This window comes from Aspergillus nomiae (genome assembly GCF_001204775.2).
Source record: "Aspergillus nomiae NRRL 13137 chromosome Unknown contig00100, whole genome shotgun sequence".
In the NCBI taxonomy this organism is placed as follows: Eukaryota; Fungi; Ascomycota; class Eurotiomycetes; order Eurotiales; family Aspergillaceae; genus Aspergillus; species Aspergillus nomiae.
The window spans coordinates 1-68,862 of NW_015378155.1; the positions used below are offsets into that span (position 1 = coordinate 1).

At 50.3% G+C, this 68,862-nt stretch overlaps 15 protein-coding genes across 15 annotated transcripts; 8 read left to right on the top strand and 7 right to left on the bottom strand.

Annotated features, from left to right (window-relative positions):
* Positions 1 to 729, top strand: CweA (putative GPI anchored protein; the record flags this gene model as incomplete). The annotated part of the gene is made up of 1 exon (XM_015551636.1): positions 1 to 729. A coding segment is annotated over one exon (729 nt), but the record flags the coding sequence as incomplete, so codon positions are not given.
* A 782-nt stretch (positions 730 to 1,511) lies between these two features.
* On the top strand, positions 1,512 to 1,889 carry ANOM_006381 (uncharacterized protein; the record flags this gene model as incomplete). The annotated part of the gene is made up of 1 exon (XM_015551637.1): positions 1,512 to 1,889. One exon carries the CDS (start codon positions 1,512 to 1,514, stop codon positions 1,887 to 1,889), a length of 378 nt encoding a protein of 125 aa, XP_015407782.1.
* A 153-nt stretch (positions 1,890 to 2,042) lies between these two features.
* Positions 2,043 to 3,527, bottom strand: ANOM_006382 (WD repeat protein; the record flags this gene model as incomplete). The annotated part of the gene is made up of 2 exons (XM_015551638.1): positions 2,043 to 3,237; positions 3,289 to 3,527. The coding sequence occupies 2 exons, from the start codon at positions 3,525 to 3,527 to the stop codon at positions 2,043 to 2,045; spliced, it is 1,434 nt and encodes a 477-aa protein (XP_015407779.1).
* A 784-nt stretch (positions 3,528 to 4,311) lies between these two features.
* Positions 4,312 to 6,349, top strand: ANOM_006383 (ATP-grasp domain-containing protein; the record flags this gene model as incomplete). The annotated part of the gene is made up of 4 exons (XM_015551639.1): positions 4,312 to 4,354; positions 4,403 to 5,110; positions 5,167 to 5,367; positions 5,433 to 6,349. The coding sequence occupies 4 exons, from the start codon at positions 4,312 to 4,314 to the stop codon at positions 6,347 to 6,349; spliced, it is 1,869 nt and encodes a 622-aa protein (XP_015407780.1).
* Positions 6,350 to 7,704: 1,355 nt separating this feature from the next.
* ANOM_006384 (putative mRNA capping enzyme alpha subunit) lies at positions 7,705 to 8,844 on the bottom strand (the record flags this gene model as incomplete). Its single annotated transcript, XM_015551640.1, has 1 exon — positions 7,705 to 8,844. One exon carries the CDS (start codon positions 8,842 to 8,844, stop codon positions 7,705 to 7,707), a length of 1,140 nt encoding a protein of 379 aa, XP_015407785.1.
* Positions 8,845 to 10,041: 1,197 nt separating this feature from the next.
* ANOM_006385 (hexose transporter protein) lies at positions 10,042 to 14,829 on the top strand (the record flags this gene model as incomplete). The annotated part of the gene is made up of 9 exons (XM_015551641.1): positions 10,042 to 10,177; positions 10,228 to 10,727; positions 11,865 to 12,023; positions 12,089 to 12,294; positions 12,346 to 12,512; positions 12,570 to 13,358; positions 13,408 to 13,700; positions 14,054 to 14,087; positions 14,168 to 14,829. 9 exons carry the CDS (start codon positions 10,042 to 10,044, stop codon positions 14,827 to 14,829), a joined length of 2,946 nt encoding a protein of 981 aa, XP_015407786.1.
* Positions 14,830 to 15,959: 1,130 nt separating this feature from the next.
* Positions 15,960 to 18,279, top strand: rim8 (pH response protein PalF; the record flags this gene model as incomplete). The annotated part of the gene is made up of 2 exons (XM_015551642.1): positions 15,960 to 16,427; positions 16,492 to 18,279. 2 exons carry the CDS (start codon positions 15,960 to 15,962, stop codon positions 18,277 to 18,279), a joined length of 2,256 nt encoding a protein of 751 aa, XP_015407783.1.
* A 9,590-nt stretch (positions 18,280 to 27,869) lies between these two features.
* ANOM_006387 (putative secretory component protein shr3) lies at positions 27,870 to 28,578 on the top strand (the record flags this gene model as incomplete). The annotated part of the gene is made up of 2 exons (XM_015551643.1): positions 27,870 to 27,915; positions 27,986 to 28,578. The coding sequence occupies 2 exons, from the start codon at positions 27,870 to 27,872 to the stop codon at positions 28,576 to 28,578; spliced, it is 639 nt and encodes a 212-aa protein (XP_015407784.1).
* Positions 28,579 to 28,856: 278 nt separating this feature from the next.
* ANOM_006388 (uncharacterized protein) lies at positions 28,857 to 30,016 on the bottom strand (the record flags this gene model as incomplete). Its single annotated transcript, XM_015551644.1, has 2 exons — positions 29,236 to 30,016; positions 28,857 to 29,182 (listed from the first exon to the last, which is right to left on the bottom strand). Exons 1-2 carry the CDS (start codon positions 29,981 to 29,983, stop codon positions 28,857 to 28,859), a joined length of 1,074 nt encoding a protein of 357 aa, XP_015407777.1. The 5' UTR covers positions 29,984 to 30,016.
* Positions 30,017 to 33,412: 3,396 nt separating this feature from the next.
* On the bottom strand, positions 33,413 to 33,766 carry ANOM_006389 (uncharacterized protein; the record flags this gene model as incomplete). The annotated part of the gene is made up of 2 exons (XM_015551645.1): positions 33,413 to 33,596; positions 33,642 to 33,766. 2 exons carry the CDS (start codon positions 33,764 to 33,766, stop codon positions 33,413 to 33,415), a joined length of 309 nt encoding a protein of 102 aa, XP_015407778.1.
* Positions 33,767 to 34,226: 460 nt separating this feature from the next.
* On the bottom strand, positions 34,227 to 34,901 carry ANOM_006390 (uncharacterized protein; the record flags this gene model as incomplete). The annotated part of the gene is made up of 1 exon (XM_015551646.1): positions 34,227 to 34,901. One exon carries the CDS (start codon positions 34,899 to 34,901, stop codon positions 34,227 to 34,229), a length of 675 nt encoding a protein of 224 aa, XP_015407792.1.
* A 12,567-nt stretch (positions 34,902 to 47,468) lies between these two features.
* On the bottom strand, positions 47,469 to 49,676 carry ANOM_006391 (Zn(II)2Cys6 transcription factor; the record flags this gene model as incomplete). The annotated part of the gene is made up of 3 exons (XM_015551647.1): positions 47,469 to 49,189; positions 49,261 to 49,461; positions 49,529 to 49,676. The coding sequence occupies 3 exons, from the start codon at positions 49,674 to 49,676 to the stop codon at positions 47,469 to 47,471; spliced, it is 2,070 nt and encodes a 689-aa protein (XP_015407791.1).
* A 4,961-nt stretch (positions 49,677 to 54,637) lies between these two features.
* Positions 54,638 to 58,615, top strand: ANOM_006392 (M48 family metallopeptidase; the record flags this gene model as incomplete). The annotated part of the gene is made up of 12 exons (XM_015551648.1): positions 54,638 to 55,060; positions 55,180 to 55,421; positions 55,489 to 55,729; positions 55,783 to 55,807; positions 55,854 to 55,899; positions 55,983 to 56,046; positions 56,104 to 56,135; positions 56,188 to 56,268; positions 56,362 to 56,386; positions 56,648 to 56,738; positions 56,845 to 57,234; positions 57,339 to 58,615. The coding sequence occupies exons 1-12, from the start codon at positions 54,656 to 54,658 to the stop codon at positions 58,613 to 58,615; spliced, it is 2,919 nt and encodes a 972-aa protein (XP_015407794.1). The 5' UTR covers positions 54,638 to 54,655.
* Positions 58,616 to 58,964: 349 nt separating this feature from the next.
* ANOM_006393 (mitochondrial 54S ribosomal bL12m domain-containing protein) lies at positions 58,965 to 61,951 on the top strand (the record flags this gene model as incomplete). The annotated part of the gene is made up of 4 exons (XM_015551649.1): positions 58,965 to 59,280; positions 59,431 to 59,681; positions 60,259 to 60,842; positions 60,930 to 61,951. The coding sequence occupies exons 1-4, from the start codon at positions 59,053 to 59,055 to the stop codon at positions 61,949 to 61,951; spliced, it is 2,085 nt and encodes a 694-aa protein (XP_015407793.1). The 5' UTR covers positions 58,965 to 59,052.
* A 571-nt stretch (positions 61,952 to 62,522) lies between these two features.
* ANOM_006394 (velvet factor family protein) lies at positions 62,523 to 63,978 on the bottom strand (the record flags this gene model as incomplete). Its single annotated transcript, XM_015551650.1, has 2 exons — positions 62,523 to 63,411; positions 63,560 to 63,978. The coding sequence occupies 2 exons, from the start codon at positions 63,976 to 63,978 to the stop codon at positions 62,523 to 62,525; spliced, it is 1,308 nt and encodes a 435-aa protein (XP_015407788.1).
* Between the last annotated feature and the right edge of the window lie 4,884 nt (positions 63,979 to 68,862).

A 68,862-nucleotide genomic window follows, 5' to 3' on the forward strand; every position in this document is an offset into this window, starting at 1 on the left:
CCCAAGCCCACCGGCACTGATGGCTCTCACCAGGAGGACTCGGGACATGCCGAGCCCAGCCATGCAGCGGAGAGCCCCAAGCCCACTGGCGTTGATGGCTCTCACCAGGAAGAATCCGGAGACGATGACCACAGCCCCAAGGACAGTCCCAAGTCCACCGGTGACGATGGCTCTCCCCACGGAGAATCTGGACATGATCAAGACAACGAAGTAGAAGACCCCAAGCCCACCGGCGTTGATGCCTCCCACCATGAACAAGATCCCTCTCATGAAGAGGCTCAAAGCAGTAATGCTCATGGGCCCGCTTCTACTCCTGCCCATGGACAGCCTCAGCAGGGCGGCGACGACGACTCCCACTTCGATGTGCCATCCTCCACAACGCTGGCTCACATCGCCATTACGCCTACCCCTACCCACGCTCCTTCCCACGTGCACGGAGTTCTGACCTCCACAGAGACCGTTTCTCGATCCTCCGTCCACGTGGTGCCCATTTACGTGCCCTCCAGCAGCGGTGCGCATGTTGCTGAGACTCCTGGCGCCACACCATCTGCGCACGTCCCGATCGGCGTCGACGCGGAGCACAGCTCTCACGTCCCACAAGGACCTGCTACACCCTCTCCCTCTCATCACGAGGTCATGTTCCAGGGTGGTGCTGCGAGCCTGTCACCTAGCGCTGGTGTCATTTCTCTCGCTTGTGGAGTGATTGGTCTCTTGGCCTATGTGTTGTAGATGGGGTGGTGTCTGTAGTTCATTTTCTTTTTCTTCAACCCTCGATGTCGAGGCGTAATGTTGTGTAATCGCTGTACTCTTAAGATTAGTATAGGATCGCCGTCTATGTCTTTCGTTCAGATCCAAGTTTGTGATGATAAGCTAGTTAATGAAGTTACTATTTAAAACACTGTGCCTAGTTAGGCTGAAGTGCTCCTTATCTTCGGCTTCCTCCACAAAGTCTCTACAGTATCCCATGTATCGTATAACTGCAAAACAGCCCTTGTCCTTGTTACATCCATCAAGTGACCCTCCAATACCTCGAAGTTGAACATTAGTACCAAACAGGTAACCGCGCACGTGCACTGCTCATACCCTACAAACACTATACAACCACCTCACCATGAGCTATGCTCCAACATCTCACCGCATATTCTCCATATTCTACTCCTATTTCAATTCTTCATAAATAACCACGAAAGACAAAAACCGCCGTAGATCAATTATGTAATGCACCACTTGCATAGTAACCACCCATGTCCCCCCAACACTGATATCATAATCCCATCATGCACCCGTCGCAAGGACAGGGCACAAAGTGACATCACATATGGCGACCACAACCCTATATAAATCCATACCAGCACTGATTCCACTTCCCATTCAGAGAAACAACTCAGTAACTCAATCTACTTCTCCTAAATCCATTGCACAAAACTTGACCACGAACTACCACTACCACTACACCCCACTTTACATCCATCAAGAATCAGATCAGCAATAAGATACTGATACATACAGCAATGTCCTCCTCCTCCCCCCACCAAGGCGGCACCCTCTCCGAAATGGCCCCCAGGGGTACGACCATCCCCAACGACGCCGGCAAACAAAACACCATTCCCTCCGTGCCGCGCCCCGAGCAGCGGTCAGAGAATCGGCTCTTCGATAACCAGGGCCTGGGTCAGCCGTCTTCGGCCTTCGCTGCCGATAACGATGCCACTATGCCCCGTGGGCCGAGGGACCCTGGCATGTCGGGTGAGGTGGTCACTGGGACGGGCAATACGTTGCCCGCGGAGGGAGAGTCGAAGTGGAATCAGATTGGCACGGATCGGCCTGGTGTCCGGGGGGATACGAGGAATTTGAAGCATGGGAAGGCTAAGGGGAGTGAGTTGGATGAGTGATTCTTTTCTTTTTGTTTGATTTGGGTTGAGTTGGGGATGGAAGTGTATGATATTGGGTTTATGCTTTAGAGTGTTGAGCTGTTTATTGTATGAATAATGGGCTATGCCAGTGTGGATGTCTAAGTGTTTATCTGTATGTGTATCATGATCAAGCTAGGCTTGTCCAATAAACCCTCGGTAGATCTCATCCAAAACATCCCGTTTGCGTTTCCGATCCGCTTGCTCCGCTTCCTCAGCCTCGTCCGGCTCCCCCTCTGGCTCCCTCGACACCCAAGTGCGGATCGTCCCGTCCCCATGCGCAGAGAACATCTCCACGCCCTCGCCCGAGGCGCCATTGCCACGCCAAACAAGGGCATTGATCCTCGCGGCACTGAGCGCGCTAGACCGGCCCCGGAACTGCTGCTGCCCGCCCATGAGACCCGGGACCTTGAGACGCTTGATGAAAGACCCTTCGCGCAGCTCGAACATAAGGATCTCCCCGCGGTCATCGTTCTCACTGAAATTCGGCCACAAGAGCGTCTCCTGCCCCGGACCCATGACGCCTTTGGGGAGGACTAGCGGTGCCCGTTCGGCAAGGTGGGAGGTCACGGCGTTGCGGACCCGGGGACCGAAGTGCGCGAGAGTGTTTGCGCCCGTTGAGGCGTCCCACACGCGGATCCGCGCGTCTTGCCCGGTCGTTACTAGGTGTGAGCCGTTAGAGGTCCAGCGCACGCCGGTCACGGCGCCGTTGTGCGCCCGTGCGTGTGGGGAGAATGCGGGCCGGCTTTGGTAGTTGGATGGTGCGCTGCGTGGTGGTATTAGGCCGACGGCGTCGTCCATGTCCAGGGCGGCGATGGCGGAGTTGTGGCCCCCGCGACGGATATCGAATAGAATCACTTTGTGGTCTGCTGATGCGGATGCCAGGATATGGGGTCTGTGGGGCCCCCAGGAAACGGATAGTACTGAGGAGGAATGTCCGGGGAGTCCGTGGGTTGATAACCCGGAGCGGAGGTCGAGTAATCGCACTGGGCTTTCGGACGTGCCGACGGCGATGAGGAGAGGTGAGGCCGGGTGCGATGACATTGAGTGGGCATATGGTGTGCAGTCGAGTTTGAAGGTGTGGACTGGGGTAATGGCGCCGGGTGCTAGGGCTGAGAGTTTGAGAGTGCCATCGCGCGAGGTTGACAGTATCGTCGAAGGGACTGGGTCGAAGGGGTATATCGATATGGAGGTGATGGCGTGCGTATGGGCGTCTTCATGCGACGATTTTGTGACCGAGGCGATGGATTTGTGGACGTGGCCTAGTTCTGAGCCTCTGGATTCTAGGTCCCAGAAGTGAATAGAGGGGTCTGCGCCCCCGGAGACCATACTGGTTTATTCATTTAGTACGGTGACGGATGACAACAGCTGGGGGGCATACAATCGTCCGTCATATTGATCTATCGCCAGCACATTCACCCCGGCCTTGTGGGCGTAGAGCTCATCCTCGGAGTTCAAGTGTATATCAACAGCTGACGTCGGCTGTTCATGGTTTTGGCGACTGGAGAAACGGATACCGGGGGCTGGTTCGAGGTGGTGAATGAGACGGCTCGTTTGCGCGACATGGAATGTGTGTGGACTGATGGACCCAAGGGTCCTATTCAGAAGATAAGAATTCATTCATCAGGAGTGTGACCGTTACAATCGATTGTTGGTTGCTGATCGTTGATCGGCTTGGATCTTATCGCCAGATGCGGGGCGGATAATAGTTGCACCGAGCATTTGTTTTGGGTGCTGAATCCCGTACAAGATACTGCTCATCTTCAAGTGTCTTGAATGTATGTGAGCATTGTAAAGACCGGCCTGATGCGACAGTTGCTACAATAGCAACGGGGGTTATTTGGGAGTTTTACATGTCCAGCCTACCATCCCCTCACGCCAGATATACTACTCCATGCTTGCACTGAAACCACCAGGATGTTACTTAGGGCTTCATGGATTCGATGATGTGATTTACGAATACCAGACTGCTATTGGCGGAGAGTCATCGTCCACAACGATGTTCACTCCGAACTCCGATGAATCCACTCCGAAAGAGCCTGTCGGAATGATACCCCGAGAAATACTTGCAGGTCGGAATATATTTATAACAGCACGTCAGATTGACTAGCTGAGTATCAGTTATCTTTACGACCTGCGCAGGAGGTTCTAGATCCTGAGGGAAGCTGGCGAGGTCATATTTTAGTCCTTTGGCTTGGAACGTAACCATATTTTATAAGGAGCTTGGCTGTTCCTGGTCTGTCATTAGTTAGGGCAATCGAATCAAGGTTAACTCATCACTATGCTGCATGGCTCGATTTTTTTATTTGTTGAGACAAATTTAACCTCATGCGCTTGAGCTTTATTTAACCTGGAACCCACGTGGCTATAAAATACTCTGATGTTGTGCTTCTCCAATTGTATGATGACCTCTCGAAAAGTCCAGGTCCGGTCCAAAAGCCACAAAGGTAAGATACCAAACCTGCTTGGATCTTACATCAACTAAGTATGAGCAGACTTACTGCTGGAATATTCATGGTCTCTTCTTGACACCCCATCCACCGGAAATCCATGGCAGTCGGTGGATATCGTCCTCCGGCATGTATTCTCAGTAAATGCAAACAGCGCCTGTAATAGCCTCGAGGACGCATATATCCTCGATTCTGGCCCGAACTCTGCGCCTCAAGAATATGGACCTGAAGCTTTCGGTTCACATAAAGCATTCCAGTTCTTCCTGCAATGCTTGCGCGCCGCAACCACATCCAGGCCACGTATAGCGAAGCTCATCGTGCCCTTGCAGAAAGGGCATATTGTCCGCTCAGACATTATTCCTCTGCGTCTGCGGGACTCCCAATATATCGAGACGGCGGTGTCATTTGCCGAGCCCTTTCAGAGCTACACAGGCTCCGCAATTACACCTCCCGATGCCAGCAACCTACCTGCACTTTTCTCTGCGGCTACAGCCGGTCTTCTCTTACAACATAATGTAGAGTCTGATTCATACCCCGGCTTTGAGGCATTGTCCCTAGCGGTTGAATCAGACTTGGAGAACAGACTCTCATTTCCGTGGACACTGTCTGAACCTATACATCGGAAAACACTAGTACTAGTTGATGCGAATAGCAGCCACCCCGAGGACGGAGTAGGCCTTTACCATGCCGCTCGAGTGCTCGGCATCGACATCGTCGTGCTAGACAATAAAGGGCACTGGCTCGAAGGCCCGAGTATGCACACTGGCGTGAAGCGTTCATCCCGACACGTCTCACTAACCCACCCGAAGAAGACGTAGCTGACCGAATTGTCGAATCCGTGAAGGCATACGGAAAGCCGGTGGATGGCATTGTCACGTTCGCGGACTCGTTCTGGCCTTATATCGCCCAAGCTGCGCCGCAGGTGGGCCTTCAGACAGCTTCACAGGCAGCACTAAGAATCGCCACGAATAAGTACCTCACGAGCGTATTCGCCGGCCACCAAGCTTATCGTGCGTCAAGCTAGATGAGGCTCTTGAAATCGCGAAGAAGAAAGATCTCCCTTATCCGCTTATAGTCAAACCGTGCGATGGCTGGAGCTCGGAGGGTGTATCGCGTGTCGATAACCTTGACGCGCTTACCATGGCTGTCAACTCTATCGATGTGTCTCGCCACGGAACGGCATTCGTCATCGAGAAATACTGTGATGGCCCCGAAGTCGACGTCAATTTCGTACTCCTGGACGGCGAAGTCCTCTTCTTCGAGGTCTGCGATGACCTCCCCAAGTCGGCAGATATCAATGGACCCAGCATAGGCTCGCTGCATAACTTCCACGAGCTGAACAGCGTCTACCCGTCCGCTCTCCCGCCCCAGGAAATAGACCTCCTTCGAAGAAGTTTCCTGGACACACTACTCAAGCTCGGTCTGAGGGACGGCGTAATGCACCTCGAAGGCCGGGTCGAGCATTCATCAGTCGAGTACACGAAACAGAACAACAACAACATCATCGACCTGTCCCCGCGTGCTCCGACTCAGCAACCACCAACGCCATGGCTCATCGAGATCAACCCCCGTCCTCTCGGCATGACGGGGTCCCACATTATCGAATCGACCTACGGAATCGACTACTGGGGTCTGGCGCTGCTCATCGCCGTCGGCGACAAGCCCCGTGTCCGTGCTCTATCCCAGCCTTTTAAGCATGGGCCCCAGTACACCTGTGTCATGGTCTTCATTCCGGCCGACTACCCCATAAATTGTCAAGGCATCTTTGACTCGGATGATATTTGCGCAGACTTGATAGCCCGCCGACCAGATCTTGCGAAGCAGATCAGTCGTTGTGCTTGTCTGGTCAAGCGGGGCCAGAAAATTGCCCATCCGAGTTCGGGGCGTCATACCTTTTTGGCGTATTTTAATGTCTTTTCGAGGGTGGGGAGAAAGGAGGCACTCGATTTGGCGAGAAAGGTTAGAGAGGAAGTGAGGTATTCGTTTATTTGAGGGGGTTTGGGCTTTGTATAGGCAGTGATGCTGGAGTAGGACTTAGGGTGAATTGGTAAATCTATGGTGAAGAGGTTAATGCACTTATAGAAGCTGTTGATGGGATTGAGGAGGGGTGCGAGAGTTCCTATTCTAGTATATATTTAGTTCTTCACCTCAAGATCATCTCGCTTCACTACAGGGACGATGACCTTGTGGATAATGATGGTTTATGAATATTCAGCCTTGCTAAATTCTGCAACGCACGCCATTTTGATTCAACTTGCATAACTACGAGATTGTAAGTCCTCTAGTGGCTCACTGTATTACGGATGGCTCATGCGGAACCCTGTCAGGGATAAGAGGATAACATGGCGAGGAAATGTTACCCCCTACGTCTCCAATGACGGTGTTACCCTCATTGGAAAAGTATTATAGTCTTTCCAAGCTGGCAACACTGACTGATGGCAATCTTGTATTCCTCCAGAGATAGTGTAAGCAGGAAGGTGATATATCAATAAGGCTATCCAAGGCACCTGGCCCCGAGCATCCAAGGATTATGAACAGCAAGGTTGATTCTCAATTAATATAAAACCCAGGGCAGGTCCACTGTAGACGCTCACTGGGGACTACTAGGAAGTGATAATCTCTGAAACATGAAAGCGACAGCAGATTCTCGACAACGACGATACCTAGCCCGGTACGGTCATTACAAAACGTCAGTTATCATCAAGTCCATGGTAAAAGTGACATTCAAAACCCACTACCCTAAAAGTATTCCAACCCTTCACTGCAATGACCACTCCTACGTCCCTCACATAACCGACTATCATCTGGACCCTTGCTTCTACCCGAACACTCAGGCTTCTGCACGGCCATGCCCTTCCACTTTTTGATCCGATATGCCACCCGTTCGGCGTATGTCTCGTTTAGAATAGGCTGGCTGAGCCTGTTGCAGCGTTGATGGTATACCCGCGCATCCCAAGTAAGGCTCGAACTATCGGCTATCTCGTCCTGGTGCTCTCAAGGAGAGCCCTGAGCAAGTTAAAGTCCTATCTCGGCACTAGGTCGGGTTAGTACGGCTATGATCCCAAGCCGTATGCCACGATCTCGACTAGTGTAGAATCTTTACGTTCGGCAAAACGGGCTATACAAGCAAGACCTAGCTACATAAGCAATAAAGTGCAATCCGTAGGGTCTGATCAGAGTGACCTTTGGCCCAGTTGGGGACGTGCTTGCCCGGACACGTCACACACTCTCTTATAATTGAAACCAGTACTTGAAATCTATGGAGTATCTAGATAGCCACTCTAATGTAAAACTTATCCAACAAATCCCCTTTACCGATAGAAATGTACCTATCATCACAGGCTATCCTAGCGCTGTCGCGCCTCCCATGCTGTCTTGATAGCTGCGGCGGCGCGGATTAGGTCCTCTTCGGTAACGCAGTCGGCTATACTCTCGAGAGTTTTCTCGACAACAGTGATAGGGTTTGCATCTTTCTTGTCATTGCGAAGACGGTAGAAACGCCAGCGAGATTGGTTGTCTTTATAGCATTCGACAATGGTACCATCTAACGGAGTACCCATCGCTCTTAGGTCATCCCATTCTTTCCGGGTAAGGTACATCTCACCAAAGGGGAGATACTCCTGTGGGGACAGCATGACAGACAATTGGCAGACAGGTATGGGGCCGTAATCTGGCTCTGTAACGCTGTTGATCTTGCCTTCGGAATCCGGCTTAGCATCAGGAAATCGTAGGTGCATGCGGAAGTCCACTGTGTTGTCCGAAGCAGGTTTCCATTTGAGGATATGCTCGTCTAGACCAATATAGTAGGGCGTGCTACAGCAGGTGAAGATAAGGCCGTCATTCCCACGAATGCGCTTAACCTTTGGGATAATATCACGGAACATCATTTCGATGTTATAGCTGGGATGCATCGACTTCTCTTCGACAATAAATGGTCGGCTTTCCTCAGGAAGATTCTGGCACATAGTCTTATAGGGCCGAAGTATCTCCTCCTTGAGATATACTAAGCGCTTGTCGAATGGATCGTGCATTACTCTGTGCCCGCCTAAAACTAATATATCGAATACTAGGTACTTCAGCTGCTGCGAGCCGTCCTCATAGGTATCGATGACAAGTTCACCGTCTATTATGGTATCGTCATGGATCGACAGGAAAGTTTCATCGTCTGGCTTAGGAAAGTGCAAGCCAGATACATAGCGGTAGTCGTTTTTGCGGTCGATCAAGTAGTGCTTCCCAGATACGTCGGAGCTAGTGTCCCCGCGCACCATGTACATTAAACACCGAATTCCATCAGTCTTCTCACAGACATAATAGTCCTTTTGCTGTAGTTCCACCAGATGTTGTGATGAGATGCTAAGGGGAGCCGCACCAGGGTAGCCGATCTTGGTTTGGCCGAGCAGGTTCGCAACCTTGTGGCGGAGATTGTCAACTTTCTCGGGCTCGACTTTGATGCCCACCACATCTAGATCGGGGAAAGAGAGTTTCATCGTTGGGGGACAATAGGAGATGTTCCACGAGAAGGTGTGAGCTTGCCCTTTGGAAATTTACGGCTGCACGGAGTAGCATAGGCAACGTAAACAAAATCAAATTCTAAGGCGGGGGAGAAGGTTGAGGGCAGTGGGTCTCGATCTGCAGTGGGTGAAGAACACAGCCCTCCGTATATTCATAGGGATCTTGCTACCCAGAATGATTGAACTCACCCTAAGTTGGTGTCTAAAATTGGGGGTTGGTAAAGCGATATGCCTATTGCGTAGTAGTCTATGCGGAGAAGCACAGCCAGATGGATATAAAAAAACAGTGGCCGTTGTGAGATGAGATCGAGGCTTTTATAAGTGAATGATTGTTGTCAATTATATCACCTAGTATATTTCACTCAGGGGTACATAATGTATATATGTACCAAAAGCTTGAATATTGAATTCAATTTTTCGTGTTAAACTTTTGTCAATTCTTAAGCTTGATATGGTGATGGCGTACATCTGAGATATATCTCCATTATCACATTGCCAGATTGAAGTTGCTTAATAATTTGAATAGGTTGCTGTCTTAGCAAAAGACTCTATTAGTAACTGGTTGCAGACAGTGATAGCCATATAGATATTTCAATTCCCAACACTCCTTTCACCAGAAACCCAGATAAAGAAGACACAACAAAGCATGAACGGAAGAACTACTGTACGGAATATGGACTATGGACTATGGAACGGAGAACGAGGGCTAGCCTTTAATAGAAGGCGGCCTGAGGGAGAAACTACGCTAGTGAGACTTCCTGGGGCTCAAAGCCATGGAACAAGCTCTATATAGATAGTTTATACCACTTCTGTCTCTACAGGATGAGGCACTCTTGGCTTTGAAATTTCCCTTATATAACTGATGACCTGTTAATGATGCCTGTGCCACTCTGATTTGATTCCTGAGCGTTAACAGACCTACAACTGTGACCCTCGAAAACATTCAACACTTAAGGCGGCCTCTGTCAAAACATTTAAAAATTCTGCCGGTTGGACTGATAGGGGAAATTTCTTATCAGCGTCAGCAGCTCAATTACTATTGTCAACACGTGATTAGCGACAATTGCGAGTCGGACCGTAAGAATTGCAATAAACGACTCGATGTACAATCGCGATAGTTATTAGAGTCCTCGGTGTCAGCGCATGCATCATACAGGCACATCCAAAGTACCAATGCCCGACGGAAAACCCCTTGCGTTAACTGGAAGTCAGAATTCCTTCCAACCTCCGGAGGACGAGGACGACCATTCAGAGGGACCTTCTTTCAGACGACAGAAGCGACAAGCAACTGTCTACGATGCCGTAGCTGGTTTGGGCGACTAACTCGAGCTTTAAAAAGACTTTTCTGATCGATCTTAGGCCGGGTAAATGCGCACGGTTTCCTTCCATTAATTCCTTTCTCCTCGCGATACCGTGACACGGCGTCGTCTAATTTTCGACCTGTCCGTCCGGAAGAAGTTCTCTTTCGTCGGCAAAATGCACCGACTCGGTACGAGGAGAATGACTTCTACTTTGCCCATGAATCCCTTCCGTCCGACCGCCCGCTCCCTAGTTCCGACCTGCTAGAAGCTATTCATACCTACTCAGCGGACTACTACGACTACGCGACTCCTGACCGCGGCCAGGATGATTACCAAAGCATGGATGAAACGGCGCTGATTGCCATGGGGATACTTTTGGAGGAGATGGCGAAGGAATCGCTCGGCAAAACGGGTGATTTAGTCCTGGTGGAAGGGGAAGAGATAGCAAGCGAGGAGGATCAATCTCGACCCCAGACGGCGAAGCGTGTCGGCCGTAAAAGGGCCAATACTGGTCGAAGTAGCATCCTGGCAAGCTCGGGGGACGAACTCGGGACGGCTGTGAGGAGGCAGAGGAAAAAGCGCACCAAAAAGCCGCGACTGGTTCGGACAGCCTCTACGACCGATGCGGACTGAGCCGTGGAGCCCTTGCGACACGTGAATATACCGTGCAATTAGTGCCAGCTCAACTGTTTTTAGGGCATTGGCTCATCCATGTACTCCATATTGACCTCGTCACCTCGTGATCTGAACCTTGCGGCGTTTACTAAAGAGATTGGCTGGTGGTGATACGCTGCGACGAAATTCTCGACTCCCACCCAATTGATCCACCAATAGCCGCCTGCCTTCCCACATGCTAGCTCCTGATGACCCTTGGAAACGAGCTGTGGCATTTTGTGGCGCCTCGCTTGTCAAATGAGACTGACAGCAAGGAGTCATTTGCCTCCCAATTCCGGCCAAAGAAAGTTGTGGGGTATATTGAGCTATCTGGTTTTACCGTGGTCAAGCATGGGAGATTTTGATCCTTCGGCACTTGGCTTGACTTCCATTTGACGAGTATCCTCGGTAAACCATGGCCTCGAAAATTGAAATGATTTAAGTCTCCTGAGGCAGAAGCTAGAGGCTTGGCCTTTGCTCGTTCCGGCTTGGAAGCCCTGTCTCCATTGGAGGACCGGCCGCTAGACCGTCCTTAAATTCCCCGGACTTCAGCCACCGCTCCCATCCTGGCCCTTCAGCCCCAGACTTCCTTTGGCATTGTCCTCTTTTTGTTTCTGGGGTACATTCCAAGACAATTAGCCTGAAATCAATACGGTTTCTTCTCATCGTGTACGACAGCCGCCTTGGCGAGTCCTTTGGACGAATCATCTCGTACTACGTTGTGTTATTCTCGGCCCGCCGAGCCTGTCCAGCTCTGGCTCACTTGCTTGCCGGCATTGAGCTCGAGACCAGATCTCCCGCGCCCTATGGGAACCTGCTAGTCGATCTAATCACATCGTGTCTCGAGAAACCCCATTGGACATACTGTCCTGGGTCCCCAACAGTTTAGCCGGACCATGTAATGTAGCGCTTGCCTAGATTTGATAGACGGAAAAATGGACCGGTTGAAACACTGTCGAACATAATGCTCTTTAAGGTGGCTTTCCCCTCATGCAATGTACTGTTACAAGGTACAAGCGTGTGTCTTCAACTCAGTCGTAGAGACTCGCATTTGCTAAACGACGGACCCCCTTTACTGAATTCACAATGGGTTCGGACACCTTCGAACTTGCCGGTCGGCAGTTCCCCAAGGTGACATGGTGGAAGAATCCAGGAATGAGGAAAACCTATATCTGTCTGGGAATGGTGGTCCTGACGGCGGTACGTTCTCCTGGCTCACTAGCGGTATTCCATCCGAACTCGTGCTCATATTGCGTTCTGAATAGGCCACGAATGGCTACGATGGATCCATGATGAACGGTCTTCAAACCCTCGAACCTTGGCAGGAATATTTCAATCATCCCGGTGGCTCTCTTCTGGGAATTCTCAGTGCCATTATGTCCCTGGGATCCCTAGCAGCTCTACCCGTCGTACCGTACACCGCAGATCTGCTGGGACGTCGGATGGGTATCTTGATCGGCTGCTTGATCATGTAAGTTCTTGCCCGTGCGGAGCCACGGTTAGGGTGCTTATAATAGGCTAGGATCCTCGGAGTTGTCCTTCAGAGCATCAGTGCCAATTACGGCATGTTTTTGGCAGCTCGATTCCTGATCGGTTTCGGCGTCGCCATTGCTCATGGCGCTTCCCCTCTATTGATCACCGAATTGGTGCACACCCAGCACCGTGCCATCTTCACCACGATCTATAACAGTACGTCTCCGCATCCCAAGTCCAGTCCTCTTGTGTGTTTCGATTAACAAGATTTAGCCACGTGGTACTTGGGTGCCATTGTCGCGGCGTGGCTCACCTTCGGCACCAACAATATTTCGAACAACTGGTCCTGGAGAGCTCCGACAATTGTCCAGGCTGGGCCGTCGGTCCTCCAAATCATCTTTATTTGGTTTGTCCCCGAGTCACCTCGATTCCTCATCTCCAAAGGCAAGCACGAGCAAGCCCTCAAAGTTCTGGCGGACTGTCACGCCAATGGCGACCAAGAGGACGAAGTGGTTCAGCTGGAGATGCACGAAATCAAGGAAACCATTCGGTTGGAGCAGGAGTTCGAAAGCAACAGCTGGAAGGAACTGATCCGCACCAAGGGCAACCGACATCGCATGATCATCTGTATCACGGCCGGTTTGTTCTCTCAATGGTCCGGCAACGGTCTGGTGTCCTACTATATCGCCAAAATTCTTAACTCAGTCGGATACACGAGCTCCGTCGAGCAGAACTTGATCAACGGCTGCCTCCAGATCCTCAACCTGATCGTGGCTTTGACGATGTGCTTCTTTGTTGACAAGATTGGGCGACGCAAGCTCTTCCTCACTTCGACCGCCGGCATGCTGGTGGCATTCATCGTGTGGACCATCTGCTCCGCTCGCTATGATATCAGCAAGGCCTCGGGGGCTGCGAATGCAGTGGTCGCCATGATTTACATCTACTACGTGTTCTACAACATTGCTTGGTCAGGCCTTCTGGTGGGTTACACGGTGGAGATCCTCCCGTACAGCATCCGCGCCAAGGGTATGACCATGGTGTGGCTCTGCATTGATGCCGCGCGTAAGTGCCCCTGTCCTCTCATGGTATGCTAGTCGCTGACACTGGGCAGTTTTCTTCAACCAGTACATCAACCCCATCGCCCTCGATAACATTGGCTGGAAGTACTACATCTTCTACTGTGTGTGGCTTGCCATCGAGCTGGTGGTGGTCTGGTTCTTCTACATTGAGACACGTAATACTCCGCTGGAAGAAATCGCTCGGTACTTCGACGGGGAGACCGCCATGGTCGGCGGTGCTGCCGCCACCGAGAAAGCTCGAGAGCTGACCGAGACATTGCACGTTGAGGAGGTCGTTCCGACTAGTGATACCCAGAAAGACCAGGGTCGCGTGAGCGAGTTGAAAGTTTGAGGATGGCCCCTCCACGGTGGATATTGTACCTAGTAATCGGTGTTGCTCGGCGGGGATCTGCGTGATTTCGATTCAATCTTTGTTCTATATAATCTATCTGTGATTAATGTAGCGACTGCTTTTGGCGCATGCGGACCAAGTTCATTTTCCCTTCTCCCTTGATGTATGTAATGTAGAAGATCACGAGTTCTAATGGAAGCCAGGTGACTGCACCTGACATCGACTGGCCTACAGACTGAACGTCTTCTATCCTTCCACTTGACAAGTAATGAGTGGTAGTCTGAACCAGTCCCCCATCGAACTGACCTCAGCTGTACCCTCGATAACCTAATACTTACTAGTCTTAGACGTCCCAATCTACATCTAGTAACTTACACCATGGTACGTCACTGCCCAAACAAACACAGTCGTCTGTTTTAAAAACAACACAACGACCCATTAATCACTCAAACTAATCGAAGAAAAGCCCCCCAAACTCACCAAAGACGAAAAACAAAAGCGCATCGTCTCCCACCTCCGCTCGACCGGGACCTGCCACACGCTCAAAGAGCTCGAGAAGATGCTCCCCTCGATCGTGTCGATCAACGGCATGCAAGTCAAAGAGTACCTGCGCGAATTGGCCGACGACGGCCAGATCCGGGTGGAGAAGATCGGAAGTGGGAACTGGTACTGGTGTTTCAGTGGAGAGGAGAAGATGGAACGGGAGCGAAAGGTGGAACAGCTGCAGGAAGAAGTGGATCGACTACGGAGCAGTAATGAAGAACTGGACAGGCAATTGGCGGTCAGGAAACGGGAGCAAGAAGATGATGAGAAGGCGCTGCAGCCCGGTGAGCGAGAGAGGTTGATCCGGCACAAGGCGGAATTGGAGACGGAGTGTCAGCAGTTACGGAAGGAGTGGTTGGCTGTGTCAGAGAGTCTGGATGGGGGCAAGGGGGTCCAGGAGATGAAGGATGAGGTGCAGCAGTTTCAGCGGGAGGCGCAGATGTGGACGGATAATATCTACGTGTTGGAAGGGTTTGTGAGGAAAATGGTCGGCGGCGATCGCGAGGTGATGGAGATGTTGCAAAGGGAGTGTTACGGGGAAGATTATGTGGAAGGGGAAGGACTGCGAGAGTGGGAATGATCAACATATTATGTTTTTTTATTTATGTACATCCGTCCTGAATCAGGACTCCCTCAGGACTCATTCGAATAACGGGTAGTTATTATAACTCTAAAACCGACAGATGTGGAGGCGCCAAGTCCCAAAGCCCATGAGAACAAAAGCTTGACTGACGGGCCACGCGAATTCGTTGGCTTTTCCACTTTCTCCGCCTCTGGCTTATCGCGAACGCATTTCCCTCACTCCACCAAACTCCTCGCCGTTTATCCCAACAAATCACTCGACATCCTCCTGCAGACGGAGCGCTTTCCGATCTGTCCGACCCTCGACTCCATTGGCCTTCATCCTGCGACTCCCGCATTGAACCCTCCCCGTGTCGTCTTCGAAAACGCTTCTCTCTCCTTCTCTCGCTCTCTCTCTCCCTCACTTCCGGCAATCTGTACTTCCGGGGCTGAGGGCGATACTTGACCCTCTTGCCAGTTCTCGCTCAAGGATGCGGGCCTGTCATCTCCGCTCGTGATTCTCCTGCGCCTCTTCCACCCCCTCCTCTCTCTCCCTCGGTCCCTTCGCCGTCCACCCCCTCTGTCCGACTCGTCGTTTGTACATAGGATCCCTTTTCCGACCTTCCCCTATCGCGTGTGCAATTTCAGATTGGAGGGACAAGCGAGGGAAACGGAAAAAGGAAGCACTAGACAAAAACAAGCATTGCTCGGTCGCGTGTTTGTTTTCCCCGTCGGTATTTGCGCCCGACGCTGACACTGGGTCTGGTGGGATTGATTGCCCGAAGCTCCCGACTGGCAGATTGATTGCTCGAGTGATCGATCGGTTTCATTTGGTTGTTAATATCGATCAGTCATTGATTTGTCCACACGGCCTTATCTGGCTGCACCGGGGAATTTTGAACGGTCCTTCAGCTATATCGGGCTCACCATTCAACCCCCTTGCGTGGCCGTTCCTCTGATTTCGTTGTCTCTGGTTGGTCGTTCGATATTGTGGATATTGAAGTTGACTCTGTTCTTGCATTCCTCCCCTCCCTTACCCTCCCTTCTTTTGTCGCCCCTCTTCGTTCCTCTTTCCTGTTTCTCTCTTCCTCTTACCAACTAGCACCTCCACTCCTCGTGTATGGACTGAGGGAGGTGTGACTGTGGGTCATGTCCGTCAACTCTCCCCCCGCTCAACCCTCCTCGTCGCCGCTTGGTCGGAATCGCAGCTCTCTCTTACACAAGTTTCGTTCGTCACTCGGTCAGCGCAGTCGCAGCCTTACTGATTTCTACATCGAGCCCGACGACCCCTGGCGTTCATATTTCCCGGGGGATGTGATCAAGGGGACCGTCGTCCTTACCGTCGCTCGTCCCGTTCGCATTACACATCTCGTGGTTTGTTTACATGGTTATGTCAAGGTCTTTAAGAATACAGTTCCCTCCGGGGAGACGGCCCCGGATGTGGGATTTCTCGGGCCTGGGCGCGGGCGCCGAGGAGCAGAGTATTTGGGCAATGGGTTGGCTACGCTGTTCGAAGACGAGGTCGTCCTCTGCGGAGAGGGCCGCCTTAAGGAGGGGATCTACAAGTTTCGCTTTGAGATGGTCTTTCCGCCATATGCCCTCCCCAGTAGCATCAGTGTGCGTAATCCACGGCGGCTCGTGCAGATTTCCCCCATTATTCGCTAACGGATGCGGCGTCTAGTTCGAACGAGGCACCATTGCCTATATGCTTACGTCCACCCTAACGAAACCTACCACTATCAACCCAACCGTTTCCTGCCGCCGACGTGTGAACCTCATGGAGAATATTGATATCGCTCCCTTTCCCGCCCCGAAAGCCCGTGTTGTGACACTGGAGCCGGTCTCGAAGCGCACGCGATCGAAGGCAAAGGCGAAATCGACAAGCTCGGATGCGGCACCGGATTCAACGTCGGTCGATGTCTCGGTCAGTGGCGCAGCGGGTTCGGACCATCGCCCTCCGTTAAGTCCCGCTCCTAGTAACGTCAGCTCGTCGAGTCGGATGAGCAACAGCAGCCAAAGTTTCCAAATAGCCAGTGACCCGAGCTCGTCAGCCGGCACTGGACTGCGAAATAGTGAAGCGCGCAGTCTCACGCCCTCCTTAGGGGATAAAACCATCACGGCTAAAACAGAGGTTCTGCGCGCGGGCGTGCTTCCTGGAGATACATTACCCATCAAAGTCACCATCAACCATTGCAAACAGGTACGCAGCGCACATGGGATTATTATCACACTCTATCGCCAAGGACGGATAGACCTTCACCCGTCGATTCCCGTTGGGACCTCCGCGAATGGGAAGAAGCCCGTTTATGAGGACATCTATCCGCGATCCCGAACGGGATTGGGCGGTCTGACGATCGGCACCAGCCGGACCAGCAGCGTCTTCCGGAAGGACTTGGCGCAGACGTTCGCCCCGTTGGTGGTCGATCCCACCACCTTGACGGCCATCGTGAAAACATCCATCCGCATCCCCGAAGATACGTTCCCCACTATCACGCGGACCCCGGGGAGTATGATTAATTTCCGCTATTATGTGGAGGTTGTGGTCGATCTTCGCGGCAAGCTCACCTCGCCCGAGCGGTTCTTGCCGCGGTTCAACTTGGTCACCTCTGGCAGTAATTATTCTCCCAGCGGCAAGATCCTGAATCCGACCGATGCCAACAGCAACGCCATCACGGCGAATTGGGCGGGGAACATCCTAGATACCGACCAAATCCGGCGAGAGAAAGGTGTCGTCGCCGTCGCCTTTGAGGTGGTGATCGGAACGAGGGATTCCCATCGCCGGAAAAACGAACCACGACGCGCCTCCTCAACCGCGGCGAGCTCGGATCTGCAGTCCTCAGGCGGAAATGCTCAAGGGGATGGGGACCATTGGCCGGCAGATCAGCACTCTGTGCCCAATGGGGAATCCGAATATCCGTCACCGGAAGAGTATGGGCCGCAGGAGCTGTTCTGGCCGGAGTACGGGGACGAGTCGCAGCCGCAGTTCCAGTCATTGGGCGAGATTGTATCGACTCCCCAATCAGAAGAACCGATAGACGAAAAGGCGCGCATGCGGCATGCGGAGCAGATGCTGCTTCCCAGTCAACCGCCGAATGAGGCGGAAGCTGGACCGTCGACCGATGTTCCCACGGCTCCTGTGCTTCCCGAGGATGATCACATCAACGGCTACCATCATTTACCCTCACCGACTGAGAACACGGTGCGGCAAGCGTTGACTTCAGCAGAATCAGTTCAAACAGTCGTGCCCGGCAGTAGTGCTCTGAGTCAGCCTTCCGCACCAAGCGATGACAAACAAGAGCTGGAGCGACAACGGTTACAGATGGAGGCGAGCGCGCCAGACGAAAATGGACCGTCCCATAGCAATGCCGCCGATGGACCGAGCGCTCCCGTCTTCCACGACGAAGGCGATCACCAGCTGGTTGGTGGCAATGCGCACGGAGACGAGTCATTGCCGCGCTATCAACGGTAGCACAATACGACGGGCTAGCGATACACTTTGATTTTCTTTATGATATTTATTTGCATTTACGGTTGGGTTAACCCGGAGATACCACCACGTTGGCATGATTTTGAAGTATATTTATTCTACATTATATTTCTTATTGTCTGAAAACATGGCTTCCTCAGAGGAAGTACACATCGGCGTTAGGTTTGGCATAGCGGCAGGCTATCTGCTCTGCAGTGAATACATCGTATAGCATACATCACTGTCTCTACTCTGTATGGGTAGCTTCACAAAAGATAGTTCGACTCCAAGCTTCACTTATATAATTCACAATGAAAACCCTAGGTGAAGAAACTAAGTTAATGGCATATTCTGTCTATATAACCTGTGCCGTAGGATCCACCTCCCATTATTCTTGATACCACATCATCCACCCAAGTAAGTACATTGTCCATAGGACCTTTACATCCATCATAGCCATAGTGGTTATACCAGCTCTGAACTCCAGTCAAAAGCCATCTCATATTACCCTAGCTGAGAGACCCACAGCCTCTTGCTAAGAGAATTGTCCCTTAGCAAGACCTAATCCTCCCTCACGAAGGAAAGAAAGGTGCATTCCTTATAAAGCCCTAACCATCACTACAAAATACCAGTTTCATCTCCCCAAGGCCCTGCATATATTATGACCGAAAGCATCGACGTCGGTACGCTGTTCAAATCTACTCCCACAAGAGCTCACAGCAATCCGGCCGTCCATGCTCTTTTCTCTAGATCCTCTTGCCGTGCCCACGGTTTGAGCAAGGACTTGACTCTTGATCTTGACCATGGTTAGGTTATTATTGAGCAGCTGAACAACTGGAACGCTTCAAAAATAGTACTGGTCAATTGGTCCCTCGAGAGGCACTTTGTCGTAAGTGTATATGGCTAATATAAGCAGAAAGCAAAGCTAACAATTCTGAAGCTAGACAAGGCACCCATATCTCATCGATACCTTGAGCAAATAAACGTCATTTGCCGGAGTGTACCGAATAGTGGCTTGCTATGTTAGACAATCGTATTTAGTCACTGGGAAGCAATTAATGCTGAACCAGATAATGGGGGATATTTGCTGTTGGTGCTGCTGCAGTTGCCTCCATTGCGGTGGGCATAACAGCACCTGCAACGACAATAGCAACAAGAACAGCATACAGAACAGCAGCAGTAGTGACTTCACCAAGTCAACCAAGTCCCCGGTTTTATCACCTGCAACCTTTCCTCAAGGGTAATGAACGGCGAAGGAATGTTCATGTTGTTCAAGCTTGATACTAGAAAGGAGATCCAGTCAGGTGGCATTTTCGATTTCATATTGACGCCCCCGCTGGACTCCCATTCCAAACTAGCCAGCTCCTTCTGCTATAGTGGGTAATTCATCGAGTCCTGGCCCTAAGTGGCGCTGCCGACGCGACAGATGAAGAACTAGACCCTCCAGGAATCGTCCTGGGGTTTGGCATACTTGGTGCAGTGGCACGAACCGCTCAACAGACATCTATGAGATTCCAACAGCGGAATGAGACGAATAGTGGCTATCACTTCAGCCGGAGCAGGCTTCTCCATGGGACAGGAAATCCAAGATCAGCTACGCCGTGCTCAGGTCGATCCGCCATTTACGTTGCAGCTTTCAAGAAGTGTCTTTTGGAGGAGATATCGGGAGACACCATGACTATGGCCAGAAGATCTACAACGACGGTAGAACCGCTATTCGAGTAGGTGGACTATGGTGAGCCATGGTATTCCAAGAATATATGTCCGAAGCTCGGCTATACCCCAGGAAGAATATAAATGAATAGTCGCTTTATCTCGCTCTCACGCCTGTGATTCTTTCTGAAGATATCGCAGAAATGTCGTATCCTGTCGGATATTAGTAGGCGTTACGAGCGGCTAGGCTCAACATCCGGTCGACCCGAGAACAGATTGCTCATCTCGATGAATAGGACCTTGAGACTGACTGTGTTGGTCAGCCTCCTTTAGGTGCTGACTTGCAGTGGAGGCAGCTGGCATCAGTACGTCTCATATGAGAGGGGTAGTCCGAGGGCGGATTAATTGGGTATCGGCAGCATTAGAACTATTTTCTGTGCGCTATTAAGATAAGCAAAATGAGAAAACAGCAAGGAGTGACTGTCACTTAGCCCAGGAGATGGTTATGGAGCGACGGTCTGTCGGCTGAGAAGCCATTACAATTATCTTGATGTCTCAAAACCGCCCGCTCAACCATCGTCCGAATCGATTTTATCTGTTGGCCGGAATTTGATACTAGCAGAATACAACTGCTGGCCAACAGAGCTAGAGATCTCCTGGTTGGTATACAAATTTGACAGCTATTCGAGACCGCGCCTGAGAACCTGTCGCCGGTCATCTTTACTGTGGACTCACCAACGGTATAGATATGCAAACAGGCTAACCTGCGAACTCCATCACCAGACAAAGTGGATCTACACCTGATATGAACATCCCAGTATATTCAACTATTTCCGTTACGGGCATATATCATAGAACAATCAAACCACCAATTTATTGCTGCTGGTCAGAAAGCTGCCCCCAAGTCCCTCTATCGCCATTTTCTGTGGATGAAACCTTTTGCGGTGTTTGTCTCACATAAATCGATAAGCAAGTCATATCAAACCATACAAATCCCAACTATCAGGCTACTTGTCTCAAGGAGATTGACCATGAGCTTTGGTGGGTGGAATGACATGCAGAGTTGGGGTTACAGTTAAGCCTAGTGGAGATTGATGGATATATTTTGGACTGGGCCATCAGGAAAGATACCGGATGGCGCAAAATTTCTCATGGAACTTCAATCGTGATCACATTTGGGGAACTATTCGGTACTCAAATTGCACCAGGAAGAGATTTAGGGTCTCGCCTCGAGCTGGATGTCGAAGTGCTTAGGTCATTTGCTCGTCTACCAATGAAAAGAAAATAACTGTGGACATTGATATGAAACGCGACAGTCGCCCTCAAAACTCAGCACATCTATCAGAATATGAGCCTCGGCCCCCATTGATAAACGAGGATGGCTAGAGATTCCCGGAACGACAGTCAAGTCATACATTACGATCAGTCCCAGCCAGGAGAACAACATGGTCATCGAGGCTTGGAAGCTTGGCCGAACGGGCTATGCTTCTACCCTGATAGGTAATGTGTGGAGCTGCCCATAACGCATTGGCTAAGTACGATGGCATGGTATATGGAAACGCTGAAATATTCCACTTTTATCCTTTTCTTCACCTCTGATAGACATCGAGGATGTCTGTACGAACGCGGCCTGGTTACTTGTACTACGCCTAACGCTGGGAAGATCAGGCGGCACCGTATAGGGCTTGTACGCATTGCAGCGTTATACAACGCTTCGTCTCGAAGTCCTTATCACCTCTTTATAACGGCCAGGCCCGACCATCCAGCAGTAGGCTTCGCATAGTCGCCGGGATAAACCCGGCAAGCCCCCTGGTGGTCCGACTGGGTAATAAGACCTGGACTCTGCCGGGCGATCTTATTTCATCTTGCGCATGTTGAAGGTGATACAAAGAGGATCTCTCATGAAGTCAAGCTTGGGGTCGCACCGGCCCGAAGCCTTGTGGACAGAGGTGCTCATGGCGTTATAATAATATCACCATATCGGGCACAAGTAGCCGAGAAACAGATTTGAAAGAGACAACCCGGCATTCAGTATTGCCCAAAGGTCCAGACTGTCAGCGGTTCCCAATTGTCGGAAGTGGGGACTGTGATCGTTCCGTGCGTTTAAGGCTCTTTGCTCTTGTCGATATAGATTAGACATCCTCGAGCGTCGACCCGATGGCCCGTTAAGGCTTCCTCTTTTCCCAACCAGAACAGACTATGGGGATGGTAAAAAGAAATGAAAAACAGCGTGGGCCAGTGGATTTTTCACATCGGAAGATATCAGCTAGTACGCTAGCTGAGAAGAACGTTGGTCGGTCGGTTTTATGCTTATATCTTCTCGGATAGTAGACATTCTCTGTGTGATACCGACAAACAACGGCCTCCGTTTACAGTACCTGTCACTGGTTATATTTCCAACTGTTGACCCAAAGCATGCTTAATGGAACGCACACATGGTAGCGTGTTATGGCCTGGGACTTTATGCGCTCTGCCAAGTAGTGCTGTCCAGTCATAGAGACCGGACCATGGTCATTTCAACATGACCACTCCAGCTGAATGTTTGCATTATTGAACATGTTCTCTAAGCTCCGCACTATTAACAAACCATAGTGGCTAACTGTTCCCCTATGGTGGGCCAAACGGTTTACACTTAGTACGATGTCTTCAAGGACTCCTTAACAATGAGGAGAGAAACTAGTCACGTCCATAAAGGATCACTGGTCTATCCCTACATGCTTGGTACGATGGCTGTCGAACGGTTGAATCAGCGTTCGAGCATTGATTTATATTCAGCAATTTTGTCTCGAGTTGTTCCATCAATCCGGTTGAACAGGCAGTGTCACTGATGCATTGTCAAGTTGACCAACACAGAATGGTGGAAGTCGGGTTGATGAGCTGGGTCTTGACGCATCGTGGACATGGTACACTCCTCCCGTTGAGGCAGCCGCTCCAGGTGATGTTGTCGCACCCGCGGCAGCTTCTCCCGGTCGCACGCCCACTCTCGATTCTTTCTTTGACGACCTCGACTTTGAAAAGCGCTCCGTCGACGATCCCCCTGTTTCCTCTCCCGCATCCTCCAGTGCCCGGACTCCATCCAATCGCAGTCTCCCGACTGCAGAGCTTGTTGATTTGCTGCGTACCTTAGGGGTGCGCCTCGATAGCGTCCTCGAGACCTACCAGAATATCAACGCACGCATGGCAGGATCGCAGGCAGGACTAGGTGCTGTTGGTTCCAAGGTTGGTGCGATACTCAAACATGCGCAGCGGTATGAAGCGACGACCGTACAGCTTCAGGGTAGCGTCTATCAGCTAGTTACGCGTCTGGCGGTTTCTACCCCGAGCTCCGTTCCTCCGCGTGCTGCTGTCTCCGTATCCACTCCTCCAACCGTGACACCGCTAAAGCGGAAGGCTTCTGGTGTTCAGGGTCCTCCCGTTTCTTCGGGCGTTGGTGGCTCGGGTTCAGGGTTGCTGCGGCAGTTTGGCGCTGTGCGCCGCCATCACTTCGATCGTCGCCTACCCCAGCTTCCCGCAAGGCGAGTGCCCTGACCGTTGATAATTCTAATGAAGATATCGAGGTTATCATCAAGCCCTCTACTAAGAAGAAGTGATGCGTTTGGCCGCGATTCTGGCGGTATTTCGTGGCATAGTGGCCCGGTTTCACGTGATGTTCCTTGGGATAGTTTCGTAGTAATAACATTTCCCCGGGGGGGTGAGTCAAAAGGTGATTGACGAAGCACTTGGTAAGTACCTTCGAAACAGTTTCTGAGCAGTTGGCCTAATACACAGACTTAACTGATTGCGAACTGGTTGTTAACTGCCTCGATAATAGCCTGGTATAAGGGATTGTTTGCAGACGCTCAGTCGACCTTCCCTGAAGAAAGACGGTACTGTATGTAGTTCTTACTCACTTCTGAAGTAGTTGCCATTTATAATACCTTTCAAAGGTTTAATATCCACCATTCATATCGAACCTCTAGTATGGAAACAAACTATCTACGTCATATGAGCCGAGAAAGCTACCCCGGTCGCCAACTGCTTAGAACAATGATGGTGAAATCATTCTTTACTACGGCGAGAGAGTTGCTCAAACAATCTAAACTCTAAGTATACATGGAGAACGTCCATGCACGGTTGATTATAAAGATAATCGAAGACGACCATCAGGCAAATTCGGCCGTGTCGGAGAATGTCATGCTATATTAGCCCACCCGGTTGATGTCCGAATTGCGAGCGGTACCAAAATTGCAGCTTATATCGAATTCGGTTCAAGAATGTTTGGTTCACCCTTCTGGTTGGTACTGCGTGTGGTATTCCCATGAAAATGCCCACCGACATCCAAAACGAGATTCCGTATATGGAAAAGCAAGACTAGAAGGATGGTACCACTGAACAGTGGATCTACCTGCTAAGACCACTCTTTAGGGGCTTTTTCACGTCATCAAGGCCTCGAAAAGTCTCGACGTCATGAAAGGTGATATTTGTTTATAGCCTCCAATGGAAACTATGCAATGATTGGTGAAGAGCTGGTTAAACCATATCCGTGGATAATTAACAAAAATCTCTTGGTGATTCGCTTCTGGGCTCTAATCTAGAGACCAGGGGTTTGGAGGACACTGCCAGGTATCTCAATATGGGCGAACTGATTCGCTTCCATGACTTGCCACTGGCTACTCAGGTCAGAAACTCGATGTACTGGGAAAAGCTACTTGAGCTATGGTATCGACCCCTTTGAGATCCATTTATCACTCGCCATTCTATAATTTAATCTGCTGCCCCTGTGTCGAGTCTGGAGTATCCACTAAAGCATTTATCTCAGCAGTCGCTAATCAAACTCTCCCGCCGTTACTACGCGGGGCAGTCAATTATCTACCTAGAACTGTATCAACGAGTAGTCTAGGAGCTATAAACCTTGCCGACAAAGCTGAATCATGAACGTTAGCAGTTAAGGTTGAGGATACAGTGCGCCCAAACTAACACCGAGCCCAATATGTGCACCAAGCCCGTCAGGGGAATCTAACCAGCCCTTCAAACTGGGTAAGGTGAGCTGAGGAGAATTGCACACGGCTGTTTATACACACCGCAGTGAACATTGCGGTACAGCATTCAAGATTGGCTTCCGTCACGGTCTATTGCGTGTGAGTATCGTGCTTGTTTTGCACCGCGAAGTCTCCGACGACAATCAAGTCAGACGTTGGATCTTCGACTACACCAACACGAAACTACCGAAGTACTAGATTGGAGAACATTCTCAGTTATGGCAAAGGAGCTGTATCAGCGTCTACTGAAAGGTGACCGTGAGAACAGGCTAGAACATTACAATTGCCCTGCAACAAGTCACAAATGGATTTTACGAGGCCGTTCGGGGATTGCCCGCCTTAACGCAAATACAAGTATTTCATGACTGGGGAGTGTATACCCTAAGATATTCAAGAGAGATCGATTGGACACTACATTCGACAACAAGATGCTTAAAGGGCCAGTTGTGGGATATATTGGCACGTTGATGTGGCCAGAATTTCAATTCTTTTGATATTCGGCCATGGAGAGCAAAGGCTATCTGGGGGTAACCCGAGACAGGTACAGACACTCACAGGAGCCAAGACTCGAAGAATTGTTTTGCGCCGCAACTCAAAATCGCCTTATGAAATCCGGCTTCTCTGGCAGCTGGTTGCTTCAGCCTAATATCAACTGCAAGGTGCATCTCAATATAACTGGTCTCGGCGTATCTGGGCCAGATAAGAAGCAAGTTCATGGTCAATCAGGAAAAGAATACCAAAACTATATAGCAACATGGTAGTGCTCAGCGCTACACATCAGCTGGTCTGGACAACTTCGACATAAGTCTATAGACCAATAGCCGGGCAGGATAACCATGTTATATATGGGTTATCTCAACTTACACCCAAACCGTCTTTCTGCGACAGGTGTCCGATCCTACCATAGGCTGGAGACTTGAATATAGCCTGGTAGTTCTGCACAACTATACATACAGCCAAGGTGTATCCGCGACTGTACAATGATTAATCAAGGTTGAAAAGAGGCATCACTATGTCTATACAGATAATATAAAGTCATGAAGGCATTTTCACTATCAGTTCCGACTTGGAGGCTCCTGATCCGTATGCCGCAAGACTTTTATAATGAATATCGCAGAGTTTGCAGAGCGCGAGTTCTGGATCGGTTCGTTTCCAACGACGGGATGTACCTTTCGGCCCAGAATAACGAGTGGGAGCTCCATTGGCAACGACACTACTGATTGGACATCCATGCAGGTCTTCACCTTTGACCAAACCAAACGGACCACAATCGTCTCTGACGATACGTCGCGCTTCCAAACATGGAGCATCCGGTAGTCTGTTAAGCCCCTTGACCATGTCTAATATGTCCGGTACTTCAATCAGGGTATCTGGCAATCGCCGCCATCAAACACACACGAATCAGGTCTGGACCATCATATAGGAGTCACTACCTCACACACGGTAACCGTCCTGGGCAATGGATTAGCTCACGCTTATACCTTATTTCACCACCGCAGATATCCTTATCGAATATATCCACCGATGACAAATCTCACGAAGCTTGGCCACTTTTGATAGAGAAAGAGCCACTGCAGTGAAGACGTCCAACCTGCCTTGGTATACTCTGGAAATGCTACAGCTATCAAGAGCCTAACTTGGTTGATTCTTTGGGGCCCGGAAATGACTGTGCTTGGCAGAGGTCAGGTTGACCGTGCCACGGCGGCCAAGTGGAAGGTAGCTGTGGAGGTACACCACCCTGACGTCTACGGTTGGCCTCCTAAGAATACCAGGCTTTCCGACGCGTGGCTAATTGCAAAAAGAGGTTCTTCTGGGATATTCGATTGAGAACGGGGGAATACATGTGATGTGTGCTCAACATCATCGCCAGTTCACGAACGTGCATATCTACACTAGACGTTCTCACGGCCGTCTGCGAAGGGGGAAAAGCGAAGTTACACCAACTCTTTTAAGGCCAAGTTAGAGAGCTAGGTAACTAGCTATGGGAGGTTATATTTCCCGATACCTGCTGTCTGACACAATCCCGACAGCCTTGCATCTTATGCTGGTGATGTTCCTGTTCCATCGATCGAGAATTTGTCTACACTGCAGAGGGATTAGGGAGACAGTTGCTATTTCGACTTAGGATTGATATAGCACTTGCTTGATAATGTAGTCTCGTATATACCTTTATTTGCATACTCTTTCTTCCTATTTTAAAGCCGTTCATGGCGTAAGTTTTATTTTAAACCCATCCGCAGCATCATCCAGCAATCTATATATACAGCCCCCCACTGCTATACGGTGGTATATGACGAGAGGGTTGACTGAAACCCGGTGCCTGGGGATTATTGAGTCGTAGATTGGCTTAGGGTTTATATAGACTGTTCAGACAAGACATACATAGTACTTGTGTCAGATAATGGTATCAGGATTCCAATTACCCTTGTAAAATAAATTAACAAGAAAGAAATTAAAAAAAAGAAACAAACTCACAACGATCCCCAGTCCACATAAGCTTAACCCCATAATTTCTAAATCCCTCACAGTGTAACTCAGAACCCAATTACCGAACTCACATAAACCGAGGCAACCAAACTAACCAAGAAAACAGCAGAGTATACCATACACAGTAGAAACCGCCCAATCACCTGACAACGAATATCAATCAAGCCTCGATAAACTAAGGCAACATAACTAACCTAATCATAACGAACTAAATACGCCTCTTACCAAATCAAACCCCCTCGAATCGCAATCCCATTGATAACCGATAAGCCGGAGAGGGGATTTAATTGTTGGGAACCCATTCTTCTTGGCAACCGCAACGGCATTAAATTAGCGACCACCGCTTCTTCCTCGTATATGGGAATACCACCCACCCTCTTTCACTCCTGAACCTCCCACCAGAAATATACCCCGAAAAAAAAAAGAAGAGGCAAAATGGCCTTCCGCACCGGGTCCTTCGCGACCTTCCTGATCGTCTGCCGTACGTTTCCCCCAAATAAATAACCCCAATAACCCTGGAGGCAACCCAAACTAACTGAACGCAACACCAGCAACGGCCTTCTTCCTCGGAATCATCTTCTCGCTCCTCCCCTACGACTACCCGATCCTGTGGTCCAACCACCCGACGCCGCCGACGCACTATGACTACTTCGAAGCGCACCTGCGCTTCCTGCACGCCTCGCCGCCGCTGATCCCGCGCATCCTGCACATCGTGATCTTCCTGGGCCTGCTGGGTCTCATCCTCAAGCTGTACAAGCCCTCCGAGTCCAACATGCTCTTCGACGGCGCGTCGCTGGTGCTGTACATGTGCGGCATCACGGTGTACATCGCCAACATCGTCAAGGGGCTGCGGCTGGTCAGCGCGGGCAAGTACGGGGAGGACCTCGCCAGTAATGACGAGGATAAAGGCCAAATCCTGGGCCGCGAGGATTCGCTCAAGGTGCTTGCGGCGAGTAATACTATCCTGGCGTTGGTGTTGATCGGCGTGTTGGTTTTGCAGGCTGGGCAGTGGTATGCCGAGCGGAAGGATGCGCAGGAGGTCGAGGATATGCAGGGGAAGAAGGGGGCTGCTGCTTCTGGGGAGGAGGCGGAGGGAGTTAGCTCGGGGGTGAAGGCCAAGGGGGCGGCTAAGAAGAGGAATTGATTTAGTTCTGTTGGGTTTGGTGGGTGGGTGAGGTGGTGGTAGTGATGGTGGTTATGGATGGCTAGGGTGTGTGAGAGTAGTGGTTCTTTTACTTTACGGGTTTAGGGAGGTATGTGTGGCTTGGGAAGCTGGTTGATATTTGGGTCATTGTAAAAGTGCTCGCATAGTAGTTCTACTCGACTACTATCTGTCTATGTACACATACTGTCTCGTTTCACGATCGTCACGCTGTAGGGGAATCATAAGAGAATGAAAGAGCCAACGAAAACATAATTGCACTACATCACCCGCTCCGGCGCAAAGGAAAACGGACTCCGCGGGAGGTCGGGCGACCGCGGACTCAGCGCCTTGGCGAAGAGGTCCTCGCCCGAGTCGGCGCTGGACGTGCGCGCGATCGTGCTCATCGACGCGAAGCCGTTGCTGTTCTCGTCGCGGCTCTGCTGCGCCTGGATCGACTCCGGCGGGTAATGCGCCACCGTCCGGACGGGTTCCGGCGCGTCGGACCTGGGCGTCGGCTGCTGGATCGTATGGAAAGAGGTGAAGGACGATACGGCGACGTCGGGGGACATGGGGGAGAGTAGATGATTTGTGGCCGCTGTCGTTCCTGGCTGTGTTAGTGGAAATGTACTCGTGCATGGAGATAGGATGGCAACCCACCATCCGACTTGGGAGAGAGCTCGCGCTGGCCCGTCTGTAGCCGCAGGCCCTTGAGCTTTTCTCCCAGTTTGCCTCCGGTACTGGGTGAGACGGGCGTGGTCGGGCCCATGGGGTAGCGCGGGTCAGCAATACTCTGGACCGAGTTCCTCTGCGAGTCGGCAGTCGATCCGACTCCGAAATTCGTCTCGATCCATTCCTTCTCCTGCAGCGCCATGTGCAGGGCGATCCCCTCCGCGTTGGTGAGACATTCCTCCCGGATCTCCTTGTCCAGCGACTGCAATCGTTTCTTCCCCCAGATTGTGTGCAGGACGCCCTTCTTGCCGGCGGACCGCCCGTCCGCGCCCAATTCGGGCGGGAAGATGGCTGGCAGGGGGTTCAGCTGCAGGGAGTGTTTTTTGGCAGCCGACTCCGCGGTCGGGGGTTCATACGATAAGGTGACGACCGGCGGGATGGTGACATGCGGTGGGAGGAGGAAGTATACGCGCCGGGTGTGGTCGTTGGTTCGTTCGTCAGCAGGCAGCACAGCCTGCTTGCCTTCCCAGGAGACATGCCAGGCGCCGCCCGCGGAGGATCGGGTCAAATCATCGTCCTCCCACTCAATCATCAAGATCTTGGTGCCCTCATTGGCCTTTCCGGCCTCGAATTCGAAGCGAGCTAACGCCGTGATGGAGAGGCTGCCCGTCGGGACGCGGGGCGTCTCGAGGGCGGCAAACTCGCTGTCGGGGGTGAACGGCGGCGCTTGAGCCATGGTGTAATAGGAGCGATATCACAGGGGACCGGTGAAAGAAAAGCAAAAAGGGAAGTAGGTTGCCGAATCAGGAATAACACAAACTCGATTTGCAGGATGACGCTCAGACTGGCTAACAGCCGGGCTGCGAAGATGGACAAGACATCGGAGGAGGAGGTGGTGGTTTGGAGGGACGAACAAAGGGCGGGAAACGCTGGTGGATCACGGGATGGACGTCGGGTTTTAGCGCCACGGTAATTTTCCCTTGCAATGCAAAGAGTCTTATTGTTGCTGTTATTATTCGTCCTTCCAGGGAGGAATGGAGGAGAAAACCTCGTCTTAGTTGAGGGGCTGACGATCGTGGGTTCTAATTATAGTTTTATAGTCTCTTGGCACGGCGGCAGCACGACATCATTGTTGGCTTGTTTGTTGTCTACGCGCAGCCGGCATATACGCTCTTCTATACAGAGCATCCCTTGTACTTGGAGTACCATCGTGGACACGCTCACCATGATCGGTCCGGTTCTAGCCAGGAAATGAAAACAGATCATATCCATCCAACAAGAAACATGTAACGGAGAGGCCCGTCTATTCGTCTCATGTCAGCAATGTCCGCATCATAGACCGTCACGAGGCGATGAACCCACCACATCAGCTTCCGTCCATACCCGTCCACGTCATGACCTGCGGCTTGAGAATATGCCTTGAGAAAACAGGATAGAGGTCCTCCACCCCTAGATATCCACTTCCTGTGACATCTTGTCCGGAAACCCCTTCGATCGAATTCGTCACGGTAAAACCCACCTACAGGTATGATACCGTATCGTACAAAAGACCAGAATCTCCATTCACGATGATCCAACGTGGAGTCCAAGAAGCATATCACACAAAGTGAGCGGCAATCTGTGAGAGAATGCAACCATAGTCCGGGCCAAGAATGTGATGCGATCCAGAGTCAACCCCGTCCTGCAGGGGAAGTGCTTAATTTAGCATCGGCCGGGACCATCCACACGCCATATCAGTCTGGGGATCTGATACAGGAGAAACAACGACACGATCTCATTGGTATGTCCACAGGAGTTCACGGAGAGGGGAAAGAATTCATCTGCAGTGGATGTGGGAATGATGCACCCCTTATCACAAGTGCTGGCTTGCTATAGCCGCTGTGATACCGAGTTGAAGCACTTGATGAAGATGGTTGAGCCGGGAGATCTCCACCTAGGGGCTATTTGGCGTCAACAGGAGCTATTCATAGAATTAGCATGCTGACTTAGGGCTTGGAGAAAACAAACGATATGCAGGAGAACTGACCATTGCCTGGTTTCTACCATCGTCACCCGGCACTAGCCACGGAGGGGTTTGGTTGGGGGTGCCAGTCAGTTGGACCTTTTCAGGACAGTTCGATGATATTGACTTTGGTAGGCTGGGTGCAAAGTTTGAAGCTTGCACAAGACGCAATCACCCCCATTGGCCTTATGATTCCATACGGACGGGCTACGCGCATTCCAATAATCACATCTTCATCCTCATGGCCATCCGCACAGGATACATTTATTGTATATAGCATCCATCAACACCGTATCCAAATATAGCCCCTTGCTATGGGCGTTACCAAAAATATCCACCCTGGTCTACACCCACCACTAACACCCCCGGCCCTCCAGAAAACGAATCGCCCAAAATAACTTCCTTAGTCTGTGATGAAAATAGAAAGACTGCAGGGAATACACGCCCTAGTGCTGTCGGCATGTACAGGGGGTGTCTACCCCTCCCCCTCCTACGCATGGCCTTCCCCTCTTCCCCTCGGTCCCTTCGTCTTGGACATTGGTCGGTCACCGTCTGGTCGACCTTCATCACAGTCGAGGGGCATTCACATCTCGGTATTGGCTGACCAGGATGCAGTGACTCCCCGGTCAAAATTCATCACAGCGATCTGGACTAAACAGTAGCGCCGGATTGGTTGCTTATTCCAGTGGATAGAATCCTTCCATGGACGGTCGACGCGCGAAGATCCCTGTCGCCGGTTTCGATGGTTGATATCACGGCGGCAATGCAGGGTTAATTGTGTGATGATGCACCTCATTGGACGGCGTTAACCGACCCCATAAGGAAGTGCGATATTCTCATACATTCTATTGGTTGGGACAATTCTGAAGGATCCAACAAGTGGGATCGCAATTGAAAAAGCAAAAAGAAAATAGAAAAAAGAAAAGAAAGTCAAGGGACAGAGAGACCGTCCCAACATGCCGACGACAAAAATAGGAGCGTAGCGCCGACTTGCAGGTTGTTCGCCGTCGTCACATTTCCCACGTCATCCGTCGTCCCCACACATTCTCCTGCCCCGCTGCCAATCATCAACCGTTGGCGGACCGTCGGAGGGGAACGTCTCCATTCTCGCCCAAAACAGTCTAGCGCCGGCGCTTAACTGCAGGTGTCGCAGTCTTTGGTTGATTGGCTCTGATCGGACCTTTGTGGTCAACACTCAGCAAGCGCCGGTTCTCTCCAGGCATTGCCTTTGCCTCTGCCTTCCCTCAATGGTCGGGATTGACGGATTGCGGGCTGGAGATGGAAAATGATGGGCAAAAGTCAAAATGGAATGTCGTGTAGCCCCTCCGTCTTTGTTCTCTGTGAAGTTGGTACTCCCGTGTTGTTGGGACTTGGGTACGATAGGCACCGTGAGGGTCCAACATGTAGATGGTCATGCAAGTTACCTGCGGCATGATTGCGGCGCAATCTCTACAGTGTAATCGGATGAAACATCTGCTTTGAGAAGTCTTCCATGGACCAGGATCCTGAAGCCACCGTCTTCTAGCCACCCGCCGAAGAATGTAGCCCCCCTACCTGTGCATTCTGCAGAGCACATGAAACGTCCAGCGCGTCTTCTCTACCAATCAGGACCGGTAGACGGCCGGGGACGATCACGCTTGGCTTCGCGGTCGCCGATTGTGGAGAGACTCCAAAGGTTGGGTAGACTGCTGATTTGCAGGGGCGAAACATAATCAGCCACCAGAGGGTGCTTGGGATTAAGTCAACCGGCGGTTAGTTCCAGCTTCCCAGCAAGCAGAGTTTACGGGGAGTGATAGAGTAGGCTTCCTGAATCCTTTCATCACGGCTGAGTAGGGCTGGCGCCGTATCGTGTAAATTACATTCCGGTAATATTACACCTGCGGTATTCCACCAATACACCATGGACAGACGGTACCATCGAACAGAAACAACTTTGAACTACTGTCGAACCAACGTCCACTCCAACCTTCTTGACCTCCTAGCCGGTTTTCATCACACTCGAATTGGTGTGTCACTGGCCTTCGGTGGGTCTGCGCTGTATTAAGTCCCCAAGCTGCCGATTATCCTTGACCAGGGAAGCCATAGTGCATCGAGTTGGGCAACAACACGGAGAAATTCGTCCATTGCGTCGGGTGGTAGGGTAGGAACACGATAGGATGCAAGTCAGCGCGCCTGTTTCGCTGATATCGCTTCCGATTGTTCCTTTTGGCGGCTTCCCAGCACCCTCAGCCGCATGTCCCTCCGGAAGGGAAGCCCAATCGCCGCCGTTACCAGATTCCCGGGTCTCGCTGGCGTGCTTTGCTCGATCCTACCCAAGGATCTCGCCATGGGACTGGCTGCGGTAGAGCTAAACAAGTGGAAGGATGCCAGTAGTTATCGGTGCTAGACTAACACGTGTGACCACCACAGACGAGAATGAACCCGAGCGGGGCATCTGGTAAACCTATACGGCCTCATATTGGATCCGGTCTGGCGGGTCGACACTCCAACGCCAATATATCGGTATCGGGATGTCATTTGAGCTCGGGCCTCAAATTCAATTCAGTACCAGTCATCAGGTCAAAGCGGGTTTCGCCCTATTATAAACCGTCTGGCGGATATGGTTGTTCTTGGACATTAGTATGAACATCCTGTTATGCTCAACACAATTCAAAATGCATTAGGGGAGCTTCGAAGGAACTTCATGTTTGCCTGGCAGACCAAGGCCAAAGACAGTTTGTAATCGCATAATTCATGATATCATTTACATTCCCGAGGGCAAGAAGGACAAGGCCATTGGCAGCCACCAGGGCAACATGTCGATTTTCTAAGGACATAGTAGAGAAGACCCCGCATTGCAAAAAAGATCAAGGAAATCAAATTAATCATCGCTAAGCCTAAGTAAAAGCAGCTTCCTCAACACCAAACGCCGAAAGCCTGCGCTAGTGCACCTGACCGTTTCCAAAATAAACTTTCATGAGACCGGACATTAGAATTTCTAAGGCTCATTAGAGTCCTCACGCTTTCTCCGCTTTCCCTTCGGAGGGTCCTCGAGCTGTGTTCGTTTGAAGGTGATGGTGTGAGTAATGACATGCCGCACGCTGAATCTGCCGCTGGGAAGGGCGCTGTGCGGACCGTCCCAATAACGCATTCTCCAGTCCGACGGAGACGCAGAGTAAGGTGAATAGAGGGTGTGTGCACTCCTGGGAGCCTCAGTAATCGGTGAATACCTGGGAGGCGGCGGGATACGTAAAGCCCGCAGGCTCCTCGGGTCTCTTCGCACTGGAGGTGCTGTGTACGGGGTGGGTGGTGGCAGTGAAGCGGCGGCGGATCTAGACGATTCACCATTGAAGCTGAAGGTGCCGCTGACTGCACTGGTTGGGCGTGATGCGGGCTGGGACGTTGGAGAATTTGACGTGGTGGAGCGGCCTTCCCTCAGGGTGTGAATCTTGGAAAAGTCAGGCTCCCCCGTGATGGGGGATAAGATCGGCTGAAACTTCTTGAGAAACTCTGTGTATGCCGCGGGAGGTGTGATAGGTGTCGAGAGTGGTTCATCCCCCCTTCCGTTGCCTGCTGAAAGGCTGGAAGACCCTGAGTCTTCCTGGAGCTCGGATGGAAAGACCATAGTCCGGGGGGTCTGCAATGGGTGGAGAGTTGGTTTGATAGAAGGCATCTTGGGCGAAAAAGATCGACAGTTCAAGAAAGCACCAAGATATCCAGACAAGTGAGTGAATGAGCAAGGTCGACTTGAGCACAGAAGAAAAATAAAACCAAGTAACGGATGACAATGTCGACCACGCGCCTGACCTTTACACGTGCGTGGAAGTAGACAGTATAGTAGGAGTCATGCAATGGAGCAGACCATAAGAGTCAGACCACAGAGCGAGAGGGTTGGGCCGTTGTGACAGACGTTCTTGAAAGAGAAAATATTAAGGAAACCTCTTTTCTTGACCTCTCGCTGGTCCTCAGTAAAAGAAAGAGAGAAAATCAGGACGCGGAGTGAGATTTATGTTATAAAGTTGAGTTGCAAGGCAGGCGGGCGCTGCAATACAGGTAATAACGTTCACGTCGGTATCGATACAATACCGATGGCGGTAATCTTTCACCACAAGGGTCAGTGTCACGCCTTAGGCCGCAAAGGGGTTAGTGCATCGCTCTCCCCCCAAAGTGCGCGGCTGCAGTCAAGCAGTCAAGCAACAACAAGAGCAACAGCAGCTGAGCACTTCACGAATCAGAGCAGAGACTCACCCAATGGTAGGATTGGTGGCAATCCTTGGCCAGAATCAGCAGTGTCGCAGTGAAGGTGCAGAGACAACGACCGTTATGGTCAAAGCAAAGGCTTTGATCTTCAACTCTACTCCGATTCACGAAGCTCAGGGAGCTTGACAGCCAGAAGAAGGGAACAATGATCGGTAATATTTGAACCTGGAAGTGGTTTCCTATCTTCCTCTGTCGTCCTCTTTATACCTTTGCCGAGTAGTGATTGCGCTTTCTGCTCCTTAATCCAACATAGTATATCCAACAACCAACAACATACAAGAATCCTCTGGCGCCGTTTCTGCATCAAATCCCACATTGAGCACGAATCGCCATATGGGGACTACTTTGTCACCATGGGTGACAATTAATTATACTTCCTCAAATCGCCAATTTCGGGGTAATTGTCCCTTTTGGTTCGCTCGACGTTGACGCGGACCACAACACTAGAGGTTAGCGGCGGCTCGCCTTCGAAACGCAGCCTTGACGAAGTCATCGCCCAAGTGGACTGCATCATGATTTACCCTCATTTCGCGGCATACTTAGTCAAGCCGTTAGACCCTCGATACGCTGTTTATGTTAGCTTTATTGCCCGAAGGAGTGGGCTGGCGGTTACGACCCGTATTAGCGCTTCCATGACTTTTCTATGTAGCACACATGGTTGCCCCGGAGGATGTTGGAGCTTGCCCACCATACACTAACACAGGATATCCTTCAACGCCGAAGCTATAGCAGTTCTCCACTGATCCAACGGGGGTGGACTCTAGTGTCTTGCTTGGCGTTTGCTACCATGTCACACCAACTCTTGCAGAAACCTTGTGATTCGGCGATACGTACTTATTGATCTAGACTTTGTGATCACCTCTCCCATCTATCCTCCTCAGCTATGGCGGTTAGGGGATTAGTCTTGACGCCGTGAATTCCAACATCGCGAGTTTATCCATGTCTAGTTAACAGGTAGTCACCTTCATATGCAAGCTGACCAACCTTCCACGGACAGCATCCGTGCTACCATTGCGCTTTGCATCGCTACTGGTACTAGCGCATTCTTCCAACACTTTTATTTGGCGCGTTGACCTTTCCTAGCCATCTGGCAGACGCTTCCCTGTCACCCGTGTGCGAAGCAAGGGGGGAAGGCCCGGCAATATGTTGACTAAACCAGGCCATGTAGTCCAATGGGTGTGGACCGTGACCTTCTCCAAGGCCATTCTAGACGGTAGTACATGCAGTAGTTGTTGATGGAGGGACTTGTAAACTGCTCATGACCAATTCTCCCCCAATAAAACAATGGCCTAAATCTGTAGTTGGTCCTTCTTGACCTGTTGCGTTGCTTCCAACAGCTCCATCGACTACTGCTGTATGTCTCCAGACGCGGCCAAGCATTGGTAATGAATTCCCCCTCCTTCCCCCGCCAGGTGCGTCCCCCTCCATTCCATCTTTTCTCTATTTTCCTGGGTAGGTTCTTTTCCCGTCCTTTTGGCTGTCTTCATTGAACCATTTCTTGCTTTATTCCCTTTCAAAGATTTGAGAAATCCAACCATTCCCCAGGTGGCTTCATTGCAGTAGACAAAGCCCAGCAGACTTGATATCGTGAATTAGCGCGGCCATGAATGATATTTCAGGTTCAGTTAATCAAGTAACCCAGGAATATTGCAGTCTATGCCATGTAGTGAAATAATGAGTAGACTATATCACCTGCTCTTTGCTTCAAGATTTCGCATCCCGTCCGAATCCTTCTTCTCTCTAACATACTCGAGCACCCTCAGTCATGGTAAAGGATTTATGTCTGTCCGCTTAGCCACTGTGTCTCAAATGGTATCCTAGGTCGTCTTAGGACTACCTCTTAGAGAACAGATGGCCTACGGATATAACATCTCCAAGAGCAGCCGAGCCGGTTCGTCATGTTTGCCCATGCCTGAGTCTATGCCAGAGAGCCTCGAAAAAAGCATGCACAGGGTTATCAAGTAACAGTGACTCGAGTCCTATTACGGCCGTTCGGACCCTAGACCGTTTCCTTCTAGCTCCGATCGGGTATAGGTATTTTAAGTGAGTGATCCAATAGAAACTGACTTGAATAACACTGCGGTCGTTTTTGTCTAAATATGCATATTATCTGTGGATATAACGGTACCAACTCAGAGATTGGCTGATACTCGACTGTAGACATCTGTGCCCCTGTACGACTTGTAAGGCACCTCTCGGCCGCGATAACCGCTTGTACGTGGAATACGTTGGCCATGAGCAATCCCAATTTTGAAGCACTATTGGGCACAAGTAAGTTACCATGCACTTCTTTTAATCGGCTCCTTATTAAATCTGAATAGCTCTTAAGCTCCGGTCAGGCGTGGGTGCTCTGAAATGGCGTTGGGCCGGTCTTCCGACAGCGAGGAGCTGGCCCATCGCCGTCAATTCGATATGACTGGTAGGATCAATGCGTCGTTGGCTGTGAGTGGTTTCTTATAGGGTGCTCGATTCTATGGCTAACTACAAGTGTTGTCTCAGGAGCCCCATGAGGAGAGATTATGAAGAGATTCTTGCATGCCTACATACTAAACTATCAAGCCCCCAAGGCGGCTCTCTTCGTGAAGTGGACACCGTGATCAGGTACAAGGAGCTTTGGCAGTGTCTCTATTGGGTCTTCGGAACGTCAGTTCCGGTCCAGAACCAGGGCTCAATGTATACTCTGGGAGAAACAGAACTACTAGCCTATATGGGTAAGTTGTGCCCATAACGATTTGTATACGCTAATCTGTAACTGTTGATTAGCTATGGTATCCTTGGGAGTCTAACGATCAAGACAACGATGCTACCGCCTGTTTTTTAGCATGGTTATTTGAGCTTCTTAGCGGGGTCTAATCTGGATCAACAGCAGGAAGTTATTCTATGCTTGGTAAGCTGGCCTTCGAATACCAGATGCATGATAAATGGGAACACCTTCCCCAAGGGGGCAGGAAGCTGACACCCGTGCGAGCAATGCGAGGAAAAGGCATGCAGATAGAATGCATAGTGCCTTCTTCCTCAATTGCAATGAATGTTCGATCAAAAAGGGGTTCACCAAAGCCGGCGGTCGAGCAATTGAGGTAGGGGAAATAGGGTAAAACTCGCTCGTCATTCTTCTCTGTAAAATAGCGCATGGCTATAGGGATATCTATTCGAGAGGGACTTTGTTGTGAGTGTATAAATCTAAAATTGACAAGCTCTATGATGGACGAGAGCAAAAAGCTTCGAAAGACTAACGTTTCATCTGTTTCAGACGCCTGAACAAACATGCCTTCCCCCAACCTCCATCCTGCAACAGCCTATACGGGCAGGTGAATTATAAAGGCCTGAAGTTTCTCGGAGATGCTATTACCAGATGTCCCATTTGCTTTCAGAACAAAGTTAAAACATCTTCTATAAGACCCACTGCAGCCAACTATCCCGCTTCCGAGCCATCCCACACAGCCACGACGGATCTCATGTAATCTTTTATCCATTCTTCTCGAGCATCTAAGAATGGCAGAAGAGTTTATCTCAGCACCGGATCCAAAGCCTAAATCTTGGTCTGCTGCATTTCCGCGAGCTCATAATACCTCCGTCTGCTAGTCACAAACAGTCGACAATGGAGATCAGTAAGGGCAACTCAACCTCCCGAATACTCCTATTACATACGATCAAGCCTGGTTAAAGTATTATTTTCGAGAGATTTCTGCTTTGGGTACGATGTTCATGTCGAACTTTCGCATATCCCCAGACCGATGAAAAGCCAGAGCGAACTATCCAAGCAATCAGAATAATGATGCTTCCTGGAATGATATAGCAAAAGTCCTGGACGTCTATGATACCTTCGAAACGCTAATGGAGCTCCGATATATGAAGGTGTCGAGGAGCTTCGCAGGAGGGCTGTAGACCTCACAGTTTGGTGAGGTCGACCTGGCGACCCACGGCTGTCACAGCAATTGACCGAACGACTTTACAAGTGTACTTGGAAGCTGAAGATGTGTCAAGGTTTATTAAGAATAATTATCCAAAAAGGCAGGAATGGACACAACTGTGTCGAGGAAATTCTTGCGACAAAAGAAGCATCGCTTTGATGTCCACGGCCGCATTCGAGGAACATGAGTATAGAGGATGTCATGCGCAATTCACAAACAGAGAGAGAAATGCCAGGGCAAATTAGCGGCCGAGAGTAAACAAGCGAGGACATTGGTGTAAGGATGAAGGATTTCGCGCTCATCATTGACATACACAGAGACATGTCCGTTTCAGATAGTGTGACTGGCATTGAACTGCTGCTACGCACATGTGGCATAACACCTGCACAAGGACTCAAAAGGCTGGTCAGCACAGTGTTCTACCACGGCAACTTGAAACTATAAGGCGTTCCGAATGACAGAAATATACACCAGCCGTGAATAAAGGGATTCGATATCGCGAGATTCAAACAGTCCCGATGATGTTTTATCCGGCGCAGCAGATCTGCACCAACAATGCAAAACGGCTTGGAAGCAAGTAACACGCTCTTTATCAATATCGATGGTAGTCAGACCCAGTAAGGACACACTCTCTTGACAACAAAATGCATATCATCTACGTCTTGAACCTCCATGTGGAGCTACCCCAGGTTGATGGACTCACCCCTTCTGGTATCGTGATTCTCACGCCCTATCATTTATGGCAGGGTTCTGGGGTTCTTTCGATACGCTTCGAAATCGGAACAGTTTAGAACTGGTGCTTTGTAGTGGCATCCAACTCGTCCAAAGAGACTACGGATTGTTGAAAAGGGTATAGGCTACCCAAAGAACGACGTAGCAAGGGACGCTTTCTACCGAAGATATTCATATATCTACGGTGTCTTCATTGGCTCCAACACATATATGAACCCGTTGAGAAGCTTGTCAGAGGGACTGCTGATATCACAGTCTGGTATAAGGTTGGTCGTATACTATGCACAGTCCGCATCATTTCTTATAGCTCAGCATCTGGGCTCACCTACAGACGAAACAAAATCTGTTACTATGGACGAATATTCTTGATTACACTGGCAGTGATGTTCTTGGATTGTTCTTGCTTGACGGCAACCTCAGCGGCTTCACTATATGTTCACAACAGACAGAATCGCTTGCGTCATTCCGGGAGAGAAGTACTGCTGAGAAGTGGTACATACTCCAGCAGTGGCTCGAGAAAATCATAGAAGCTGAGGAGCAATCCTCGCTACGCTGTGAGTCTCTAGCAGGACCGGCTCTACCAACGTGGCGGAGATAAATCCTTTACCATGACTCGGAATATTTGACCGTACTGAAATGCCCCATGTGTCATCAACCCTGAAAGATGCTGGGGTTGGCCCGAACAAAGATTCCGCGAGTACATTGAATTTATTACTTTACAACCGGTCGATCTCGCTATTTACTACAACAAGGAAATCGGCAACGGACTGACGGTGCTTGAGACATAGTTTCTCCGACAGTCGAATAGGGATGTACTCAAAGGTATGTACTAAAAGGTATGGATCTGGAATCGTGGACAGTTAGTCGTGCTACCGAATGTGGCGTCGACACTGCCAACAGAAGGATGTCCCGTATGAACGTCGCTTGCGTTGTTTTATTGAGCTTTCTTGAGATTTGTGTTGCCGACGTACACTGTGTCTGGCATACTATATCAATACCACCACTCTAGATAAACTCATGATATTGATTTGACTGTCAAAGTCCGACTATACTGATGAAGAATGGAACGCCGACCGGGCTTCGGTACTTCGAGATATGGGTCGAAAATACCACCCGATCCGTCTATCGACGGAGACATGCACTGCAGTACGCGTCCTCGACGCCGTCCGAGATCTTGACTGGGCGGTCGACCACACAACGGAGCATTAATTCATGAATTCAGCTGCACTGGCAACTACGTCACTGCCCAGGAATTATTTAATAGTGTTAAGGGAGATATACTTGCGACCAGTGGTCTTGTACCTTAGGGCTAGATTTGTCACTGAACGATTCGATTAATTACTACCGTCTTAACAGCCCTAACCCAACCGTGTGCGATACAATGATTGCGACCCAGTATAAAATCATCTTGTCTTACTGCTATCTATCACAGAATCATTGGAGTCAAACTATACTATTTGCATCCCAAAGCTGAACACAACTGAGCGTACCAGATCCATCCGCCGTCTTGACCGCCGAAATTTAAGAGTTTCTGATGCTATTCCATGGACTACAAAGGGAAGCGAGGGAGAGCCGCGTCATACAATTTTGCTTGCTTTGTGGTATTTGGGTATGTTAGCGTCGGATGACGAACAATGGGGTTTACCATAATATCCCTCCACAAGGGACATGCGAATGGCTTGCATTTGTGTCTGCTCGAACTCAGGCCAGATGCGTGGTACGAGCCACGTTCCTGGGGCTTCGAGGCACAAAAGGACTGGTTTAATAACACAGAATTCCAACAGGAAGAGCGCGATGTAGCATGTGGTATGCTGCGCATTAGAACGAAGAATGGGTGCAGAATGAGAGGCATTCATCGTTCAGCCTCCTTAAACTTCTGGCAGCCATTTTAAAATGGAGTTCAAGCCTTACTTCAAGGGGTGCATTCTGGCTGATTCAGTTGGTCTAGGGAAGACCTGCCCTCTCTGAAGGCCTGGCTCAGACGTCTTGCAGCAATTGGTCCCAGCCCTGGGTCCAAGACCTGATGTCTGTTGATTACCTCGAGAATGGTTCACCTCGTCTATTGCTTTGCGATCACATCATATCCCTCTATGAATCAGTTTAGCCGTGGTATCGTTTGATGGATAGCTTTGAAATGAGATCAAACCATCTTTGCTATAATTTACATACAGGCAGAGTACTACGGCGTTTTCTGTCATAGGGACTGCTGTCAATCCTCCAATAGAGGAACCTGACAGCCGAACTCGCGGTCAAATATCAAGCTGTAACAATCCCAGGCTTACCCCCGTTTCCCGTCTCGAAGCTCGGGCCCAGTATGCGAGAGTTATCTTGTGAATCGTGCTGTTCGTCTCCCACCCGGACAGGAGTTCTTTGAGTGCGCCAACCCCGCGGCAGTACTGACATGTATCGTTCCAAGCTCAACCGACTAGACGATCATGCTTCAGAACAATACACGGACCTGCAGTCGCTGCAGGTCGCTATCAGTTGATAACCAACCTCTAATGTCGTACAAAAGAGGCGATGCAGCTGGACAAGCCATGCAGTCGTTGGGGGGAGGTCAACTTGTCTGGGGAGCAACGGCAACATGGAAAACAGCCCTGGACTTCTGTGCAGCAGACGTATTCGGTTAGCCCGAGGCATACACGAAGCTGTATAATTCCTGGGCCGTGCTGGAAATCTTTTGTGCCACGGTGGAGGAAAGATTTGTGAAGTGGCTGACGGTGATGTGCGCAAGTCCTGCACCAGTCGCAGTATGTCTCAGTGTCTATAGTAAATCATCACCTTACGGTAAACGTACTAACACGTCTTCCTTCCTACAGGACTCGTCCGCCGTTTGCCAAGGTCACCCGCGGGCAGGGGCCTATAATGGAATGGCAGTGTATCACCGGGGGGCATCGGGCAGAAGTGCAATAACTACGTAGCAGTTAAGCTACTCAGCTGCTATACTTCCAGACTATTTGAGTCTGGAGATACCACAGGAAGCTCGAAGGCATTCGCTAGAAATTTGGAGGTATCATATCAGCAGAGAAGCTTTGTTAAGAAGCTCATCTGAAAATACTCTGCATCACAGATCAGCTACGGCACCTTTACCTGCACCACTACTTTTTGGCTATAATGTCGCGAATTGGAAACAGAAGTTATATACTAAGCCTCTATCTGGGTTTTTGATCGATATCGTTCTTACGAGGATGGCTTCATCAAGAAATAAAGAAAAACGATTTTCTGGCAAAGTCGAGGATGGTAGCGATAATTCTACGCTATTCTTTCTCAATAGATCAACGGATCGGTGGAATTGAGGGATGCTGTACCGAAAATGGACTATACTCTCTGGCTTTTGCTTTGATATTCCTGATAACGCCTTGGACAAGGCTAAAGTTTCCCTACTAATCATTCGAAATGGGCAACGCCGGGCACTTGCCCTTAAAACCCACGGACCACCATGAAGATAGATTACCCACCCTTCTCGCACCTCTTTGGGCCGGAAATGCTCCTGGCTACTATTCCGGTACTTCGTGCTGAACGGTTGACGATTGTGGATATGGGGTTCCAGATCAAGCCTGTTATCTACCAGCTAACTACAGAAACTATCGTGAACGGCGCGCCACATACAATGAGCCGAAGGGAATGGCCGCCATGAATACGCCTCACCGATACCCACGATCTAAGCAACTTAATCACCGCGAGGGGGATGCCTGGGTAATAGGGACCACCACTTTACGTAGGCGGAGCCGTTTTTCCAAGGTTCCTGGTAACTTGCAGAGCGTTTCCTCTGGAATCGCTGGCGGTACTTCTGATGCTATTGAGAAGGGTGTCAAGTACTTCCATGACAAGGCTGGAAAACTTGTCTGAGAATTTGGCTCCTTCATACTTTATCTACCAGGGATAAGCATGGTGACCCTGTCCGGGGTAATTATCGTACCATCTACTTAGGTCGGGCCCTGATAACAACTAAATGTTCTTCTAGCGCAGAGAAAGCCCTAAGAGGATATGGTTGATCCGGTACTTGAAGTTATACAGATATGAGTTAACAACATCGAGGGCCCACGATGATCGAGGACTAAGGCAACTGGCTCTCATACATGAACCGATTTAGCTGCAAATATGGCTTTATCTACACCTACGAGCATATCCCTATTTTTGTCAGATACAGCACGGTGCGTCTTTGATAGCATGATGGGGACGAAGCCTCATGACATACATACAACAGATTCTGCTTTTAAGCAGGCCGCTGTCACCCATACACTACGAGGTGAGAGTAGGATATAATTCACGGTTGGGTTGAGCCTTCGTCAATGTCTCTTTTCCCCCATACGGGGTTCTCTATACCTCCTACTCCCCTGGTAAGTCCTGTTCCGCTGGCGGTACGCCAGAGTAGCGCTGACTATGGCTAGGTTCCCTATGGCCGCTGCGCCGAGGTTGTATCAAACGTTGCCCGTATCTCTGATCTGGGATTTACTGTCAACGACCAGGACGAAAGATGCCTACGGTTATTGAATGACAAGATTATTACGGGGTCTTTTAGTACTCAACAATGGTAACGTGGGATTCTCAGGTCCTTTTACCGCTACCATGACGAGAAACCTTTTCTCTAGATCCTTTTCCATCACTACTGGATTATACTTGACCAAGATGTCGTCACCCAAATTGACTCCCCAACGATTTGAACTTACCCGCAGAGAAGTGTTCGGCCCTTATCCCCTGCCATGCCCGACCTCCTAATGCGATGGTATGTCAAGATATATACCAATTATGGACTGTTCCTGGAGAAGTGCTGCCACTGATCTTAGTCGCACATGGAATCTACTTAGACATGGATGGACATTGGACTCGTCGAGAGACCCGGGGTTGTTAAGACACCTTCGAGAAGCTTAACATCGATACAGACCAAACCAAGATGATAAGAATTGATAAATCATGTTAGACGACCGACCATGATGAAGGAACGTCTGGTTCTATTTTCATTGGTTCTCTTATCAATCTCGATAACAGGAGCAGTGCCTTGTGGGCCAAGACTCAAGGGCGATATTGGAAGTAGAAACAGGGAACTCATGCGGCAATACGATAGGATCCGTATGCAAGAAACTGCGGAGCTTGTGGGTTGGCTGAAGAAGCCATGCAAGCCGTGGAATGAGCTTTTGAATGGGCAGTGGCTAGAACCAGATTTTTCGAGTAATGATGCTGAACTAGCTACAGTCAAACTGAACCGGACTGGCCGGGGGATCATACAGGGGATTCTACGTCGACCACAAGGGCACTGTATATCTGACCAGAATGACTGAGGTTATAAACAACTTGCTACCAGAATCCGTGGAAATGGTTTGAAAGCTATTTCGCCCACAGAGCGCTACAATCATCTCGTGGACAAGACCCTAACCCTGCCAGTTCATGCAATGGACGCCTTTAGGCTACCACTTGATGAAATTCCGTTTGGCCTGAGGCTGCAACGGGCCCAGAGACAAAACAGGCCCTTCTCTGTTAGACCGGTACTCTGACGGCTGCACAAAGGCTCCTGGCAACCCTTTTGTATACCTTTTCGACTGGCATACCTTTGATTACCAGGATACCAGGATGCAGAAGCTATTCAACAGCCCTGCCAAAGCAAAGATAGATCTCGGATTCAAAGAGAGGTACAGCCTTTATCCCACTTTTCTACTGTGTTTCTTCTTCGTTTAAGCCTTGAGCTTGTTATAGCTGGATATATAGGCTTACAGTTTGATAACCGGAATAGGCAGTATGGACTTGAAGATGTAACAAAGTCCTGGTATTCCGTTTACTAACATTTCTGGTGATTATAGTTAGAGAACTCGTGCGGAGAGGCGTTATTCCTGAAAAAGGAAATACCGGGGACCAACGGTCCTTCCTACATTGAACTGGGGGGAAAGGGGGAGAGTGAATCAAGCCACTTGGTGGCGAGAAGCTTGCCTGAAGACGGTGCTGTCGAGTCAAAAAGTGTAACCATTACCGACAGCGTTGAACATTATTGATATTCACAATGACCACAATGACTCAGGAGAAAATACTATGAAGTATTTGCCTTCCTACCGACAAGGATAACCAACTCAGTGCAGGGCTTCGATCTCAAGACATAGGGAGTGAATACACTTGGCCTCTTGAACTGCTACTTTTGCAGTGCAACATGTATTACCAGCAGACAATACCAATGCACCAGGCCTGATCAACGATTTTGAAGCGAATGGAACGTACGCAAGACACAGATTCCTGTTAGCCCTCCAGTTATCGTTGAGATAAACGGGCGAAAGTGGATCACCGCATTCTCAAACCACTACACTTTCACTGGCAGCCGACAGGCGAGAAAGCTTTCGTGGCTTATCAATATCTATTCAGGCACCGGCGTGTATACTAAAGTCCAAGGCGGAGTGCTTCTTTATACCCAATTGACTGAACTACCAATATGCCTCCAGCACATACCAGTGAGTATGATTGCCGCTGCTACTAAGTGGTCTTACTTTGAGAGCTCGGATACTGCTCTATACGACAATATAGACAGAGTGACGACTGATCGGCACCCCGGAAGCGTACTGTCGGCTTGCGGGCCTGGCGAGACGACCCCGTCGAGCTGGATATATTAGCTTTATATTCTTCGGTGAAGAAAGAGAAAAATGGGAAAGAACTAAAAAGAAACAGTGCAAGTTAAGATATATCCATTAGGTTGTCTCAATAGGATATAGACAGAGAATTTTTCTGAATCAACCGGTTAATCTTTTAAGACCGAACAGGATTCAATTGTAAAAAAAAGTATATGGTGTTACATAGCCCATAATGCAGAGCACGAATGTATCCACTGATTACAGTCCATTGAATCAATTCAAATCACAATGCATAAATAGACAGAATGCCAACAGCACATAGTATGGTTTTTTTAATAAACAGGTATAGTCCCAAGAAATGGCCAATCCACTCCAAAACGCCGAAAACACCATGTGGGGGGTATGACTGTCCGCGCCTCTGCAACTATCGCCACAAATCCAATGCTTCCTCATAGCCTTTCGTGTCGTGATTTCCCTGGCCAGCAGTGAAACAGAGCCAATAATATATAAAGAATGGATACACAGATCCAAGAGCCGACACCAAGCTGACACAGTCTAGGATATATGGACGTTTCCGGAAGGCAAACACGGCGGAGCGCTAGGCTCGGGAATGATGATATCCAGTCATCACTCGAGTTTGCATTCATGGATATATCCCCTTGGCGCAGATTATGACTCTCGAGATCTCCGAGTTGGTCGCATATTCAAGCCCGCTTGAATGGGTCCCTTCAAGGGACGCGTAAACGTCATGAGATGCAATCCCATGGAGAGAGAGGGTATCTAAGTAATCTAAATCAGAAGGTAGTTCCACCCATTTTGTTGTAAAACTTCGCGCCAATGAATCTGCGGTCTCTTGATCTCTTTCACCGTCCAGTCGGTACAAGTCTGTTCGGGGGACTCGGGTGCCTCCAGCTTGATGGCCTGGCTCGAGCTCTCTGGGGAAGACTCCACCGGGGTCTCTTCCACATTGCAGAAGGTGTCGAGGGGGTCATCGGTAACTCGCCACACTTCCTGCAATACGCGGTACATACGGCCAAAACTTCCAAGGTCGGCATGGTGTCCCAGGGCAGCGCACCGATCAGCCAAAATGGCCCTGAACTGGCTGTTTGGTTGCGAGAAGGCTCCAGTAACAAGAAGTGGCCATACGAGAGAGCGATCATATCCATTCTGACCGGCCGGAATATACTGCAGGGTGTTCGCGACGGCTTGGACTAGGTTTATATTGCTTGGTTGAGTTCGATCGAATCCCGGAACCAGGCTGCAGAGGTAGATTCGCGCTGCGATTCGGAAGACTGCCGTCATGTTCTTGGTCAAGATATCGGGGCGAAGGACTCCCGTCGGGGTATAGGGGCTTTCGAGCGTCTGGTCCGCAGGTTCGGTAAATTCTAGTTGTCTTCCCAAGGCCGAAACATGGGAGCAAACCGCCATGGCGTCAACTCGTCCTTCCTTCTTCAGCGCATCCAGGCACGCGATCTCGGAGATCAAATACATTACACGGTCGTCGCAACCCATCAGCTCCCGCAAGCCCAAGGACGTGCCACTCAGGTGCTTGGAGCGGTAAGTGTGAGCGAACTCGGGGGTTCTGCCATGCATAGCGGAGCCAAGGATATCAATCCACGATGTCAATGTCATACTAAAGGGGGGAAGCATGTATGGGTTGCCACATGGGGGGATGATGGTTGACAGACCGAGCCGGCTCACCAAATTTGATGCCGCTTGGAAGTGATCGTACCAGGGGATATCGGGAAGGTAGTCGTCCGCCGGACCTACGGAGCAATGGAAAAATATCATGGCTAATGTTGCATCCAGAATCTCCTCGTGCTTAGTGTCTTCACCCAGGGCGAGACACAATTGGGAAACCGCTTCAAAACGGTGTCGCATGATGTCGTGATCGATCTGTTCTCCAACTAACCCTTCCGTTGTCTTGAGATGGATGGCGGCCACACTGAGACAGCAGTGAAGGTAGGTCTTATTGGTCTCGAGGGCTTGTAGGATAGCTTGTGCTCGTAAGTGCCCGCGCTGATGTGCCTCTAATATGGGAAAAATAATGCGCAAGACGTTGTTGATAAAGTGGTCTAGCAGGGGGCGGTCGTGGTCGCTCACAGGGATATTCGACTGCAAGATGGCGTAGGTCTGCTGGATGCTCTGGTCACAAAGCGCTGGATCGATGCCAGGGAGTGCTGGGGCCTGTGGGAAGTACTCGTTGGGGAGCCACTCTTCTTGGGGGAACGTTGGTAGCGTCGCGTTTAATTGGGGCGGCGCAAAGGTACTGAACGTTGAGCTCATGGAGTCATGTCGCAAGGGAACATCATTGACAAATGTTTGTCTTTCTGTCTTGACGTCAATCTCGAATCCTGGGCAGGGCTCGTATATCGGCTGGGTCATGGCAGGTGTTGTCAGATGCGACGCGAAGATGTCCTGTTGCTCTGCAAAGATGGGACGATTAAATTCAATTTCAGGCGTTGTTGGCGATGTCACAGCCAGGCTGCGGCTGCGGCCAGATTGATCTACTGTACATGGTCACGAAGGGTTAGTAGGTGAGGTGAAGGACCAGAAGGCAGGGGGTTAGCTCTCAACTCACCAGTTAGGGTTCCATTGCGTTCATTCATCTTCGTCTGCTTAATCTTGTTCTTGATGCGCTCCTTCTGGTCTCGCCTTTGCTCTGGGCTACCCCACCAAATGGGGCGCTTGTACTCGCATTTCACACAAAGATTAATGCAGGCACCACAGGATGGGTGTTGCTCATCGCACTTCTTTCGGCGCAGGCGGCAGGTAAAACAGCCTACAGAGACCACACAGATTCCATTAAAACCTAGATACTAGTTGACCGGTCTTCAGCTTGGACCTACCAGAGCGAGATCTCTTGTGCGACTTGTTGTTTGTCTTTCCCGTGGTCCGTGTGGAAGGGCCTTCACTGGACGAGGACTGAGCGGAGTCTGTGGCGGCTTTGTTCGCCGGTGTAATCAGAGTGGTCTTCTTCCTCGAGGTCAACGGCATTTTGACGAGTGAGTCGAGGGATGGTATTGCAAGATCGTCCGTGCACTCTGATATAAATTGCGATAGGCTGGGGAAGGGACCGGTTTTCAGTGGCCTGACGAGCTCTTGCGGGTATATTTATGGGGTATCGTGGGGCAATCGCAAAGCTGAACCAGCAGCCTTTGCTATCTAATTAAGTATAAGAAGAAAAGGAAAGGCGCGGTTGCAAAGGATGCGGCGACAGAGAACTAGTGTGCGAGACAGTGAACCGAAAAACGCCATGACGGCGGGATAGACGAAGCTTTAAAACCAAGGTTTCCCGACTGACAGGCCATGATGTTTCTATTTTGGACCTCAGATCGTCGGATGCAAGTGAGCAGCATCGGGTGGGAAACGCGGCGGTGGGATGCAGCGTCAAAGATAGCGGATTGGGGGGATGATCGCAGGACGGAACCCTGGCGGCTGCCACTAGCAGGGGTCTCGACAACCTGCACGAGCAAGGAACCAGACTAATTTTGGATAATTTTGGAATCTTTTTACCTTTCTTGTTAGCGCCCATGCAGGTCGTGATCCAGTATCATTGGACACTTTCTTCTCGTCAATATCGGCGGCTGGGAAATTGATTGGGTTTGGATCTATCGCAATGTATCTGCCCGAGTTTATCCCTGGAATTAAGTGGTATTCGTCCTACGATAGGGTTTTTTTTTCATTTTATTTTTTTTATTTGATTTTTCTACTTTCCATTTGCACATCCAAGGTACCGTACAACATCCCCAGGATCATACTACCAATGAGCCTGGGGACATAGCCAGAGATTTGGACGCCCTCGCTTACCAGATCCTACGCCCGATTCTTAAGCTCTGGTCTGCTATTTTCCGCTTACCCGCAGTTACCACCGAGTCCAACGGTCTATAGAGAAGGTATTAAGGGTTTAATGAAAAGGCAACCCGCCGTTCATGGCCTGATATCGGAAATCACCAAGAGACCATCCAATAGTGGACCCAAATAGCGATCAATTTAGTTGGAGTTACCACAATTTGCCCCCATTGGGCAGGTGTCTACGAACTAAATCCCCACATGATCCGAATTCATACCGTGTACATGCTAGACCAGAGTAACGGCTACACGAAGCGAGTCTATCATTTCTCCATAGGCTGTCGATGGCACGGGTGTGACCTTACCAGTACGAAAACGAGGACGGACTATGCCCAAAGAGATTTGGCCAAAAGTAACACCAAATGTACATAGAAAACGCCATTCATCAAAGCTGGCACCAATCCAGTGTCGATGTGGTACTCGGACGTCTCACGGAAGCTTTGCGGGGTTCTTGAATTGCTCGACCAGGCAAATTCCGCATGGAGTCTAGTACTGGTAGTTGATTGTTGATTGATACAGCATTAGTGTCGAACGCTAATATAGTGGGGTGAGCCAAGCTTCCCTCTTGCCGCGGTGATTCGATGGCCGGCTAATACTGCCCATGCAGAACGGGAAATCCGCAGCCAACCGTCAGTGAGTGGAGAACCACCAAGTGCCCCGTGCGACCCCGACAGACTTTGCGCCAAGATGTGATAGCATCTTAATTAGTATCATTTAGCCGCCCGTCTTCTGGACAATCCGCCATAATTCCTCCCTCTGAAGCGCTTTTACTATTAATATCACTCTCCGTCAAGGTGCCATAATTAGCTCTGTTCGGCGCCAACTAATCCTAATTCTTCCCATCCCGTGCATTGGCCGCTAACCTTGCGTTCCCATGATCCTTTTCCCCTCATTCAGCAGGATCTGGCAGCCACCGGATTTTCCCCACTCGGGATGATTCGACCTGGAAGCTCACATTAGCTTTGGTCAATTCTGCAACTTCGATCCTCCAGTCACACTTGTCACGCCGGCAACAAATCCGCCTTAATTCTCGGACACCATTGACTCATGTGCGCGATGTTGACGATATCAATTCTGTTCGCGAGCCATCCGTGGTTACTTGTTGCCTCACAGGATTTGGTTATCTTTTTCTTTGATTTTTTTTTTCATTTTGATTTTTCTAGTATAGGACAAAATATCTCCAGTCATCTCTGCAACGTGACCCTGGCGACCCTAAATGCGGACAGGGTGCTGACAAGGCTGGAAGTCGTCACAACGCTTCTGCCGGACCTTATCACATTCCTGCAGCTGCACGCTAACAATTAGTATTCATTTAGTAGCCGTAATTAAACGGTTCACCAATCACATTCTCCGAATGTGAGGTCAATCTGCAGACACCCTGGTCAAGAAGCACAAGCAGAAACTGTGATATGGATGTGCATAGTGACATGCCACAATTTACAACAGCGGTGGAGTTCAAGTCACTTTCGTGGCTATTTCGAGATCTCAATGCGAAGACACAATTTTCAATAGTTCGTTTCTTCTTCTTTGTCTCTTTCTTTTCTCCTCACCCGCATTATTCGTTTCCGGTCTGTAACTAAATCCTGGAACACGGCCGAGGGAAGCTATGCAGCCGTCACTGAATAATGCACAAAACTACAATTGTATGCATGTTTGTAGCTCGGTAGCACATGTAATATGCTGTACATAGTCCTACTCTTGCACAGAAAGAAGACATTGCCGACGTGATGGGCGCACACGGCATCGCCTCTACTATCTGTAGTGCACACCCACCAAACGTCCGAGCGAGCCTAATTACTTGCCTTGGGCTCGTCCATGACAAATTATGAGTCTACTTATTAATAGAAATTACCAGTCTCCGAGAATGGCGATTTAGTGTTCGTCCATCGGGTCTAACATGCGGGGTCGATCAATAACGGACGGCACCGTAACGCTGTGCTCCAGTCCACCAGAGATCTCAACGCAGGTATTTTTATCTCGATCGAGTGCAGGTACAGCGCAATCAGAATGGGGCATTTCAATTGCAACCGCCGGATCCCACGGCGCTTGTTTGACGGCTGGTTCCTTTCCATCATGTCACGTCGCAGCCCGGCGTATCGATCAGCGTGATCCAGGAAACAGATCCATGTTCCTAGACAGTAACGCAAGCAGGCAAGGTCCATGTCCAACAGGACCTGCATGGCATCTGCCTAGATGTAGCCGCTGAACCTGTTCGACGAGATTCACCTTTGCCCATACAGAGTGAGCACGGCGAAACGATTCCTGTGCTTGTAGGCGGCTATTGATTGAGTCACATTGAACCATTGAAAGCGGCTGAGCCGCTACCTTATCTCCGTAGACCCGTAGCTAGATTTCATACACTGGTCGTTTCAAGTACATGGTTTATTGGCTCCAGTTGACTGTGTTCTAGATGCCTGTGCAGTGTTGAGCGTCACTGCGGCTCTAGGTCTAGCCACTGTTCCCAGAATAGCGGCGCTTACAGTGCCCAACTCAGATTAAGTTCTCGAATAGGGCTTCTGGAATAGTTTGTTTCATGCTCTTTGAGCGAGTACCGGACCATTGGATAGGAGGTCATGTTGAGCGTCGTTTCTGAAGCAATAGTATGAATCCACTTTCATCGCCTTAGCATACCAACTTAGCGTACTAAATAAGGAAATTGTGTGGTTGAGCCATAAGCCCATGAATAGGTGGCTTTTGAATGAAGCCTTACTTCTAAAATTAATGTGGGACGTATTGCCCAGGTTTTTGTTGGGATATTGCATGCTGCCGTGGACATGTCGGTGTATAGCGCCATCATCACATTTCAGCAAACTGCGCTCAACAAATCTGCAACGCTGCGGGTATAATGCGTGGCTTGAGGCATACTCAAATGGTAGTGTTGGGAGTACACGAAGCTAGACTGATATTGTGCTTGCTTGTTGATTGAGATGCAGATATGTTAGTTCCCATAAGTTGAGCAGGACACTACCTGAGTAGTATAGTCATGTTACCCTTGATAAGTAGGTGCAGCCTCGTTTCTTAGAGTCAACTAATGGCTTCCGTTGGTTCTCATAATCGCTAATCCTGCATCGTTGCCCCAGCACAAGGCAAGAGCTCATGAGAACAACTGCCCACCATGATAAAGGAATCATTGTACAATTTTAAAACCCCCTGTCTTGTATAACGCATTTCGGTGCACTGTTAATAATACAAAGCATTGTGCGGTGGACTTGTCTTGGAGCCTGTATGTTACCTTGTGTTGACTTAATGATATTGTGTCACGGTGGCTGACAGGGCGCCAGGCTCATGGCATATAGCTATATAAGGTGCAGACGATATCAGACCTAGAGTCTGGGTATTGTGATCTTTTGGTTTAGTTGGGAATGGACTCGTCTAGACATCCGTGCTTAAAGTTTGAGAAGCACTTGGGTTGCCGTGGAATACTTATTAGTTACACAGTTTGGCACAGTGGATAATTCTTTTGATAATTCTGGAAGTACTAATAAGGTGTCTATCCTCGAGTTAGGACGTGTGGCACTTTTAATCTTGAAGATTCTGCGGTTAAACTACAGTTAGGGCTATACTCTTGTGATATCTTGACCGGGATTTTGAAATATTTGAGAGCTCATAAATGACTGTATAGACGTAGGAGGAATGGTAATTTTCTAGATATATAGTACACCTTCCAAATAGAAGCTATCAACATATCTATCGCACCAGCCAAAATAAAAAAAAGAATAAGAAAAATGGAGGGGGGGATGAAGTTCAATAATAACCTGAAGAGAATATATATATTCATAATTCTACCTTGAGGCGAATGCGCGGAGCATAAATGAAGTCACTGTGATAATCATTGACTGATTTGTAGAGCTCATGGTCATAATATTGATCTACTGAAAAGAGGTTTGTTTGTATAATCCCCTGCATATAGCTACGACTATTTACTATTTCCCTTGTTTTGATGTTGAGGTGTAAATGGTGCCGCGCTGATTGGCCGTGCGACACAAGAAGACCCAGGGATCCACTGATCTGTCGGGCCCAACTGGAATAGCTTCAGCCCGCTACTCCGCCGTGTTGGACAATAAATTCGCTTTTTTCTTTTCGATCACGGAGTTCCCTCAGTTTAGAATGCAAAACGGCCTAAGATGTTACGCCTACCAATGAGAAATACTTTTCTACAAAGCTTTCCCCGGTTATCCACCGCGTCATCTTCCTCGCTCTTCCGTCGCATTCCACCTTCTACCTCCAAGTCCACGCCGCTCCCTCTTCCTCGATCCATCTCGACATGCCTCTTACCCCGTAGCCGTCCCGGTTGCTCAACGTCCTTCTCTCAGACCTTCCAACGCTCATCCAGTTCGTTCCGCGGCCGACCATTCTCTACCTCCACAAAGCGAGGGTACCAGTATGGAGGAAACCAGTATCGGCGATTCAATGACCCGAGGCGCGAGCCGCTCTTCATTCGCTTGATCAAGGATGCCAAACCACACCACTTTGTCATAATAGGGCTGGGGATTAGTGGGTTCTACATATATAACACCGACACGGTAGAGGTGCGTCTCCGATTGTTGACGCCATGCGACCGACAGCTGCACCAGTGGAGTCGGCATCGCGCAGGACGCAAAAATGGCCGACACTTTGTTTTGTACCGGTACTGATGCCTCTCGCCTAGATGACTGGTCGTCGACGGTTCAACTGCGTCTCCGCGCAACGGGAACTCGAGATGGGTAGACAGAGCTATCAGGAAGTCTTGAACGAAAACCGTGGAAGCATTCTGCCCGAGTATCACCCGCTCACCATACAGGTGGATCGTGTTCTTCAGCGCTTGATCCCGCAGGCGCCGATTGAAGGCGCAGACTGGAAGGTCCATGTCATAAAGGACGACAGCATGCTGAACGCCTTTGTTCTTCCTGGGTGAGGACCTCCTGCTTTGCTATCTCTTATGTTATACTTGCTGTCCATATACTAAACGAAAGCTCAGTGGAAAAGTGTTTGTCTATACCGGTATCTTACCTATATGCAAAGATGAGGACGGCTTAGCAGCCGTGCTAGGGCATGAAATTGCCCATGTGGTGGCCCATCACCCCGCGGAGCGCATGAGCAATAGCTTTATTACCATGGGAGCTGCCTTCCTGGTCTCACTGCTGTTTGACATCTCTGGCCAACTTCCTTCATTGTTTATGAACCTTGCCTATAGCCTGCCAAACTCACGAACCCAGGAGGTAAGTCTGGCATAGCCATCAGTTGGAAGGTCACTCAACTAATCACCTAATAGGCTGAAGCGGATGAGATCGGGTTAAGTATGTTCGTTGGTCTACCGCTGGTTACACAGCTAATCTATCGTAGTGATGATGTCGAAAGCGTGTTTCAACCACGAGGCCGCAGTCGAATTGTGAGTTACAAGTAGTCCTCCAGATTTACGAGTCCTATGCAATCAATACCATTGCTTGTATTGATAAACTAACAACCTCTCAGATGGGCACGCATGCAGGAAGCTGAGAAGGGAGCACCACCACAATTTCTGTCAACGCATCCCTCGGTAAGCATTCACTGGAGCTAGAGCTGATCTTGCGAGCATTTGCTGATGTGATGAAAGAGTTATAACCGTATGGAGGCGATCCGTGAATGGTAAGGGTGCCGCAAGTACTATTACGACTGGAATGTTCTAACTCGACGCTAGGTCCATCAAAGCGGAAGCAGCGTATGAAGATAGTGGGTGCCATGCCATTGGAGGCTTCAGTAAGATCCTATCCTCTTCATTGTACGGTGCAGAATGGCTAATGATATTCTGATGTTAAGTGCCAGGATTCCGACAAGCTGCTTATCATGACCGCTGGTGACAGCTCTTCTGTAGGTGGATGTGGATGCCTCAGTCCCAGGTAATCTTTTTGTAAATTAGTAGGACTCAAGACCCTGTACAATGAATATAACGACCAATTCCCATCTCCAACCATTGTATGCAATGTATCACAACATTAGTCAGTGGCCCAAAAGGGAAATGCCCTAGGGGAGCCCCTCCGCGTGCAAACCAAACAAACATCCGCCGCCAGACCGTCTCCAAGCTCTCCGTCAAAAATTCCCAGAGACAGCTTCAGGACAGCGTTGTGGCTGATCTAATTATCATCTTCCTCTTTCTTTAGGTGCATAACTTGAGAGGAAGTCTTTTGTCATTATGTCGTTGTCTATGCCTGGTCCCTCCCAGGCCGGGCTTTTCAAGCCTGGCTATCAGAGGTAAGCGAAGCCCACTTGTGGAATGTTCCGCCCGATATCCTCTGAAACCAAGACTCCAGTCGGGGAACTTGAGGGGAGTCAGCCTGGGCCGTACGTTGCGAGATAGCTAATTCTGGAATCTGCAGCCACGATGCCGAAGATGGCGCCGTTATCCGTAACATCGAAGCCTGCCAGGCTATCTCGCAGACCGTCCAAACGTCGCTTGGTCCTTATGGCCGCAACAAGATCGTCATCAACCACCTGCAGAAGATGGTTCTTACTTCCGATGCCGCTACCATTCTGCGGGAGCTGGATGTCGTACATCCTGCCGCCAAGCTACTTGTCATGGCCAGTCAGCAGCAGGACGTGGAGATGGGTGACGGTACCAACCTGGTCATCATCCTGGCCGGAGAACTGTTGAAGAAGGCTGAGGAATTGCTCCGTTTGGGATTGAAGACGAGCGACATCGTCCAGGGTTATGAGAAGGCACAGAATTTTGCCCTCAAGGTGCTAGAAGGTGGGTGTGTCCGCGTCTCCGATGGCTCATCGCTCTCTCAGGGGCTAGCGTTGGTTGCGGCCTCCTTTTGAAGTTAAAATACTGATCGATTGTCGCATGCGCAGACCTCGAAGTCGATCGCCTGAAGGAACTGCGCTCTCAGGAAGAGCTCAGCAAGGCTCTTCGTACAGTCGTCGCTAGCAAGCAGTCCGGAACGGAGGATACCTTGGCCGCGTTGGTTGCAGAAGCCGTGCTCGCCGTCCTGCCTAAGAACCCCGTTAACTTCAACGTCGACAACGTTCGTGTGGTGAAGATCATGGGTGGTAGCTTGGAACAGTCTCGTGTGGTGAAGGGAATGGTCCTTGGCAGGGAACCCGATGGCACCATCAAGAAGGCTTCCAAGGCCAAGGTCGGCGTGTTCAGCTGCCCCATCGACATCTCTCAAACCGAAACCAAGGGCACTGTGCTGTTGAAGAGCGCGGATGAGATGCTCAACTTCACCAAGGGTGAGGAGGAACGCCTCGAGACCGCCATCAAGGAACTCTATGACTCCGGTGTTCGTGTCGTTGTGGCCGGTTCCTCCGTTGGTGACCTGGCCATGCACTACCTCAACCGCTTCAACATCCTCGTGATCAAGATCCTCTCCAAGTTCGAACTCCGCAGACTTTGCCGTGTCGTCGGCGCTACCCCTCTTGCCCGTCTGGGAGCCCCTATGCCCGACGAAATGGGTAGCATTGATGTCGTTGAGACCACCGAAATCGGCGGTGACCGTGTGACCGTCTTCCGTCAAGAGGAGGCCAACGCCGTGACCCGCACAGCTACCATCGTTTTGCGTGGAGCGACACAAAACCACTTGGACGATGTCGAGCGCGCCATCGACGATGGTGTGAACGCGGTCAAGGCCATCACCAAGGACCCCCGTCTGGTTCCCGGCGCAGGCGCTACTGAAATCCAGCTCGTGGAGAAGATTTCTGCATTCGCCGATCGGACCCCAGGATTGCCTCAGCATGCCATTCGTAAGTACGCCGAGGCTTTCGAGGTCATCCCCCGCACCCTTGCGGAGTCTGCTGGTCTCGATGCCACCGAGGTTCTTTCTCGCCTGTACACAGCCCACCACCGCACCAGCACTGGTGCCGAAGCTTCGTCAGAAGAGGAGTCGGGTAGCTCTGAGGAAGAGGAGCCATACTGGACCACCGGTGTTGATCTGGAATCGTCGACCTCGGCCGGTACTCTGGACACCGTTGAGGAGGGTATTCTCGACCTGTTGGCTTCCAAGAGCTGGGCTATTCGCCTGGCCAGTGAGTCCGCGCGGACAGTCCTCAGTGTCGACCAGATCATCGTTGCCCGTCAAGCCGGTGGTCCCAAGCCGCCAGGCCCCAACGCCAACTGGGATGAGGATTAAACATGAAGCATTACATATTTAATTGGGGGTTAAAATAGGAATGTGATAGATACGATATCATGAAAAGTCCATTGATCAAGGATTTGACATAAGCGTGTTGTGAGTAGAGGTAATACTGGCTACTATGTATAATTCACGTTTGACTATATTATTCCTATCATCCGTAGTACGAATTGTAATTATGTTACTGCCAGTGTACTTGCAACGTGTTGACCAGAAGCTGTTGTGGCTGATGTTGACTGCTGAAGCGTTCCGGCGCATCGGAGGACGACTCACGTGACCGAGACCTGGATTTTCCGGACCGAAACTTGACTTTCTTTTTCAGTTCAAGACTTTCGGATAGCTCTCTGGTTCGGTTTGATTGAGCAGCGCCTGATTCTCTCCATCTCCTCTACGCTCGTCCGTCTTCTCCCCGGTCACATCCTTTCACAGCCATCATGTCCATTTCTTCGCAGGTCGCCGCCCGCTGCTGCAGGCAGATCGTCCGCCCATCCGCCGCTTCGTTGCGCCTCTCTTCCTCGACATATCTGTCTCAGCGGACACGGAGATGGCAGTCCACCGAGGCGGAGGCTGCTGCCCCTGTCAACCCTAAGATTAGCCAGATTGTTGACCAGATCAGCACATTGACGCTTCTGGAGACCGCCGACCTCGTGGCCACCCTCAAGGTTCGTTTCATTGTTTGTTTCTTTCCGCATATCGCAAACCGATGTGGTGCAATGTTTTTGCTCGCGTGCACCTCCACGGGGCAGATGGGACACCTTAATAGGATCAATTGATTTGAATATACCATGCTGATGTCACTGTTTCCACTGCAGTCCCGCCTCAACATCCCCGACCTCCCCGTTGGCGGTTTCGCCATGGCCGGCGGTGCTGCTCCCGCCGCCGCTCCCGCTGAGGAGGAAGAGGCTGCTCCTGCCGCCCAGGAGAAGACCCTCTTCAACCTGAAACTCGAGTCCATCGACGCCGCCTCCAAGGCCAAGGTCATCAAGGAGATCAAGTCTCTCCTCGGCCTGTCCCTGGTTGACAGCAAGAAGTTCGTCGAATCCGTGCCCAAGGTCCTGAAGGAGTCCGTGCCCAAGGAGGACGCCGAAAGATCATCGAGACGCTCAAGGCCGTCGGTGCCAAGGCCATCATGGAGTAAAAAATGGGGGATTAATAATGTCGATGAATTGGATTTATACCTGGTTGAACTTGCCCTCTTTCCCTGGCTCTGGCGAACGGGGCGACGGGGATCAGGACGGCCGGGACGTTGTGATTGGGACTGCATCATCGAGCTGGAGTTTTGTCTCTCACCACTTATTACTGTGTTTTTAGTGTTTTCTTTTCTCCGTCGTATATCTCTTGGAACTGTTTCTGATATAACCGGAAAGCGGGAAAACGGCGGCAAATGTACATTATCATCTCTTGATTTGGACAATTTGGATCCCTGATGGACGAACGATCTGTGTCTGTTCAACTCTTCTGCTGTCTATTGCGCTTTTCCAGGCGGATGGACGATAGATATGCTGTTTTAGTATTATGAAGTTAATCATGGTTTCTTAGCTTTAGTTGATAGAAGATGCGTAGAGGTCGAATTGCAGGCGAATCAAGATCACTTCCAAATGAATAAAATAGATCCATATCCATATCTAAATCCAATACAGTATCCACTCCAGTTGCACATCCAGCCAAAGTGTGCAGTGCAGTCAAGCACCCAGCTCCGCTCCACCAAGACACAAATCTCTCCGCCCCAAACCTCCAACAAACAACCACCTCAACCTCCTCCCCAAACAACTCCCCAAAAATGTCCCTCACAAGACCCCTCCGAAAATGCCACGCCTCCTCCCTCGCCTCCCCTACCACCACCATACCCAATATAACCAACATACCCCCCAAACTCAACCCACAAGAACACCACTCAGCCAACGGCAATTCCACAGCACCCCCCAACCCTCCGCCGCGCGCTCCCCCTCGGTGCGCCGCGCCGAAGCAGCCCAGAAACGGCCGCAACAGCCACGAGCAACAAACACCTACACCGAAGACGGGCTCCTCAAGACCCCAGCACAGGGCGACTTGGCGCAGCGGCTCCGGTTCCTCGATTTCGCGTCGCAGACCCTGCACCAGGAAGCGCGGCGATATGGCGGCGTCACGGTCGACCATGCTACGTTCGTGCGCATCGCGAGGGAGCTGTTTAATACGGCGTATATGCATCCGCCGGCGGGGCAGCTTGTGTTACGGATCTCGGATGGTGAGATTGTTACTTTCACTCTTATGGTTGTATAAAGGATCTAGAGAGGGATTGGAGCTAACATGTTACACCGGGGGGGAAATGCAGATGTAGATGAGGTCTTTAGGATAGGCTACCACATCGGGACAAGCGACATGGGATTCAAGGAATGGGTGCTGGCGGCGTGCAGTCTGGCCGGGGCGCGCGTGCCCGTGCTATACCAGACGGCGCGGTATCTCACCATCACAGAACGACGGGGCACGGAGGTGCGGCAGACGGCTGTTATCGATCGGCTGGAGGAACTCGGCCGCACGAGCAACGATCCCCGCGCGCTGCAGCTGCTGGCGCAGGTGCAGGGCCGTCGGGGGAAGTATACCCAGGCGCTGGAGCTGATGGAGGCGGTGCTGGCGCGGATTCAGCCGGCCAAGAGCGCGCCGCGCGGGGCGGAGCAGTCGTACTTGATCTCGGAGGTTATGGAGACGCCGTGGCGGGTGTATGCGTGGTTGAAGGAGCGGACGGGGGATGCGATGGGGGCGGATGAGGTGATGCGGAGCGCGGCGCTGGAGTTTGAGGATCCGCGGGCGTTGCAGGATTATGCGAGTTTGTTGATGCGCGAGATGGATCTGGAGGGGTATGAGGAGGGGATGAGCAAGGCGGCGAGCTCGGGGGATGCGATGGCTTGTCTGAAGCTGGCGAATTTCTACTATCTCACGTCGAAGGGGTGGTTTCCTCGGCGGGGGGTGAAGGTGTCGGAGGGGGAGAACGCGAAGGCGATACCGAGAGCGTCGAGGACGGTTGATCCGGCCAAGCCGGTGGAGGAGAGGAAGCCCGGCGCGCTGGGTAGGTTCTTCTGGTTCCTTTCTGCGGACGTCAAGTCGCATGTTGAGTATCGGAAGTTGGCGATGGATTGGTACGAGCTGGCGGTGAAGCATGGGAACTCGAGGGCCGCGTTGCTGCTCGCTATCATTGAGCGTGAGGATGGGAATTATGAAGCGGCGTGGGAGCTCTTCTGGTCCTCGCGGACTGCCGATGCGAAGGAGTTTATGCCGACGTCTCAGGATGAGCTTCTGAAGGTCTGGCGGGATGAGACGTTCCGGCCCGAGGTGCCGCTTCAGCTGCTCGATCTTTGATAGAGCTGTCTCTATCTGGATGGACCGCTGAAGGGTGGTGGTTTGTTTATTGTGTTTGGTTGATACCCGTGTGCTATACGCTGTACAACAATATCTATTCGCTATGCCCGATGGCCATTTGGGTATAGACACTTGGTCATTTGCTATGATTGTATTATATCACAAAATGTTTGAAACCAAGCTGGCCAGCTATTTATTAGTCTGCGCCAGAAATAGGAGGAATACGGGTGCAATATCTCCTCGAGGGACGTTTATTGCTATACAAAGTACACTACAAGTGCATGAACTTGCTCCCCCAAAGATGGACCTGGATACATGCGTAGGGTTCTTGGTCTCAGGTCTGCTGTAGGTTTGTATTTTAGCACTACAACGGGTCATTCATACAGTGTGGAGTCGTAATCAAGTTCATCTGCTTCGAAAGGCGTTTTTTTCGTAAGGCTTCATTAAAATCGTAAAGTTGATTATCTTAGAAACAGGCATACTACCGGAGTGGCGGTGTTCTGAGATATCGCAACGCTGGGAAATTGGCCCATAGACGTACTGTTCACTCATGAAATGACCCTTGATAACGTCAACGCTTCCTTCCCTTGCCCTTGCCCTTGCCCCTTGTTTTTAGTTCGGTAAACCCGAGCTCCTTGAGTCCCTCCGCGAGCGGCGATGAGTCTTGCATCCCGGGGAAGTCCTTAGCTGGGAAAACGCGGAATGGCTCCGACCACGCCTCCGCGAGGATAGGCATAGGCTGACCGGTATCCTCCACGTGGCCCCAGTTCATGAGCCGAAATTGTAGCCGATACTCCCCAGCTGCGTGGATGGAAAGGTCTGAGAATATGAAAAATGCCGCCGGTTGTTTCATTCGTACCGGTCCTGTAGAGGTCCTCTGCGTCACGTAATCCTCACTAGTCGGGTGGGCAGGTGCCGTCGCAGGGTCCGGGTCTGCATCAACATAGAAGGGAGAAATGAACGCCTTTCCGGAAAGCAAAGGCGTTGATTGACCTGGGCTCGCAGTTGATCCAAGGCGACTTTCACGGATGGTACCCCCTCTCTCCCTATCTGGTGGGCCTTGCTGGGGGGGTGTCGCCGCAGGGAATAGAAGACAACCAACGGCAAATCTCGGATCTTGCAAGATATCCTTATCTTGATCTGATACGGGGTCGAAGTCGGTTAGAAGCAATTGGATGATGGGTGGTGGATCAACAGGCCGCCGATCTCTATCACCAAAGCCGCAAGCTCTTGCCGCCATTGGTTGCTGTCGAATGTGTAAATGATAGCGGGAAGCTGTGGAAGGCCGCCGCGGGGGTGGTGATGGCGAATGGTGAAGCAGGTTCTCAAAGCCCAATGGTACGCCGGACGTTGTCTGACGCGGCGGTTGCTGCAATGAATACTTTGGCGTAGGGTTGGTGTTGAACATTGCCGAGCTTTTATCAGAGTGGACGGGGCTTGGAAACGTCGTGGAGGAACAACTATATCGGATCAGGTCGAGTTAGAACATCGTACAGAATGCATCATAAGGCCCTCCGAAACCAAATTTCTAGCTTCTAGAGCAAGCCCAGACCGATCCAAATGCAAGAACAGGAGCGAAAGTCGCAGGCTAAGAAAAGGGAGAGTTACAGAGATTCCATGTCGTTTGTCCGCCCCGTGGAGCCTATGGAGCCACGGCCTTGACTTGATGTTTCATGATAGGAACTTGACGGCCCATAGTAGTCAACACTTTTTGAGATGCTCAAACGCTGCACTGCGTACGGAGCAAGAGGCCCACTCGCAGTTGAGGAGACACTATATCGATGCTCCACACTATCTCGCCTTGCGCCTTCAAATACAAACCTAGGATGAGTCGAAGTACTAGCAGTAGGATCATAGCCTTGACTGTCTGGAAATAGAAACCGCGGGGGTTCTGGAGTCGAATATGCGGGATTTGGAATTGTTGCTGCTAATCCTCTTCCTGCACCGTCACCGACACGGGTGCCCGTATCGGGGTACCGGGTGTCGGGAAGGGAGTGCGTCCATTGTGGTAATGGCGTATTCGACATCTATGCAGGCGTATACAAGGTTGGGTAGGTTATCACCTATACTCTCCTTCCACTTTGCGTCTGGTATTGGCAAACGTCGGGCGGCTAATTCCCGATTTCTGCAAGGCGGGCATCAGTTAGAATAGCAGATAAGATGGCGACCTTGTTATCGTAAGCGTTCTAAGAGACGATATAATGCCGGTCTTTACATAGACAATTGATGAGGGATTGACGATGAAACAAAACGGGACGGCCAGATGCTATATACATAGATCCAGCAAACACACAGCTGCGACTTGGGACCGACAACACGATGGGCTGAACTCCGTCCCAAAAGAACAAAGAGGTGAGGATGACTACCCACCGGGGGCCGACAACTTGAGTCTATCAAGAACGCTGATTCGAGTAACATGCATCAGTTAGCCCAAATTAATTTGCAAGGCAGAACAACAAGGCAGCTGCACGAGGGGCACGCCGAAGAAAAAGAAATAACCCAGGAAAAAGGAAAGGGCGAAGCACCGTCCAAACAGAATGGATGAAAGTCGGTACAACTCACACTAGGAATGACAATACCAATGTACAAAAAAATTTAAGTGTGTGCAACAGAGCGTCTGATGACCAATTCAGTCCTGGAAAAAAACAGAACAGAAGACTCGCAACGGTCGTACCAACCTTGGGGACCGAGAATATTCCACCCTTACTGATTCTATACCAATCGGTAACCGTGCAGAGGAAATAGTCGATATGGAGAGTCAGACTGGGCGATGCTTTTGTGAGGACGTGTGCGTGCCCACTGTGTATGTGTGTGGCATTGACGGGCGAATCTGACCTGCAGTGGCGTTGCGTGCCTGACAGGATTCTGTTAAGAATATCCCCGAAATAATTCCCCCGGTTCGTTGATAAATAAAATGAAAGCGAAAAAAAGAGGAACAATAAGAACAGCGATACAGGTCCCCTCTGGCCCCAGTTCTCCTTCGCTATCAGAAATTGAAGCTTTTATGGAAGAAAATAACGATAGAGGTGTAATCGTCGGCAAATGATGAAGCAGCACAAAGTGGGCCAATGACAGATGGTTTTAAGTCTCAGTGCGGTCAGTTTAGACACTATATAAGTCAGTAGAGACATTTGATGTCCATCTCTCGGCGCTAGTCCCTTGCAATGACGCTACTACTCAAGAGCCGTGTTGGTGGGTGGGTAAATAGGATTCCAAATTCGGGGCCAGGGCGATCATGTACTGGTTGAGAAGGCATTATTTGACTGTCCCCAGTTAGGAGCACGCCGACAGACTGTGACATGACCAATCATGGTCTGGGATTCTTGGTCTGCAATAAGTCCAATATCCTGGTTCAAAGGAGGGTAGAGTGTTGTGCTGGCCCATCCTCTCTCAGCACCCCATCTTTTTTTTTTTTTTTTGTCTTTTTTGTCTTTGGGGATTGTATGTTCTCAGATAACGAAGACGTTGTCGCCGATGCCGAACGAGCCGGGACACAAATGCACAGGCGATCATGAAATTAAGTGTATCCAATCTGGGCTGAAAGTGCAGGCGTAGTAATCCCCATTCAAATTATCTGGCGACCTGGCGACGGGCGTAGATCAATCGCGACGAACGCCAACAGAAGCCATATGCTCAAGTGCTCCACTTGACCCGAAGTATCTCGATCATGATGGAATGACCCAATTCTATGGTTACGAGAATCACCTACCAGGATCGCTGCCCCGCTAGCGACTGCAGCTCGTTCAGACCGTGCAATGACCTGGATCTTTGAACAGTATATATACAGATTTGTGGGGATCTAAGCATCAGACCCGCAGTCTTGGTGAAGAAGTAGCAGATAATCAGGTCGATCGATAGATAGAGACTCTGCCTTCCACTCATAGAGAACTCCCTAATCTTGCCGAGGGTTCAAACTTCAACTGTGTTGAGTTTGGGAATCCACAGTGGCTCTCCGAGCATTCGGCATGTCAGTCGTCCAATCAAAATATGAATACATAGACAACACGGCGGATCCCGCGATGTCCACTGATGTGCAGGGTTGTTGACCGCAATGTGGACAGGTGTACGGAGGACCTGTCAAGTATTTACTACAACAACCCTTCTTCCCATTACCTGGTACATCTGGGTCACCCAACTTGCAGGGTAATGGTTATTTCCCCCAGCTCAACATAGTGCAAGGTTTGAAAATCAACCCACATCAAGGACCTGCCCGAGGCATGAACAAATACTGAATAGCCGACGGCCATTTTTGTTAGTAAACTAAAACTTACTCAGGTTGCGTATATAATTCTCCGCGATAATCACCCAGGTAGCAAACACCTACCCAGTAGGGGGGAAAACTCCCCCAGTATACTTAGGCTTGGCAAAGATGGTCGATAATCCACTGCTCATTCCTTAGTGGTCTGATCTGACCACTTCCCTGGTCTAGTCGCTGTGGCTAACATCCTTATGATGTGGGGACCATAAAAGCGGTCACCGCCACATTGCCATGCGTTCTCAGCTGAGGTTTCTCTATGGGCTCCTCCGTACAGAAGTCCCTGTGGGTGTAGGCTGCCTGTGCCCTTGGTCAAAACGGGGGCGCTACTTGTGCATTAGCATTGCAACCGTTCCTTTCTAGCCAGAAAGTTACTGCATGTGAGGTTGCCTTGCCGGCGATAGCGAGTTATGTGTCATACTTTCGACCAAACTTCTGATTCTCACAGAGGCATTGGATCGTGGGAGTGTGGGATGCGAGCGAAAGTAAACTCATCATAGCTTGCAAGGAAAATGTTCAGCAAGCCATATTTTAATTCCTGGAATACTGATGGGGCGTATGTCTGTGTGACGCCTCCTATCCCTGCAGACTAAGATAGCGTCGGTCCTATTTCGCAACCGATATCCCAGAACGACTAGTGGATCGACCGGAGAAGCATAGCTTCAGCCTGCGCGTACTAACGTTGTTGATGAATCACAATTGAGCCTTTATAAATTGCAAAACCATGTCCCTACAAGCCAGGAACGCATCGTTATATGCATCAATGTCCGCTCCATAGAATGGCGGCGTGTTGTAGTCGTCTTATACCGTTAGACAGGTCTTGCTTTCACGACCAGGTATAAATCAGCTTACTTACATGGTCAACAGTTTTGAAAATAGTATCGAGGAGAGGTGGGGATGCAACCAATAGGCAAATGTCTCGTTCTCAACGTTGGAATCCAACGGACGACTAACAGACGAGAATGAAGCCATCCCCACCGGGCCGAGCCCAAAAAAGCAGGCTAAGGATGCCATCCAATCGCAAAAGCCGAAAAGAGTTGGGGATGGCGGCAAGGCGACGCGTCCACTTGGTTACTAAACTAGTAGATCAGTAAGTAGAAACAGAGGCAAAGGAAGAGGGAATCCGAATGAGACACTGGGTGGTCAAGTGACTTGAACCAGAATGTCGGGATTTATGATCACGGGTGGTAAGGGTTAGCCCTTTCACAGCGACTTATCTACCATTGTATGGGACAGGGCCTCTGATTGCCTTGAACTATAGTGCTCGTTGGTGTCTTCTCTCCAGTACTGACTTTCCAAGCCGATCTCCCAGGCTAGTACTACCAGTTCTCTAGTCCTTCGCATCCTGTATTGTATGTACATACCTAGTACATAGTACACCTTGCGTGCTCTCCTTTAAGCAAGCTCTGCAAGAAACAAAGTCACTATCTGCTGCACTAAGATTCCTTCGCATGGATTTACTCCTTCCAGCACGAGTAATGGAGCCCTGATTCTGTCTAGCCTACCAAGAGACAAATAAGAAGGGGCTCCCCGATGCAGAGCGCGTTAGCCTTTCACTAGGTGAAGGCAGGGAAGCCCAGGGACCAATAGTGTCGAGAAAATGACGCGACGATCGGGGAAGACTCCGTGCACTCATCCCTTTTCCATCTTTTACTCCAATGTCACTCAAGGCTGTGCCAGGGTATGACGGTATGGCTAAGGACAAATGGACGTCATAGGTCATGTACTGGAGTGCAAGTCCACGGCGACGGCGTTCTGTATCTGCATCAAGGAGGTGCCCGATTCCCTGTTCAGAAGGCACGTAAATACATCGGGTACGAAAAGGTTTCAGCCATTTCATAATTCACCTTCAGGCTCAGAACATCCTGGGCGTGGCCCAATATGTAGCAACTGGACCGCCAAGGTGCTATACAGCCTCCCGTTCCTTGTCGGGAGTGTCCCGTCACGTTTAGGTCTGCAGGACCAAATCTATTGATTTCCAGGTTTTCAGGTGCTTTAGCATGCGTACCGACCCACAGGCATGGGTAGTAAAGTCCTTCATTAGTCTATAAATCCCACTTTGTCCGCCACCTGCAGAGCACAGGGCAACAAAACGCTGTGGGGGCCCCCTGTTCTTGCAGAGGTCTATGCTCACTCGGGATTTAAAGGACGAAGCAAGGGTGATACAGCATGTATGAGGTCGCCGGCCTACTGATAATGTATAGTCTATATGTATGGCTGACATATGTATGTGAGCTCGGACTTCTCCGCCCTTTCCTTCCTGCTGGGCAATTTCCACTCAATTAGGATTTAGGGAAGAAATCTCGAAGACATTGAAATCTAACCTTCCTTGACCGCACTTTGGACTCGGTCACGGTCTAGCACCACTCAGAATCAAAGGAACAGATCCCAGTATATACTTACATTACATAAAAGTGACTTATGTGGAGTAGATCAACCGTGCTCTCCATTACAAGCCCGCCCGGATTTAGCAAGTTACCCCAAAAGGCCATCTTGGTATTGCTGCGTTCCAAATGGGTACATTGAAGGGAGAGTCCGCTTCAAGAATGCTATTATACATTCAAAACCAGATGTCGTCTGCTGCGTGTTAACCTCCGGCATAGCTGACCGTGCTCGCACGCAGCTCATCTGATGGATACCACTGATACAGTGATAA